At 44.7% G+C, this 60,046-nt stretch overlaps 1 protein-coding gene across 4 annotated transcripts; it reads right to left on the bottom strand.

The window, feature by feature from the left end:
* Positions 1-16,411: 16,411 nt before the first annotated feature.
* On the bottom strand, positions 16,412-55,766 carry ADPRHL1 (ADP-ribosylhydrolase like 1). 4 transcript variants are annotated; one of them, XM_075739447.1, is made up of 9 exons: positions 55,233-55,749; positions 51,299-51,463; positions 44,809-44,934; positions 41,943-42,083; positions 38,424-38,551; positions 34,763-34,895; positions 33,767-33,920; positions 27,591-27,792; positions 16,412-18,328 (listed from the first exon to the last, which is right to left on the bottom strand). In XM_075739447.1, the coding sequence occupies exons 1-9, from the start codon at positions 55,444-55,446 to the stop codon at positions 18,170-18,172; spliced, it is 1,422 nt and encodes a 473-aa protein (XP_075595562.1). In that variant the 5' UTR covers positions 55,447-55,749; the 3' UTR covers positions 16,412-18,169. The 4 variants fall into 4 exon arrangements, with proteins under 4 accessions (XP_075595562.1, XP_075595554.1, XP_010310464.1 ...); XM_075739439.1 differs by having other exon boundaries at positions 16,412-27,792; positions 55,233-55,766; XM_010312162.2 differs by lacking the exons at positions 16,412-18,328; positions 27,591-27,792 and having other exon boundaries at positions 33,034-33,920; positions 55,233-55,744.
* Between the last annotated feature and the right edge of the window lie 4,280 nt (positions 55,767-60,046).

The following is a 60,046-nucleotide window of genomic DNA, read 5'->3' as shown; positions in this document are numbered from 1 at the left end:
AAATAATTCATTAAAGTCAATGCTTTTTTACACTGAAATATTACCAACTTTAGCTTCTGCTGACTTAGTTTCCACCATAAACTAACAGTCATTTAAACATGATTTAATAAATGGCAGGGTGTCAAAAATATAGACTAATAATACCCAAAATAATACCCAAAAAAGCTTCCCCATTTCCAGAACCCACCTCTAACATTAGCACATGGCTCTTCGTCTTCAGAGATGTCGAACAAACCCCGACACCCACACGGGCTCTGCCCTACCTGACAGCCAGCAAAGTAACATACTGCGTAACAGAGGGGAGAGAGGGAAAATATATCCTTGGTTGTCCTTTTTGAATCAAGTTCTGACTTTGCACCCAGCAAAGTGCTTGGAAAATTACAGCTACTGCTGGAGAAACATTATCTCGTTCAGCCAGGGAGTAAGAGTTGCTGAAGACAACAGATGGGATTTCACAAGGGAGATCAACAGTTGTTCCCTCCCAGCACGCTCCTCAAGAAAGCTACCTCCTCTCTGCAGGATCAAAGGCAATCACACAGAAATGTGGAAGTAGTTCGGCTCCAACAGCAGGGAAAAAATACAGAGATTTGTACTTGGTTTAACTGCCATCACAGGGTTGTAAAAGTTCGTGACTGTTCAGCAAATTTTTTTTTTTTTTTGGTGGGAAAATTCTGTGCTACAGCAAGTGTAGGGCTTCTCTTGCAGGAGGGTGGTCCTGCTCAAATTACTGTGCGGCGTCACAAACACGCTTGGGTACTGGCAGGACTGGAACCTGATTACAAACCAGCCTGGGGAGAGCCAGCCGGTGCCTGTGCCAAGCCTGTGCTTTGACATCCCGCCAGCGTTGCCTTGGCAGAGCGTAGGCAGAGGCACACTCTGCAAACAGCTCTGCCCTAGTGACTTGGTCCAAGTCGCACAGAAAATCCTTGGCAGAGCTGTGAATAGAAGGAGGTGATGCTGTCCCACAGAAGAGAAGAAGGAAGCCTCAGTTAGGCAGAATACCCCCTTCTCCCCCAAAATCCTGAAGCCACAGCCTTGTTTGGTAAGAGGGTTATACTTCACCTGACAAGGCCAGGCTCTTTTGTGCATGTTTCTTTTAAAATGGATCTGTAAAAAGTTCCCTGCAAACAGCAGATTGTTTCTGTGATTAATTAAGCGTACATCTGCAGTGCATCAAGGGTAGCCTTGTGTATACTACAGTGCATTTTTACTGTCAGCAAGCCTTAAATGTTATATGCAGTTTCTGTTGCTCTAATACAAGTATAATAACTTTGTGGTTCACTCAGCTTTATGCCTGTTTCACACAAAGGCTCCTATTAAGAAACTTGACGTAACTCCTGTTAAGGAAGCTACTTAGAATGTTAATCAATTATGAGAAATAATTCCTAAATTTCAATGCTAATTTGTAACAATAATTGCATCCCCATCTTGCAACTGATAAGATGAACCAGCCTACCGTTTGGAAATAGATAATACCCTGTTTATCCTTCACAGGGTATCAATGCTGCTCTCTTCTGGGCACATTATATATCATGCTGATTTTAAAGGCATTCAAAGAAACTGATTCATAAACCCTCAAATGTGAAAAGTCCATGTGCTTGGTGTGGTGATCAGCAGAAAAGGATACTATTTCCTTTTGATCCTTTACTTCTGAAGGAGTTGGTGGCAATGGCAGCGTGCAGGAGGGCAGACTTATGTGACGTTCAGACTGATGAAGCTCACAGCCTTCCTACCTACCACCTGGCACAAAGGAAATGTACCTTATGTAACTTTTTTTGTTTCCCCTTTTGCATCTGAACTTTATCCTTGAAATTTTTACATTATGGTGAACGTGTTTGGTAGAAATTCCCATCACGCTGCTGCCAGAGTAAGTCCTTAAAATAGTGACTTCCCTTTAAGGGTAGGCATTTAGATGTGTTCCCTGCAAAGGCAGATGAAGACAGCAGTCAAGTGTTTCACAGGCTGAGATAGTCAAAGGTCTGCTTGTCTTATACCCTGTATTTTACTGAGGAAGGCTTCCCTACTTGTGTTTGCAGAGCAGTTGATGTTGAACAACAATACCAGCAAAATTTTCAGCCTTATCAGGAATTAAGCTGGGGTGCCTTTATGCTTCCTAGAGCTGTGAAATGTGCACTACGCCACCTGTGCTTGGTGTATCAACAGTGCTGAAACACTGTCCAGCTCCCCACATACCACCCCCATGCTTGTTGTTACTTGTAGGCCAGAACTGGGGAAGGAGCATCAGGAGAAAGCCTTTGATAATATTTGTGCCTGAAAGTATTTCCTCGGCTGCCTGCGGGGGCCATAAGGATTCTTTATCTGTCCAAGAATACAAGAAATATCTTTATTATTTTGTGTATCATAAATGTGTCTGCTTTCTTGCTTGAGGTTCTTTTCACTGGCTCCAGTGAGGTCAATGAAAAGAAATTGTTAGGGGGAAGCAAAGTGCAATAGAGCCACAAAAGGGATAAGGTCTGTGTGGATATAGCGTGCCTACTACTTTTAAGACAGCACGAGTGAGTCTGTTTATTGAGAATCACCTGTGAGAAACACCATTCCCAGCAAAGCTAGAAGCTCTGCTTTTCCAGATCCAGACAATAAGTTTTTAAAAAACCCTAACTGCTCACAAAACGGTTAATAGCCCCTGTTTAAAAAATGTGCGTGCAGCAGCATTGGAGAAGAAATAAAAAGATAACTCTTGCTAGTGACTGGGTGTTGTAGTATCCCAAGTAAGCGATGAAATCCTCACAGCGTACGTGGCTTCCCTAGCTTGTGTGGTTTGTCACACAGCCACTCATCTTTGTGTCTGTATTTAGTAAATCACTCCACGCGAGCATACCCTGCTTTGTTGGAGCTCTACTCCGCATCCATTTGGCTTGAGCTACTTTCCCATGACCAGAAAAAAATCTGCTACTCCATACTTGGGGAAAACTGTTTAGATTAAGCAGATTTGGCAGTATAGAAATATTTGGTAAGGAGTAAACACACACACACACACATATATATATCTGTAAATTACTGCAAATGTATGTTCTAACCTAGGCACAATGTGCTCCAGGACTAGACAACTCATCCAGATAACAAGGTGAAGGAGTGTCACCATCACATCCAGATGCTTTTGGTTCCTGTTACAACCAGCTACCTACCAAGTTTAGTCGACCTTCAGCCTACGTATGGATTGAGGCTCCTGATGGGCAATGAAATGCTGAACATGCTCCATATTTTTGTCCCAGAAAATTGTGTCATGCTTACATAATTGTAGTCTCCAGGCCTGATTAAACTTCTTCATGTGAATGGTTCCAACAGCAGTCACTGAACTTTAGAACAGACTACATAGCAAGGACAGAAACATATTTTAAAAAAATTCATTTCCTCTATTCCCCGAAGGCTTCACAGCTTCACGTCTGTGAAGGTTACTAGCTGGTAGGACAAGTTACAAACCCACGTGTAGTCTGGGAAGTGCCAGTACTTTGATTACTCTCTGTAGGACTGTGGCCCCAGGAATCAAAGCATACTGATATGAGGAACTATAAAAAGAAGCTCTAAAGCTTGCTGCATACCACTGCAGCTGCCTGGAGAATCAACATTACCCATGGAAATCTCTGCAGAAAGGTTTTTGCACTCAGCTACCATCCTCCAGCTGCGTCAGAAAAGAAAGCTCAAGGCTGTAAGTGACAATGCTTGAAACAACAGGGAAAGAGAAAGGATATGGTAGTGCCCTCGGTATGAAAAGCATGGCAAAATTATATGTCAGAAGTGATATGGAAAAAATATTCGAACATTATTAGCAGGAAAGGTTCCTAAGACAAGGATGTCCTTAGAAAAAGGTCAGTAGCTATCACAGACTAGTAACCTAAAGGTGTGAAATTAAGTAAACTGAAAGAGAGGTTCATAGTGGCTAATTACTCAATGAATCTAGCTGAGGTCAGGCTGCAACTTTGTAAAACATGTTTATTATTTCAACTGACAAAATGAAGTATTTTCTAAATGGCTTTGGTTTGGGGTTTGTTTTGTTTTGTTTTGTTTTTCCTTACCTACTTGAATGATCATGAGGGGTATGCTGAAAGCACTTTAAAGCCATGCTGATGATGTTTATTTTCCTGGCTGCATGAGTACAAGGCTAACTGAACTTTGAAATTTCACAGGAAGAGATGACAGACAAGATCGGAGAATATTAACTCCTCCTTCCTTCTCCCATCCCCTTTTTCTTTCTTGTCTCTATTTGTGAAGGTATCATGCCTAGCAAATCCATCAGCTCCAAGATCTACTGATTAGGGATGGGGTTTAACCTGGATGTTCTCTGGCTGTCTATTATGATTTTACATGTGATCCTAGTTGGGAAATGTAAAGGCAAACCTTCTCCTGGCTTTCAGTTGCCTCAGTTACTCCTGCAAGGACTCTCATTTCATCTCAAGCTGTGTCCTATTCCATAAGGAGGAGGCAGAGTTATCGTTACAGGTATTTAAATACAATAATTGCATGTAAATACAGTGTTAGCTTTGAATAACATTATCTGTTTCATTTAATTGTCTGTATGCACTTAAGAGTTTCTCTAAAAATCACGCATTAAGGAAAAAAATCCTTAAAGTAATGACACAGTTTGGTGTAAAAAGGAGATGGTATAGCTATCCATTCAGGAAGAGACATCCATTCCTTATGTGGAATAAGGCAGGAGTTTTCCAGGAGCACAGATAATCTTAAGTTTCTGTAATTAAATACTATTTCATAATACATAGGTACAAGGGCACCAAGTTTAGGTCAGATCAGCAAATTCTCTTTCTTTACGTTCCCAGCTTTGGAGTGTTGAACTCTGCAAAGTTAACATGCTCCCAAGGAGGTTGTTCTTCACAGCAGCTTTCTGCATGTTTATTTCTTACACATTTTTCAAAGAAGTCACAGGCTGAAAGAAAAATAAGAAGGTTTGTGAAAACCCAAACTTGGGTTTGACAGCAAGAGCAGCTGAAGCTTCTTTGAACTGCAGGGTTATAGCACCAACCATCTGTACAGGTACGTGTCAGTATTTACATGTAATCAAGGTGTTGGCTGAAGTATCGTGTTATTTTTAAATGCCTTTGAAAGGTAAGAAACTTTGATTGCAGCATCTAGGATCAAACTATGACTTCTCTCTGGCTTATTTTGTCAGGTTACTGATTATATCACATGAGTAATACTGGAGGAAAAATTCAGTTCTCATTTTGTGTTAATTGGCAGATAAATGTCCCCCAAACACTAATGTTATCACTAGCTGATACATTGTCAAAATTGAAATTATTTAATTTAAATTTCCTTTTTATATTTCAGGTATTTCAGACGTGGTTCTTTCCTGTCTTAAAATTATCAAATTGAGGAGATGTGTAGCACTGAAAACTATCAGCAACATGTTGGTATTTCCATGGTCTGCTGCATAAGTGGTTACAAAAATAATATGTCCTCAGTCAGCTGTTTCACTCTTTTTTCCATTCAAAGTGTAGCTCACATGTCAACAGTACACCAGATTTTTTTCTTGATCAAGAAATTTTATTTTAGGTATGTGTGAACTTACCAAAATTACACAACTTAATTTGCTGTTATTATTCAGTCAGCCATAGCAGTCATTGCATATGACCATGCTGCACATTTGTATTGCTTCTGCAACAGGTACCTTGTATTTCTGTATTTTCACATTTCTCAACAACATATTTTTCAAGAATCCTCCCCCCACCCCTCCCATCTTCCCAGGCTCAACTTCACTCCCGGCTTCAACCTCCTCCCCCCTCAGCAGCACAGGGGGATGGGGAATGGGGGTTACGGTCAGTTCCTCACACGTTGTTTCTGCCGCTTCTTCATCCTCAGGGGGAGGACTCCTCTCATCGTTCCCCTGCTCCAGCATGGGGTCCCTCTCATGGGAGACAGTCCTTCACGACCTTCTCCAACGTGAGTCTCTCCCACGGGGTGCAGACCTTCAGGAGCAAACTGCTCCAGTGTGGGTCCCCCATGGGGTCACAAGTCCTGTCAGCAAACCTGCTCCGGCGTGGGCTCCTCTCTCCATGGATCCACAGGTCCTGCCAGGAGCTTGCTCCAGCGTGGGCTTCCCACAGGCCACAGCCTCCTTCAGGTGCCTCCACCTGCTCCGGCGTGGGGTCCTCCACGGGCTGCAGGTGGAATCTCTACACCCCCTCATCCTCCCTCCATGGGCTGCAGGGGGACAGCCTGCCTCACCATGGTCTTCACCATGATCTGCAGGGGGATCTCTGCTCCGGCGCCTGGAGCACCTCCTGCCCCTTCTTCTGCACTGACCTGGGTGTCTGCAGAGTTTCTCACATCTTCTCACTCCTCTCTCCAGCTGCAAAAGCTCTCTCTAACTGTTTTTTTCCCTTGCTAAATGTTATCACAGAGGCGCTGATGGGCTTGGCCTTGGCCAGCGGCGGGTCCGTCTTGGAGCCGGCTGGCATTGGCTCTATCAGACATGGGGGAAGCTTCTAGCATCTTCTCACAGAAGCCGCCCCTGTAGACTCCCCCGCTACCAAAACCTTGCCATGCAAACCCAACACACAATGGTCTATTTTTTCCACTTGAGCACCCTTCAGTATCTTTTGTAAATACATCCTCCTGTGCACTGGTTTTTGTGACTTGCACTACCCAGACCCACAGAGCTTCAGGTGTTAGGTCTGGACTGCGTTTAATATTTCTTGCTAAACGCTTTTGAAAACCATTGGAATAGCATCAAATAATATTTGAGGAATTTGCAGGAGATGATTGCAAAGAGCAAAGCTGTGAATGCTGACATGTTGATCATAAGGACATGCGAGATGCGTATCATGCCACTTCTGTTTTAGCACTTACCTTTAATTAAACTAAAAACCTGTGCTGACCAAAGGCATCTGGGATCTCCTCCCTGAGCGTATGTACCTCAATAAAGCAATCAAATTGATGCTCTGTACTATTAAAGATGAGTAAAAATAGGTTAGAAGAAGGTAAGGCAAAATCAGTCTTTGATGAGTGTGAGAAGAGATAAGGCAGGACACCACAGAGAATCACTGCATCAGGGTTTTTGCAGCTCTAATTCGAACATGGCTATTTTTAGAGGACCTGTTCTACATACCAACAACACTAATGACTGCCAGCAGAGACAACCATGTTCCTAGAGCCAGTGACATGGTGTGCAGCTCTCAGGGTTTAGCTAAACCATGTTTTTGCCAAGTAGGCATTAAGTAATTAATTATTTTTTATTTCCATCAAATTGACTTATGCTTCTCTTTTACCTCTCCTTCCGTTTGGGTTACCATTTTTTTAAATAAAACTGTGTGGAACAAGGGACTTTTAAAAAGAATGGCCTGAGAGGAATCCACGGGCAAAATTAGCCTGAGATAAATGAGTGATGTGGAGCCAACCCAAAAGCAAGCATGTGTGGAGTGCATGGGGAAGGGTGGCTCAGGGGCCACGAGGCTGGGTCAGTTCAACTGCAAACGAGATCTGACTGCCCAGAATGGGTGAGAAATGACAACTATTAATGTTTAAATATGATAAAGGGGGGTAAGAAGGTGTATCACAAAGATACCAGTCAGAGCACTGCTTCCCCATGAGTATTCCCTACTGGAATATTCAAAGGCAGTCCTGGGTGGTGAGTTTGTGCTTTAAAGTGTGGAGTGAAAGCAGTTTAATTACCTGAATTCTGATCGGATACCTTTTACCTCCATAATTTTGCAGCCTTAGGTTCTTGCTATTTAATGTAGTGAATGGCTTGTCTACAAAACTCGGGGGGGGGGGGGGGGCTTGTGTTATGGAGGGTTACCGTGTTTTCCTATTGCTTTCTTTTTATTGCTATTCTGTGGTGCTTCTAACATTTTGGGAAGTAAGATAGCCCCTCCTGAGAAACTTGTCTCCCTGATTACTTAATCCTGAGAACAGCAGACAGCAAGACTCCTGTAATCCCTATCAGGGGACACGCAAACACCTTTGCCATATAACCCCACATTTGGCTGTCAGAGGGATGTCCTGAGCTGGCCCAGAATAAGGGAGCTGTCGCAGGGCAATATTCCTTCTGCCTTTGCCAAGGGTGGCTTTCTTATCACCATTTACTCTTAGCAAGCTGTTCGCTCACAGATCTACCCGCAGTGCCGAATGATAATATTCATAAGTGATAAAGCAGCCTCATTAAAAAAGCTTCTGACTAGCAGTGGTGGCTGGGGAATGCGAGTTGAATGGCAAGCGGTGGGGGGTCACTTTGATCTATGCCTGCAGCAGAAAAACAGCCAAAGACATCACTGTGCAGACGCAATCAGGGAATGTCAAAATGGCCTTGAAGTAAATCATCAAGGATTTGATTATTGATCTCAGCAAAACAACCTCCAGGCCTTTTCAAGTCTGGAAAACGGAAAGAAAGAACCAGATCCTACAAAATGCTCTGGCTAGGCAGAGCCACTTCACTGTTGGTTTGTGCTCAGCGCAGCTACTGAGCCCACTGCAGACACGACATCAAAACCCTTTGCCCTGAAGTGGCAGAACCGTGCAGGCATCTGGGTGGGGGCCCTCCAAAATGATTTTTGTGGGTTGGAGGGAGCTGGTGCCCTCGCTGGAGAGGGTTTGCCAGGCGTGCAGTCTTCCTCTTAGGCCTGTGCCACCATGTCACCTAAGTGACCCTGGGGGTTTTTTTGTCAGCAGTAATCTGGGGCAGCAGTCAAAAGATTTCCATCTTATAAGACATAAAAGGACACTGTGTGCAAAGTGGTAATGGGGCTTTAAAACCCCAGTGCTCCAGTACTCCTAAAACCCTATAGCAACTTCACTCTCAGCTGAGCCTGGAAGCCCTATGTACATTGGGAAAGACAGAGGTAATGGCACAAAGAGTCTTGCTGCAAGGCAAGAGGGTTTAGTCAGCCAAAAATGCTGGGTTTTTTCAGCCAAAAAACGCTGTGCATGCAAAGGGAATGCCCCCAGTCTAGTGAAATATGCTGGTAAGGTGTGGTCTCTGCTTCCCTTAGCTCTTCCCCTCCTCTGCCCATAGGGCCCACAAACCGCTGTGGGGTCAAAGACAAGCTATTAAGCCCTAAAAATGAAGTACAGACTGTGGGCAGCAGGAAGGATGAGGCACTAAAAGCTGCTTTTTGCCAGCAACATGGTCTTCTGAGCATAAATCGAGAAACTTTCCTCTTTATTACTACTCAGCCTTCGCTGTACCTTTCTCCTTTCCTGGTACTGTAGGAAACTTCCACCCTTTTCTGCACTCCACAGCTGCTTGCCAGCTCAGAGAGCATCCCTGCAGCAGCACTCACGCAGCTCCAGTCACGACAGCAGCCCTGCAGCGCTGGTGTTGGGTGTGCAGAGGATAATCCGTGGGCAAATACACTCACTCGCATATGTGTCTTGCAAAATCCACCCATTCCCTGTGGGAGAGTGGGGGATGGTGGTGGCAAAGGCAGAGCAAGGGGGGGCTGGTCTCGAATCACACACCTTTACATGAGGTCTCACAGCCTATCTGGTCTTGCGGCTTGTAGGGATGAACACGTTGGCAGAGCTCAGCCCTGGTGCAAATATAACAGACCTGGCTTGTTTGCAGTGCATTTATGGTCCGATAGCTGGGATAGCATCCTCTTGCAACGCTGGAAATGTCGGAGGGGGTGCTGCTACCTGCTTTGTGGCAATACTGGAAGGAGCAACAGCTGCCTGTCCCTTCTGCTGCTCGGGGCTCCAAGATGCAGAGGACCCTGCCTTTCTCTCCCCAGGGCTCCTCCTATAGCTAGGGTGATGGCAGAGGGAAAATCCTAAGCTATCCAGGGCAGAGTGGGTACTGACTGCACTGGAGAGCAGGAGGGGTGGAAAAAATACACACACACACACCCCCCCACACCATGTTTTAGTTATTTGGGCACCAAATTGTCACCAAATTTGAAATTTGCAGCCAGAATGCATTATGTGTGTGCGTTTGTGTAGCTGATCAAAATAGCACACTGAAAATGGGTTTTTTTGAATGGCTGAGTGCTTTCTTTAACAAAATCACAGTGAAGCTTCTGAATGAAAGATTAGTACATTACTGAAAACTCTGTTTGTTTTAGGGGTTTTCCCAGGAATTAATGAGCAGCTGCATGTTGGAAAGACATTCCTACTCATGCAGTTCTCAGGAGGGCTCAGAGATTTTTATTGAAAAGTAAATGGAAATTTTGACCCACAGAACAAGTTCTCTATGTTTCTTGGAAATACATGATTCACATTCCAGCCTCATTTTGTAGCCCTTGGACAGGACAGAAATGTAAGGGGAAAGGTAGGAAAGTGGAAAGGAAGAGAGGGAAGCCAGCAATAGGAAATGCGTGGGTCATAGGATGAGCTCAGCAGAGTTTCCATGTGGACGGTCAGGGAAAAACATGTATTCTTCTATCTATTAAAAGTACTCTTTTCAATGTCATATTTTTACTTTTGTGAAATATTCATATTTTTGCTTTTGTGAATTGGTGAAGGAGTCCAGATGAATTTAAGACACGGATATGCATTTTGAAAAACAGATATGGAAAACATATTTTCCTAAAAGTATGTGATGATCCAGTGGGGCCCAAACTCAACATTTTTTAACTGCTCGGAGAATTTGGCTCATGGTGGCACAGAGATCAGTAACTCTGCAAGTCACTGCTTGAGCCCTAGTCTTTGTCCTTGCTGTGGGACCTTTGGAGTCAGTCAATATGGGTATCTCTTAATTCATGTTAGTGTATTACTAAAGACCACAGGGGGGATGAGAAAATGACAGCATGATCATCATACACCTTTACTTCACCTCCCAGAAGAGCAATCGTAATGATTTTGTGCTGTGGACTGTGGCCGCTGCTGAAGCGGGTAGTGAAGTTCCCTGTTTCAGTTGCAAATAATAACGTTTAATGTTCAGCCAAAGTACTGATATCACCATCTTCAGGGCAATATCCTCATGCCTAGTAAACAGCTGGTCATGCACACAAAATTAAGCATCATGGAAGAGGTGTTAGGGAGGGTAAAGAGTTAACTCTTAGCTATCGTCTTCACACCGTATTTGGTTTTCAGCTTTCCTTAGGAGGCAGGGCTTTCCCCATCTCCAAATGGCAAACTCGCCATCTGCAGGCCAGCAAGGCCATTCACAAGGATCGGGGAACAAAACAGCCCCACAAGCTCAGGGACACCTTGTGTATGGTGGACTTAGGATTTCCTCTTCTTTTATGCATCAGTTAGCAAAAGACAACTGCCATTTTGGTATTATCCCAAAGTAGTTTAGAGTGTCTGTCTCTGGAGCTTAATCCTATCCCAGTGGATTGTTTAAAAAATGTAAAAATAAAATAGACTTCCAGTTCTTCTGCAGCAGGCTTCTTCTACCCTTGCTAGCGGTCTCCTCATGCATGGTCTCAGCTGCAAGGAGACAGCAGGCTGCAGGGCTCCTGCCCCCTTCGGCTTCCCAGCCCAGGCTGTAACACCCTCCCCCTGCTACCAGAAATCAGCACAGTTTCCCCAGGAAACGTGGCTTTGATTGGAAGGTACTGTTTCTTAAGCCTATTTTTTCCATGAGAAAATGTTTTATTTTTGAAAGATAGCAAAAGACTGTGTTTCAGGAAGTTTGAGCTTTCTTTGTCAGCCTGGAGGAACATTATTGGGGTGCATTTTTCTATTTGAAATAAATTTTAAGGAGAAAAGTTACCTTGTTTCATGGCTGTCTTACAGTGAACCAGAGAATCTGCAGCCCTGCCTTTGCCAGCCCTGTAAGCCACGTCCTAAATTCCATCATGCAGCACGCTAATGAGAAACAGCAGTGCCTTGTTACTGCTGTGCCTCCTGCCCATAATTCACCACGCCTTTGGCCCCACTGGTCCTAGCAACTGTAAGTGAGACCTAAACCGGTTTTCCATGGCCTCCTCTGGATCTTATCAGAGGTTTGATCATGGTCTTGTCCCACCTGGACCTTCTGCTGCAGAGGGACCGGCTCCGCTGCCATAGGGTTACAAGGAGGGCAGCCACCAGGCGAGGGGCTGCCCGGAGAACCTGTCAAAGCTTCGGGGTCCTGTCACTGCTGGTTCACTTAATATGCTCTTACAATCCTTCATTAGTCACGGGGCACTCAAAGAGCAATTTTAATGCTCTTCACGGAGGCGGTCGTGATCTCACGGCCTTCAGAAATGAAGCTGAACTGTTCTTCAGCCCCTAGGAAGTGGAAGCTTATCTCATCGTAGTTTAGCCCCTGAGATTTGCCAACAGTTGTTTTTTTTTTTTTCATTTAAACCTGGGTTTCTAAAGGAGAAAGCATAAAGAAAGACCTGATTTTGCATTTCTGTTTGCTTAGAGTTGGGTGCTAGTGGTGTACATTGGGGAACAGTGGCCACTTATTTTAAAAAGATATTTTAAAAAGTCATTGAACCAATTTTTCTGTACAAAACTAAGCCTCAGCGTTAGCTTGTTTGAAAGGGAGCACCCAGAGATTGCGCCTGTGCCGCATTTCTGTGGCTTCCAGGTGAATTCTGAAAATAAGAGACCGAAGTTAATAGAAAATAATAAATGTTATCTTCAGTCTGAGTTTTCACATTGCCTAGAAACTTCAGTGAGCTCTTGGTTGCAGTCAGATAGGTGGTACATCTGCATATGCACACTTGTTGCAGATTGCCATGGCCCAAAGAACTTATGTATACAAAACCAGGCACCACAGTGAGAGGAAAAATCATTCATTCCTATTACATAGATGGAGAAGCAAGGCTTAGAAAAAAGCTGATTTTTTTTAATGTCAGAAAGAGTTACTGTATTGGGGTGGGAAACAAAGACTTACTTGTATTTTCATTATATTTTCTTAGAAACAGCTTGTGCTTAAGTGCTTGCTTCCATGTGGTACTTGTACAAGTCTGTTTCTTCTAATTCTTAGTGACATTCAGCCTCATTCTCGCTCCTGCCAGGAATCGCACAACCACGCACTTTACACACACCCTTTGTGCCTTTTTCAAACATGGGTTTTACAAGCCAGTGAAGAGAAACACCAGAGCAACATCAGAAGTCCCCAGGCAACTGCTAGCATAAGTTTGAGTAATGACAGAGGAGCTGCAACTTGACTAAATATACAGCTGAAAAAGCATTGCCTGTGTACGGGATCACTCTGATAACCTGCTTGCATGGGTTGTCTCCCATCGCAGCTCTGCCCACTCTCCACCCCGCTTCTCCTGCTCAGTGGCCATCTCACATACACATGTCCTCTGGACAATTAACGCTGAAAGAGATGAAGGGGAGGTGAGGATCAGTGCTGGTGATTTTGGAAGAGGAGTCAGATGCACAGGACAATGGCGAATGTGGCCGGGCAGCCTCTCTGTCCTGGTTTCCCTATGCTGCTTGCATCCAGGTGGGGGGTCCAGGCTGGGTGCTTGCTGGACCCTGGCCACAGCTGGCACCTGAGCTCCCCCCTGCCTGCAGAGTATGTCCTCTGTTTTGCAGGGGGGATGCAGAGACGGATTAAGTGCTGACAATGAACAAGGAACAATGTCAATGAACAAGGAACTCCTGGGCAAAGTCAAACAAAAAAAGGAAGCCTACGGAGGGTGGAAGCAAGGGCAGGTAGCCTGGGAGGAATACAGAGAAACTGTCCGAGCAGCCAGGGATCAGGTTAGGAAAGCCAAAGCCCTGATAGAAGTTAGTCTGGCCAGGGATGTCAAGGACAACAAGAAAAGCTTCTATAGGTATGTCAGTGATAAAAGGAGGACGAGGGAAAATGTGGGTCTCCTCTGGAATGAAATGGGTGACCTGGTTACCCAGGATATGAAGAAGGCTGAGGTACTCAACGACTTCTTTGCCTCAGTCTTCACTGGCAAGTGCTTGAGCCACACTGCCCAGGTCACAGAAGGCAGGGACTGGGAGAATGCAGAACCGCCCACTGTAGGAGAAGATCAGGTTCAAGAATATCTAAGGAACCTGAAGGTGCACAAGTCCATGGGACCTGATGAGTTGCATCTGCGGGTCTTGAGGGAACTGGTGGATGAAGTGGCCAGGCCACTCGCCATCATATTTGAGAAGTCCTGGCAGTCCGGTGAAGTTCCCACCGACTGGAAAAGGGAAAACATAACCCCCATTTTTAAGAAGGGAAAAAGGAAGACCCAGGGAACTACAGGCCGATCAGTCTCACCTCCGTGCCTGGCAAGATTATGGAGCAGACCCTCCTGGAGACTATGCTCAGGCACATGGAAAATAAGGAGGTGACTGGTGACAGCCAACACAGCTTCACTAGGGGCAAATTGTGCCTGACAAACTTGATGGCCTTTTATGATGGGGTTACAGCATTGGTGGATAAGGGAAGAGTGACTGACGTCATCTACCTGGACTTGTGCAAGGCATTTGACGCTGTACTGCACGACATCCTTGTGTCTAAATTGGAGAGACATGGATTTGATGGATGGACCAATCGGTGGATAAGGAATTGGCTGGATGGTCGCACTCAAAGAGTTGTGGTCAATGGCTCAATGTCCAAGTGGAGAACAGTGACGAGTGGCGTCCCTCAGGTATCAGTACTGGGACAGGCACTGTTCAACATCTTTGTCGGTGACATGGACAGTGGGATCAAGTGCACCCTCAGCAAGTTTGCTGATGACACCCAGCTGTGCGGTGTGGTCGACACGCTGGAGGGAAGGGATGCCATCCAGAGGGACCTTGACAGGCTGGAGAGGTGGGCCTGTGTGAACCGCATGAAGTTCAACAAGGCCAAGTGGAAGGTCCTGCATGTGGGTTGGGGCAATCCCAAGCACGACTATAGGCTGGGCGAGGAATGGATTGAAAGCAGCCACAAGGAGAAGGACTTGGGGGTATTGATTGATGAGAAGCTCAACATGAGCCGGCAGTGTGCACTTGCAGCCCAGAAAGCCAACCGTGTCCTGGGCTGCATCAAAAGAGGTGTAACCAGCAAGTCGAGGGAGGTGATCCTGCCCCTCTACTCCGCTCCTGTGAGACCCCACCTGGAGTACTGTGTCCAGCTCTGGGGGCCCCAGTACAGGAGAGACATGGAGCTGTTGGAGCAAGTCCAGAGGAGGGCCACGAAGCTGATCAGAGGACTGGAGCACCTCTCCTATGACGACAGGCTGAGAGAGTTGGGGTTGTTCAGCCTGGAGAAGAGAAGGCTCTGGGGAGATCTAATTGCGGCTTACCAGTACCTGAAAGGGGCCTACAGGAAAGCTGGAGAGGGACTGTTTATCAGGGAGTGTAGTGACAGGACAAGGGGTAATGGGTTTAAGCTGAAGGAGGGTCGATTTAGATTAGATGTTAGAAAGAAATTCCTTACTGTTAGAGTGGTGAGGTACTGGCACAGGTTGCCCAGAGAGGTTGTGGATGCCCCATCCCTGGAAGCGTTTAAGATCACATTGGATGAGGCTTTGGGCAACCTGGTCTAGTGGAGGGTGTCCCTGCCCGCAGCAGGGGGGTTGGAACTAGATGATCTTTAAGTTCCCTTCCAACCCAAACCATTCTATGATTCTATGATTCTAATTGCACAGACAGTTTGTGATGGGGAGGAACAGAACTGAACTTGACTCCTCCAAAACATCTTCAGATGAGGCAGGGCGAACCCTTAGCAAGATCCCCCTCTTCCCTTCTCTGGCATTTGCAGGAACAGAGGAAAGGCTCAGCTCAGGCAAGGGCCAGAGATCTCCCCAGGGTTTGCTCCTCACAGGCTAGCCTCAGGTTTGCCCAACTGCTCCAGCCAAGCAGCAGGCAGAGCTGGAGAGCTTTCAAGTCACCCAGAACTGCTCTGTGTGTAACTGTATTTCCACGTTTAAAGGTTCAGTTTTACCCAAGTCTCATGTTCTGGAGGGGACAGCATCCAGCAAGCTCAATAGTAATGCTGTTTTACTTAAAGGTTATATATGAAGGAGCAGATGCCTGAGGCCTTTCTGGAGCTCTAAAGCACTAATGCAGCCACCAAGATATTGGCTTGTCCTACCAGCTTTGAATCACGGATAGCCAAACCTGATCCAGCCTCACTGTGGGACCAGGTTTGTTTCAGGGGTGCATTTAGTCACTCCCACCACCAAGCAAAAGCAAGATAGTAAGTCAAGTCAGGTCATGCAGCCCTGGCCAGCCACCCCCACTCTATGGGCAGCGTGGGAGGAGGAGGCTGGTCCCACTAACTTGCTCCTTAGCCCATCACTGCTCCTATTTCGGTGGCTGGAGTCACCTCCCTGGCACACAGCCCCCTCTTTGTGTGGATCCGAGGAGCCAGCAGGGACATGGCAGCCAGGAGCGAGCTGCAGAAAATACAGTTTGTCGTGATCTTTTCAAAGCCACGACTTTTGCATAATTAATGCCCTGCATTTTCTACCTATTCCCATCTGTCCCAGGAAATTCAGCATGTGTCAGCTCTCTTGGGCGTAAGGAAAACAGTTTGCATACTGATGAGATACTTACAGGCTCTATTTGTCTTTGTTTCTCGTGCTCCTTCCTTGATAATGACAGAATGATTACAAGATTGTTATTTTGTATGCTTTTATTATTTTCATCTTCTCGACACACAAGTAAGACTCAGTGGTACAAATAAGTTACCCATCTAAGAAGGAAAACAGTTTTATTAAGAAATCTGTGTGGTACGACAATGGTACAGACTTTCTTGTTACATGATGGGTATAATTTAAATGAGTTAATAAACAAGATGTCTTTTTGAGATTTCTGTTCTTCTGCAGTAAGTTTCCAGAAGCCTGGAGATAGTTAGAGCTGAGATACATTTGGTGGGACCTTGTTGGGACACTTGGATTACCGCTGCCTGCACTGTTCCCATTCTTCAGAAGAATGAAAGATGTCAGTAACTGGGGCTAGCAATCCAGAGCTGCCTTTGAGTAGCCCATCGTATTGGTATGAATCCCAAGGGACACAGGCATTTTACTCTGATGGTGTAACTCGACTGAACTCGGTTGTTTCTTGGGAAGGATGGACTGGCTCTGCAGTGTCCAAGAACTTGCTTTCTTTGCCTCCTTCCAGAAGCCTTGGGGAGCACAGCCATGGGAAGAACCTTCTTTTTAGGCTGCATCTCAACCATACAAAAACTCTCTCACCTCCCTGCAAGGGCAAGGGTGGCTGGCTCAGTGCTTGCCATGGTACAGGCCATGCAGAAAGTGGTTGCAATTTCTTGCGGTGAAAGCAACCTGCGCTGGCTGCGTTCACGCACAGGGCTGTGGCGAGCTGGCCGGTTCCTGCACAGCAATTCTTTTGTTCACAGCCTTTTTTTGTAGATGCTGGGGCAAGTAGGTACCTGTGAAACTCTCCTGTATTTCAGAAATATAGGTCAATTTTTTTAGGAGGGGCTTTTGTTGCCTAGCATGAGGCATCTTATGAAAGAAACTTGCAAGTGCTGAAAACTTCCCCAGAAAATCAGATCTTTTGATAAAGTGTCCCATGATGGATATTTGGAGTCACTAGCCATTTTTTAAAATATAGGCCCTAACAGCTATTTGATGGCCTTTTGAGGATAACCAGTTCAGTGCATTATAGTTTTCTATGGCTTTATTTTCTAAGGAAATTTTCCCTCTGGCAGTACGTTTCTGCTGTTGCATGACACGCGTCATTGAAAACCTGCTGTAGCATTTGCTTGCCAAGTGAAAATTCCACCATCTTACAAAGTTGTTGCACCTGCAGCTCAGTAGAGTACAAACAACTGAAGGCATGTTAAGGATAAACCAAGTACAGTAACACGAGGTGTGTAGCAATTCCCAAAACCATTTCATTCAGGTTGTAAGAGGTAAAATACTGACCTGCTGATTCTTTGACTATTCAGGGTACAAAAAGTCTTGGCAGGAAAGCAGACACCCAGCAAGACTTTTTTTTCCTATGTTGAAAGTTCTTGTCAAGGAGTGAAAAATGCTTCCTTCGATAAAAGAGAGATGCTCATGGAAATGGAAAAGAGAAATAAATGATGCATTTTTGGAAACCACAGAGTGAGTAGAGTAGTTAAAATTGTTTCTGCTGATAATACCCCTGTGCTTATTTCTCTGGTAACAGATACTTCCTTCAGTGTTCCAGAGCAACACCCCCATCCCAAAATCCATGAGGATCCTTACTTGCAAGGTTATTCTGGTCACACAGACAAACTTCTCTTGAATGGTGTCCAGTCTTTATCAGCACAGGAATAAGAGAAGAAATGGTTCTTCTCTGGTTTCTACCTGCCGGGTTAAACCACAACGCTTCCCTGAATTTCCCTACTCTTCTCACCACTATTCCCACTTCTACTCTGTGTTCATCACTGCTTGCTTGCAACCTGCTTTACAAATTTAGCCATTAGATGGAGTGTTTCTACTGTCAGCAGCCCAGAGATTTCATCTGTGGCATCTCTGGGCTGGGAGGGATGCTTTACCGAAGTGCTGAATAATCCCTGTGTGCTGGGATCTGCTGGCTGCAGCTGGAAATGCAAAAAAAAAAAAAGCTAAAATGAGGGGAAAAAAGTTGCATTTTAATATGAGGTCTTTTCTGTTGTCTTTAGGGCTTTCTTCTATTACAAACTCAACTGACATCCAAAAAAGTACAACAGGGAAAACCTGAGACAAATCGTACGACTTTAGGTCTTGGTCTCTTTTTTGTCATGCGCGATGTGTTAAAGGTTGTCCAAGAAACAACTCTAGAAGATGTTGATAAATTACTAAGTTATTTCACAGTTCAGAGCCAGAAGTGTGCATTCATTAATTTTTTGTTGCATTTGAACAATTTAGAATCAGCACTACTGGGACAACTGTTTCTTCCTGGTTTTGAAGTCTAGAGAAAAGCAGTGACACATTTCCTAATTTTGATGTGGACCAGTCATGTCTCGTGGTACAGCAATGGCCTGTGTTCTTCCACTGGCTAAACCTTCTCAGGGCTTGGGCTCTTTTTGCTGAGCGTAGCTATGCTTTATAGACCCTCTTTCAAAAAAAAAAAAAAAAAAAAAAAAATCAGCAAGTGGGACTCCTTGTTACGGTTTCATGGAGATAACACTCATCCATCATGGCTTAGTGGCCCTTTCTGAGCTGGGGTGGCAGAGGGAGCTCTCGGCCCTTCCTCTGGTCCCTTTGGGCTCTCTTGGTGCCTGAAGCCCCAGAAATAGGGGCATCACATTCACTTCATGAAACTCTCGGAGAAAGTCGCGAACTCTTTACAAAGCTGGGACTCTGAGGCCGGGTTTGTCCCACTCGGCTTCAGGTGCCTCGGTTGAGGGCTGAGTTGCTGTAGGAGATGGAAGGAGAGTGAGGCACCTCCAGAGGGAAGTTGACCTAGCGCTGAGTTTGGAGACCAAAGGCAGAGATTTGTCCTTCAGTCAGAAATGCGGGAGGATGAATGGGGCTGCTGGAGACAACAGCCACGTGTTCAGCTGTGGGAAGGGGACGGTACTACCACAGTGGTGTGCAGTTTGTTCGGGTCCATGCTTGGCTATTCAAATCACCCCAAACCAATCCATTCGTGAATCCCATCTTACTAAGCCCATCTGAGAGGTGTCCCGCCAATGTGAAGTGCTAGGGGAGATTTTACTATGGCCTAATTAGAGAGGACATAAAAAGTCTGAAAGACTTTATTGATGGTTGCTACTGGGAGCCTGCCTGGCTTCTCTGCTTGCCCCAGCCTTTACCCCACCACTAACCACTGAATCCTCCTCAGACCTGCTTCTTCAGATGGGACCTTTCAGATGCCCCAGGTCCAGCTTGGAGTTGGGACTCCCCTTGAACACCTCCTTTATTCAGGCTTTCAAAAACTCCTGGAAAGCTACACTTTGGAGAATCTAAAGCAACAGGCTAAGCCGGGGGAAATGACATTTTCTATCATTTTGCCCAGTACCCTTAAAAAAAAAAACTCTATGAGAGGCTAATTCCATAAGAATCTGGAATTTCAAACTATGTCACCACAGAGGAGTAACCTTGTAAAACCTTTTCTACCTGGGCTTCGTTTTTTCTTTATTTTCCCTGTGCCTGGTCTGGTTTTGATTGTCTGTCTGTATCTATAGCTAAGCCAGGGCTTTAAGGAAGCATTACTAAAACGGGCAAAAAAAAATTGCTGCTACATTTAGTGAGGGCTAAGGATCTAATGCCTTCAGGTACCTTGAGAGATGCTTGCCTTGAGACATGCGTTTTAGGAAAGCAGAGGGCTGTAGTATGGTGGAGGAACAGAACCATACAGAATTATACCTGTGGTACAAAACTATGAAAGCCAAGAGATGTGCCTACAGAAGCATCAAAAATATCTGCTAGCTGGTCAGACAAAATGCAGAAATAGCAGCCCAGGAGGGCTCCCTTTGCTGCCTCTCCTGTGATGAGGTGGGAGATGTGCTTAGAGGAGAACAGAGGCACGGGTCCTCTCCTCCAGGGGCAAAGGAGGCCGGGAAGGACTCCTGGAGACTGGGAATGAAACCTTATTTTCTGTTGTGTGTCTCCCTTGGGCGAGAGTCTCACCAGGTTCAAGCCTGATCATTTGCACACCTTCTGGCACAATTGACATAGATGAACACACCCCTCCTTGAACACTTATTCTTTCTGAAATACCCATTTCTGGTATTTCCTTGCTTATCACCAATGCTAAATTTCCTGCCAACATGGTCTGGAGCAGCTTGGTTTGGGCTGTTGACCACAAGACACACTTCTACTGCTCTTCTAGCCATTCCCACTGGAATTCGTATGGCCTTGTTCTCTCCTTTCTTGGAGGATTAATTATGTTAACTCAAGAAATGAAGTGATTTCCTTAAGTGAGGCATTCCCCTTAAGGATGCATTTAGTGCAAATCTCTGTCATGTTTTAAGTGCACTTCAGGGAGGAACAGTCAATTGACTTGGATGGGTGATTTATGTCTTACCAGCAGAGATTAAGGCATACAGCAACCTGAAAGTTAACCCCCACAAGATGACCCTGCCTGACTTGTCCTGAACACAGAGTGCTGCGTCTTAACCTCTTAGTGCTGCATCTCTGTTGAGAAAAACAGATATTGCACATGTCATTTGCAAGAGTTGAGGGCCTCCTGGTGCCCACTGACTAGATCTCCTGGGGAGTACCTGCTTAACATTTGGTTAACTTTCTGGCAGACAGAAGTCCTTTAATTTGTTGCAGGGTAGTGATCTTTCCAGGTATGAAAAAGGAGCAAACCCTGCCCCCCCCCCCCAAATTTCTTTTAAAAGATTAGAAAAAGAATAATTAAAATGGCTTCTCCTGTGCTGGCAGGTGAAGCTAGCTAATAGAGAATTTACTATTCAAGTCTGGTGCAAATGCTCTGTGTAGTAAGGAGTTTTCTCAAATGGGAAATGAAATCATGGACAATAAAAAATAAATTATGGTTTAGGTTAGTACAAAGTGGCCTTTATGGTTGCCAACTTATAAAAGCTCGGTGGATGAAACACACCTCTGTGCAGAAGGGCAGTCTTATACCACCAATAAATTCTGTTCAGCCTCTGTTTTGAGGACTGGTGTGATATACATATGTGATTTTCATTTTGTGAGCCTCCGGTTACCAGAAAGCCTAATTCTTGGCACGTTGTGAAGGAAAAGAAATCGAAGTCTAAGCTTCTTCACCAGCCAGGGGACACAATGTTCACGTCCCCTCTTCCTCCTGGCAGTGTCCCGGGCCAGGCCAGCCCTGTTGTCACGTATGTGACTCGTGTGCATTGTGCTGGCAAACGGGTTTGTTGTCAACTCGCTGCCAGTCTGCTCTTGTCCTTGTTCCCTTGCTGGCAGTCGGCTGGGGTGCTCTGCCAACCTGGGCTGGAGGAGCGGCCAGCCCTCGCCTGTACAGAGTGCCGTCGTGGAGAGCGTCTTAAAAATTGAAGGGAAGTCACTGCCACAAGGGAGCAGGATGTCGCTTTTGTAAACCCTCTCTCTTTCTGGATAGGTCTGCAGCTTTCTGAAGGTGGATCTTTAAGATATGCCTTTAGAGTTCCTCCACAGTAAGTTTTAACCTGAACGCACGTTTGCAACGCTAAGCCAAACTGGCGTATGGGAGAGTGGTGCTGTAACATTTCTGTGTCTGTCACAGCTTTGCTATGACACCCAAGGGAGCAGCCCTGCCCTTACTTCTCCAGAACAACATTCATCACATGCAGAATTTGTGCAGAAGCTGCTGTGACTGTAAACACAAAAAGTTATACACCATTAGTAGGATTCAGTGACACTGCTTACTGCCCCGTTTCACATCGCGTTGTAAAATAAACACTTCCGAAGACTTTTAATGTGAGCTACGGCACCTGGCTCATGTCTGTGCACCCCAGGATTCGAAGTGGGACAGATGTCCCAGGAATTGCGCTGGCAAGGTGTTGAGTCTCTGGCTTACATTGCCCTTGGGAGAGGTCCTCAGGACCTTTCAGTGTCGAGCTTTTCTGAGCTTTTTCTGAACATTCATCTGCAGTCATTAAGAACTCCTTGAAATGGTGTATCTTTACAACAATAATGCATTCAGTGTATGGCCAAAGTGCAAATAGCTTCAGAGGAGGTTTAATCACTAATTTTTCAATATTAATATTAATATTAATGAGGTGAACATTTGCATTCGCAGTAAATCCTCTTGTACCGTCAACATCCTTTGAGGATTTTTCTGCAGATAAATGAAGCATTCCCCTCCTTCCCCCACTACTTCTGCTAACCAGTGTCACTCAGTGCAGCAATAGATCAACAGTTCCCATTAATCTGTGAAAAGGCAGAGCTTAGAACAAGTGCTTTTTGGCATTAAAGCTGACACTGCCTACCACCATTCCTGGAAGAAGTTCTAGTGGAGTTTCATTAGAATAAGTAAATACAAATAGAGTTCACCCTGAACAGTCGTCTTTGTTACAAACAAAGCCCATTAGTTAGCAAGGAGAGTGTGGAGCAGGGCTGAATTCACGCTGATCTCAAAGTCCTTCTCGTATTTAATTTATAAACTGATGATTAATTCAGTGATTAGCTAATTCACTTGCAGTGATTAATTTAATTCGTGTCTTCAGGCTAATGTTTAAGAAAGGAAAAAAGCCCAGCTCAGATACATGCACATCAATGTCCTTGTGATTAAAAAATGATAATATAATGCCCTGGAGAGTAAAGGAAAAAAGAAAGATCGAGAGAATCGGTGGCATGATTAGTTGTAAGTTCTTGCCTGAGCTGTAGCCATATTTTTTAGCTGTGATGTTTAAATGTGTCAGTTACTCTAATGATCAATGGTTTGAAAGATGAATCTAAGGGTCTTTCACTGTAGCTTTCCACTGTGTATTTTGAGAATGACGCTGCTTTAGAACAGTCCTCCAGTTCTGCTTTTTGCTCACTTGTTTTACCAGCTGCCTGCCAGCTCCCCTCCCTTTCAGCAACATCTTTCTCATGCCTCACCAAATTCTTTGATGAGAGCACCTGGTACTTCTTAAATCCAGGCTGTTTTTTCCTATTTTCAGCAGGATTTTTTTCATATTTTGATGCATCATGAAATGGGGGCGATTTGGGGCACTTCTCTGTATTAGATAAACTGTCCTCTTTTGGAACAGTATTGCTTGTACATTTTATGCCATCACTTGGCAATGGAGCTTGATAGCTCTTGAAGTCGCCCACAGGGCCTTCCTGTTCTGAGCCATCATTGCTGTGCTTTGCTGAAGACCACAGCCGGTATTTCTCTCTTCTCTCAGGTCCACTCTTCTTTTCTGGACTACCAGTTTTATACATTGTTTTTTCATCAGGTGGTGGTGTCGATTGCTTCTTTTTGGCTGTAACTTTCTTTTCCTGAGGCTTCACCAGTGAATTTGAAGGTGGGGACTGGTACATCCCGGAACCTGGATCATTGCTTTTATCTTTTACAGCACTGGCATCAGGCTTTGTAAAACTTTCAGACACAGTTTGTTGGTTTTCTCCTTCTGGAGTATTTTTGTCAGACTTTGCTGATTTACTTGAAGGAGGTAACTGACCGTTCCCAGAATGGTCGTGTTTGTTGTCCTTTTTTACAGCCTTTGCTTCAGGTGACCTGATGTCCTTTGCTGCTGGTGTCTTTTGCTTTTTGTCTCCCAAAGAATTTTTTTCTTGGGACTTCATCACTTTCTTTGAAAAGAGTGACTTCTCAGAGTTTAGATCTCCATCTTTTTCTTTTACAGCATTAGTACCAGGCTTCTTAATACCTGCAGAAGCTGATTTTTGTTGCTTTTGTTCTGGAGTATTTTTTTCTTGAGGCTTAACCAATGTTTCTGATGATACTGATCGGTACTTCCTGAAACTGGGAAGTTTGTTCTTCTCTTTTGCAGCATTCATATCAGCCATGGTAAAATCATCACATCTTGTTTGCTGCTTTTCTCCTCCTAGAGTGTTTTCCTCTTGCTTTGCTGGTTTTTTTGAAGGAGGTAGCTGGTACTTCCCAGAACACTGCTGCTCGTTATTTTCTTTTACAGTCTTTGTTTCAGGTGACCTGGTGTCCTCCACCGCTGGTGTCTTTTGCTTCCTCTCTCCTGACAAGTTTCTTTCTTGAGGCTTCAGCACTTTGTTTGAAGAGGGTGTCTGGGGCTTCTCAGAGGTAGATTTAGTCTTTTTTTCGGCCAGTTTAGTTTCAGGCTCTACAAAATCACCTGGTGACATCTGTTTCTGTGTCTCTGGAGGGGATGATTTCTTGTCTTGCTTCACCAATGGATTTGATAATGGTATTTTATTTTTAGGATCACACAAAGTATTCCTCTCTCTTTCACAACTCTTTTTATGCTGCACTAGTTCATTTTTCAAATTATGAGGGGTTTTCTCCTCATCAGTGGTCTTATTGTCTTGCCTTGATGTATTTCTTGGTGGCATTGAATACTTCTTGAAGTTTGACTTGATATTTTTTTCCCCTGCACGGTTATTTGCATGTTTCATTGGCTCATTTGATGAGGACAAGTGGTGTTTCCCATTATCACAGCAGAGGTTTTCATCCACTGTCATATCATCATCATGTTTCACAAAATCTTTTGAAGGTGTTCGATACTTCAAACTCTGCCCAGTATTTTTTATTCCTTGAATGTTGTTATCACGGTCTGATGAAGGCAACTGGGATGTTTGAGGTCTATGAGCATTCTTCTCGTTTGAAGAGTTATTATCGTGATCCACTGGATCACTTGGTGTGAATACTTGTTCCTCCTCAAATTTATGCAAGACATTTCTCTCTTCTCTCTCCTCTGTCTCCATCTTATCGCTCTCACGCTTCATGTTGTCATCTGGTGACAAAAGCTTATCCTTTGTATCTTTGGAGACCTTATTTCTACCTTTTGCATACTTCTTTTGGTCTGAGACCAATTCAGTTGATGAAGGAAATGGGTTCTCTTCCAGCATATCACTTCTTTGCTTTGTGGTATAATCAGAAGTTGGCGTTTGGTCCTTCTCCAAGGGTAATAGGGGTTTTCTTGTTAGCATGGTTTTATTTTCATGTTTTCCTGGCTTCTTGGTTGAAAGTGAAAGACAGTTCTCAGATCTCTGACATGTATTTGTCTCTTCAGCTGTAGAGGTTTCATTTTCTGTTGCATGATTTGGGGGTAGCACTTGGTTCTTAAAATCACATGCAGTTTTCTTTGCTGCCATCGTATCGTTCCCACAGTTTGTTAACCCATCTGAAGAGAGTGGTGGATGCTTCTCATGGCCATGGCTGGCATGCTCATCTCCCACATCACCAGCTCCCTGTCTCACCAGATCAATAGGTGGAAGGGCTGGGGGATTTTTAAGAGTGTGATGGATTCTTTGCCCTGCAATCCCACTCATTGGTGTTGGTAAAGGGGTTGATGAGGGTGATTGGCATGCCTCAGAATCAGGCCAGGGCATCTCATCTGCAGTGGCCTCTTCATGCTCAATGAAAGATTTGAATTGATTGTGACAGGTCTCCAGGTCAGTCATGGTACTCCTGCCCAGGGCTCGATTGTTTGCATGATTCATCATTTCATTTGATGAAGATAATTTGTCCTTCCCAAAATCTTCTTCTGCAATGTAGAAGCTGTGCTTCACAAGGTCACCAGGCAAAGGGCTTTGTGCCTTTTCCAAATGAGAAGAGATGTGCTCTTCTTCTGCAGCACCAGGCTTCTGCTCCTGGCTCTCACATGAGGAGAGTGTAGGTTTGGTTGGATTTACATCTGGATTTAGTATGTCAGCACCGGATTTACCAAAATTATTTTGTGGGCTGGGCATTTGAGGAGACTGTGGCTGCTTGGTTTTGGATTCATTTTGCATTTGGCTGTTGGGTGTTTTATTCTCCTCTTCCTTTTTAGTTGGGGCATTACTATTGTTTTTGCTAGAAGTGGAGGATATTTTGACTTCACCGTGATATTTCGCTACTTCTTTGGCTTCCTCAGAACATCTGCCTCTTAAATCTGGTGCCTCTTTTTGGACTATGGGTGGCCTTTTGCCAGAAGCTGGTGTTAGGAGAGTTACCTGTCGATCCTTCATTGGAGGCTCAATTTTACAAGATGCTTGAACTCCCGGAGAGTGAAATGGCAGAAAGTTTTCCAGTGCTTTCAGCTCTGGAAAACATTTTTGGCCTGCAAAGAAAGGAACCTTTTCTGGCAGTATGAACTCTGTGTCAGCTTCCTCCGAGCTGTATACATACATAGTTATTTCAGGAATCTCACCTGGTTTAGTATCCTGAGGACTTTGTGCATGGGATCCTTCAGCTGTGCTAGAGTAAGGTGAATTAGAAGGTGGACTATCTTCCTCAACATGTTGCACAGCATTGGTAATCCCCAATAGTGAAGATGTATCAGGCCCAGCCGGCATGTTATTCCTATTGCAATCTAGACTACGTTCAGAAAAGGGAGGAATGCAGTCTGCTAGAGCTTTGTTTTTACAGGTAGTAGAAGAGCTATGTAGATTAGGGTTAAAGTCAGGTTCTTGCTTTGTGGAATCTATTTTAGCCTCAGCATGATCCTTTGCATCAGACATGGCCTTGGGTGCCACTGGTAACTCTTCTTTGTCCTCCCTGTCCTGTGCTGCATTTGCTGGTGTTTTGTTTTCACCAAGCTCTCTGTTGGACTCCTCCTTTTCCTTCGGTGGTGTGTCATGACCAAAAGGCTGCTTTGCAGCATTATTTTTCGACCAGCTCCAAGGATGGTTAATTTCAGTAGCGATGCTGAGTCTGGGCACCGGGACCGTTGAGCACACTAAATATTGGGACTCTGGACTGTTTATACCTGTGGCTGTCATTGCTGCCGTGCGCAGTACTCTGACCTCTGGCTTACGAATAGTTTTTCTGCTTGGGAAGTTTTTAGTCTTTTTCTCACCTTTGCGCAAGAGTGATGCTTTCACTTCTGTGGCTGAGCAGAGAGTGCTTTGTTCAAACTTCTCCTTCAGTTTGGAAAGGACTGAACTCTTGTTGACTATTTTTGGCAAACCACTGTTTGGCCCCTTCTTTTTCCAGCTGGGGGACTTCTCCTTGGCTTCTTTTTCTTCAGCAGCTAAAAATTTCTTCAGGATGTTCTTCACTGTGTTTTTCCCAGTCATGCTGCTCCACTTGGTCCTCTCACTGGGCGCTGTGTCTGCATCCTCCTCCGCTGCTTTTCCATCTCCTTTCCTGTCTCTGCTTCTGTCCAGCTTGTTACCAGCCCTGCTCACCCACAGCTTCTCTTTAATGACCAGTTTGCCGACTTCTCTTCTTTTCTTGGTGTACGGCTCGCGATTGTTGTTTAGAAACCTGGACCGCAAGAGCTGAAATCTGGTCGGATGATGGCCCCTGTTTGCATCTGGACATAGCTTGTTATAACTCACCTTGTTTTCTTTACCTTCTGCCCATTTTGTCCTCTTGTTGCTGAGCTGCGGATCGCCAGCTGTGAGCTCGGTGACATACAGCAGCAGGCTGCTGAGAACAGCAAAGGCCCCTTGCTCTGTTGCCATCCTATTGAGCTTCTTCTTCAGCACCAAAGGGTCTACCAGCATCTTATCATCTCCGCAAAAGCGTGTGCTTTCGGTGCTGCGCAAGAAAAAACACGAATGTTCTTTTCAAGTCATCAACATTGCCGCTAACTCCTTATTTTGCTTTAAGGGCATGCTGCCGTACATAAAATGGAAAAAAATACTTTAATTTAGAACTTCTCAAGAGAGTTGTCGTTAGTGGCCTGTTAAAAAGCATGCAAAGTGCTTTACAAGCTCCGTGAGGCATGGTGTAGTGGGAGCGCGCAGGGCTTCGCACGGTCCCACACGGCACCGTTGACTCTTCTGCGTTTTGTGGTCAGTGGAAGCACTTAGGGGAGCAAGCAATGCTAGACAGGGTGACTGCATCTCTTCTGTGCCATTCCTCACTCATTTAGTGTTACCGTGTCCTAATGCGAGGGCAACATCGAAGGTGTTTTCCTCTCCTGCTAGGTAAAGGGTAGGCAAAGATAAACACGATGAGAACGCAGTTAGCAGGAAAACGTGGTTCTGCCTCTGGATTATGAAAACAGACTCAAACCATTAAAACAAAATATCAAGGCTGAAGAGCACAAATGTGCCACTGATAGTTTTTGCTATTGGTACAGGTTAGAAGTCAGTAGGTACCTCTCCAGAATTAAAAAAACCCATAGGATTTTCATTATTTGCTTTTTGCTAGCATTCAAATCCCACATCAGGACTATGCTCTTACATCTGCTTTGTGAAGTGTAGCACCATCACAACAACCCTGGCAATATGTCCCATGACTACAACCCGCTTTAATCTGGAGCAAGAAGGCTGGCATGTTGGACCTACACTTGAGTTTGAAGAATCAGGCCCTTGGACAGCTGGGGATTTAGGCAATGCTTTAATTGGTGTGGATCAGTTACTAAATAAAATACTGAACTCAGCACGAAAGCTGGAGTGTGAAGTCAATAACAATAGATGGGGTTAGGAGGGAAAAAACCCAAGAGGTGTCGACTTTCTGACACCATGAAAAGCTGGAAAGTTACTTCACTGTGGAGTGAAATAGCTTCATGCACAGAATGCAGCCTGCATGCTGGGAGGGGATTATTTTTATGAGCAGAAGTGGAATAAAAAATTCTTTAAATTAAGCCCACGTGTGGAAAATTAAGAAAGGCTGCAAAGAGGCTCATCCTTCAGGGAGTCCTAGCCTTGAAAGGTTAGGGAAAGCCCAGCTGTGCCCCAGCAGCTGGTACCCCACAGACTCTGAAAGAAATTGGACCCGGCCCCCCCACTGTGAAATTACGGGGACTGTTTGCAAAGTGGGGGGCTGGTCCTCGTCCAGTTGGGTAGTGACATTTGGATTCCACTTGGCTGCATTTCAAGTGCACATATTGAAAATTACATCCCTCAGCAGTGGGATGAAGTTGCCATCTTGAATGGAAGAAGCTCTATTTATAATGACTTTGTAGATATTTTTAAACTCCAATAAAAGAAAAAAGCATGACAACTGGCCCATATCTAATGTGACAAACAATACTTTGTAGGTTTTGATTGGGGAAAAACCACATTTCAGCATAGGACAGGTGCATGCTCCCACGGGCACAATGTGGTAACATCTACCCTTTCTCTTACTGATTTCACCACAGCCAAGGAAGCAAGGCTCTCGCGTTACACTAAAAGATCCCTGTTTGTCACAACTATGGGAATTTTACAGAATTCAGGGTGTAACTGAGGCTAGAAATATCCTGGTTCACTCTCCCTCCTATAGCCAGTCTGCTGATATTTTGAAAGCTTCCCATGGCAGAAGACAGCTACTCTCCTCCCAGAGAAGTGGCTGGTGTATTCAGAAACACACGTGGGGCCATCAACCAGAGTGATTTAGGGTCACCTCAGACCTTTCAGAACAGCAGTGGAACCAGACGCCCTGCTTACCTCTCCCTTCTGGACTAGTTTGGATACAATAAATGGCCACAGTAAAATATGGACTAGTCCTGCTTTCGGTGAGGTCAGCATAACCAAACTACTATTGATTGTGAAGGGAAGATCAGACCCTCTCTGAAAGGAATATTCACAGTAATTAATCACTCATGAGCTACAAAATTCAAACAGCTTCATTAAAATGTATTACTGGTGAGCTCTGTTCAGTTTTCCTTTTATGCTGTTGGTAAAATATGTTAGAGCATTCTTATAGGATGCTGTCTGAAAGGTAGCATTCATGGGAATATTGCATTGTCTTAAGTCCCAGGACATGTTGCATGAGTTGAGTGTTGTTGATCTGCTGGAAGCAGCAGCAGCAGAACAAACATCTGTGGCACCTATTCAGGGCATCTGCAGTTCTTCCAGGATGACCTCACCTGCAAACCAGCCTTATGACCACGTAAATCTGAAATACATTCTGTGCAAGGGCTGTAGTACAATGACACTAAATTCTGAGACCACCACAGAAAATGGGGGTAGTGATGAGGCTGCATTGTCCCAGTCTTTGGAAAACAGCGTGCTTCCACCTTGGGGAAGGAGGGCAAAGTTGGAGGCTTTCTCAGGTTTGGGAGCACGACCACCATTTTCAACAGGCCAAGACATCATCCCTTGTTTTTCTTCACCACTTTTTCCCAAATTGCATCCTACTGTTCTTAAACTATGTGACCTATCAATGAAATATAGTCACCTCTATATCAATTACAGATTGTCAACTCTCATCCCACCTATGGCCGGGAGGAACAGGGCAGGTACCTCCAGTGCTCAGGGGGAACCCAAGCCAGCAGGAGTCACCTCCCAGCAGAGTGAGTTACCCCGGATGACAAGGCAGATGTTTGAGCTCCTCCCTGATGCTGTGAAATGGCCTAATACAGACCTCAGCCTCCTTGCCCCTCTCCTTCCCTGGAGACGCTGGTTTTTGCTGGTTTTAATGTGCATGGTGCTACCTCAACATGCTGCTGGTTTCTGGAAGCACTGCTGCATGGTTTTCACTGTCTGGAGGACAGACCGCTTGGACCTCCAGAGGAGACAAGGCCCCCTTCAAAAGCTTCCTGTCTTCTTGGCCCACGAATAATTAAGATGCATAAGACAGGCAGTTTAGTTATTTATTTATAGGTTCTTCGGTGCTACTTATCATGGCAGCATCAGAGTGGCAACAGCCTGATATGCTAACGGATGGAGGTGCAACCCTATCCCGCTGGTCATCCCATCCCAGGGAAACCTCTGCAGCGGACACTGCCGTGTCGCAGAGCAGAGCAGAGTCGACGTGCCGTGGCAGAGAAAGAGGAGCCGGTGCTCTCCCCCAACCCTGCTCGCGCCCTCCTGCACCGACCACTCCTGCCTTTCCACTCTGTTAGGGCTCCGGAGGCTGCTGGGTAGCTGGGGGTGGTGGCATCCTGTGGCGTTTGCTAAAAGCATATGGCTGAAGGAGTTTCTGGTTTACTGTCTCTGGTGTGGAGAAGAGAAGACCTTGTCTCTTGACCCCTGAATTACATGTTAAATATCTGACCACCATTTTGCACAACTTGGCAACCCCAAGGACTAGCCGCTGTGGGGGTAGCACTCAGGACAGGGCGTGGGCAGGAGGAGGCAGCACTATGGAGACTTGATCAAAAGACAGGAAAAAAATTGGAAAACACTGTGTGACTCGCAGAAGCTGTCAGAGATTGATGGATTGCTCTGACTCACTGTTGGTTGGCTCTGGGGAAATGGCCATGAGCTGGAGCACATGAGGTGCTGCAGCCTGTAGGCCCCCTCGTCCCAGAGCATCCCTGTTGCTGCCCAGCCCTGCATGGTGTTTGCTTCAGCGAGCTGCCCACAGATAAGGAAAGCAACCCGGAGCAGTTCTGCCTGCTAGTTCTGAGGCACAGGCCTTTTTAGTGTTTTCAGTGAAATGATGGCCAACGTGCCACTTGCCTCAAGAGATGCAGAAATGGTGCTTTGCTTGATAGGTTCAGTCTTTGGGAACCACCTTTTAAATGAGATTCTCTTATTTATCTCTGAAATAAAACTTGGTCCTCCCCAGCCTGGATAGAAGGTAAAGTGGGAACAGTTATAAATGGTCTTAATTTTTTTTGTGATTATTTTTTCTAAAGGAAGAAGAAAACCCAAAGTACTAGAGAAAATCCTACCTTATGCAGGATATGTTCTTCTCTCTTCTCTATTGCTGAATTTATTACAGGCATGCTAGAGGAATCCTAAACTAGAAGGAATGTTTTTAGAAAGTCTTGATACTCTCTTAAATTAAAAGCTACTGACACAAACACTCCTTTTGGTTTAAGGTATCTCCAAAGCAAACAAGAAAGCACCTTGCAAAGCTGCCAAAACATGCTAAAACAACAGTGTGTGAAGTAGCTCATAGTACGGAAAACCTTTTCATACGGATATTGTCATGCAGGCTGCTATTCATAACGACAGGGATCACCTGCTCCTCTTTCTGCCACATAACATCCCAGTGACGATTCCAGCAATTGCTTACATGGAAAAAGGGGTAGGAAAGTACTTATGTATTTTTAGCTATCTGTTTAAAACGCAGTTCAGCAGCTGGAGAAAGATAGGAGAAACCAACACCATGTAGGCAATCACTCACGGTGGAGATTAAAAAGTGCTACATCAGTTTCTGAACTTCTGAGGTAAAACATAAGGTTAAACACTGGGGACAAATTGTGCACTCACTACTTCTGTGTCATGTCATCGAGGATTCCAGATTTGTGCCCATGCTGCTGCAAGTGCATCAGAATCTCCTTCACCAAGGTCTACTGTTTACTTTGTCTGCTGTATGCAACTTTTAACTGAATCACAGTTTGTTGGTTTTTCTTGGAAAATAAAAATAATTTTAAAATAAAAAAATTAAAAGGAAAAAAAGGATAACAGGGAAAAGGAAAAAGAAGAGGGGAAAGGAAAGGGGGAAAAAGGAGAAAGGAAGAAAAAGAAAAAGAAAAAGAAAAAAGAAAAAAGAAAAAAGAGAAAAAAGAGAAAAAAGAGGAGAGGAGAGGAGAGGAGGGGAGAGGAGAGGAGAGGAGAGGAGAGGAGAGGAGAGGAGAGGAGAGGAGAGGAGAGGAGAGGAGAGGAGAGGAGAGGAGAGGAGAGGAGAGGAGAGGAGAGGAGAGGAGAGGAGAGGGAAAAAGGGGGAAAGGGGAAAAGGGGAAAAAGGCAAAAAGAGAAAAGGAAAGAGGAAAAAGGTAAAGCAGTTGTAACTGGTTTTTTTCTGGGGTTTTTGTGGCACTCAGACTTGTGAAATGTATCACAGCCTGACTGTTGACCTATTACAACTGCTTGAAGACCTCAGCCAAAAATTCTGATACTGATACAGCAACATATAATCTGCTCAATCTAAAAATAAAGAATGATGCTTAGAAAATAGTGTAAGATTAATTTATTTACAAATATTTCAGCCAGTTATATTTTAAAAAAACTTTTGTTCTGAAGACTGAAGAAGAATAAAAGTCTTATTCAGAAATTTTAGACACACTGACGCTTTGCTGTTCCTCGGTGGTATTTTTAGTGTTGGCTTTTCCTTTTCTGGAAGCTTCTAATGTAACAATACCTTGCACCACAGTGCTGATGTGAGGATCAGTGGTTCATTAAAAGCTAATCCGCAAGACATTAGGTATACAAGTGTCACAGACACATGAGATTTGAGAACAAGGAGGAACACAGTGGTGAAAGGATTGTCAAATATACAGACAATATCCCCATAAGTGGGTACTACCATTAGTTTTGCAGGAAAGCATTAGTTCTGAAAATTAATTTCGTATGTGTAATTACTGGTCACAGCTGTTTAGGAAGTGGTATTATAGCAAGTTAGACTGAAATCAGTCAAAAGACATTTTATTTATTTTTTTCCATTTGAGATTATCTCACTGGTTTAAGCAGCACTCTATACTCAGAAATCCCTACATCTGTAAAAAAACCACAAAGACCATAAATATCTAATCAGTCTTGAATAATTCACTTATCTTCGCTTGCACACGATCTACATACAGCCTTTCAGACTAACTCTCGGATAATTCGTTCGCTATGAACATCAGTCAGTTATCTACAGGGCTTGATATAGTCTTTATAGAAAGAGAAAATGGCAGAAATCGCTTTACTTTTCCTCCATGGATAGTCGGTAAAGATTCTCGCCCAAGTACTCGAGCCTCTCCCTTTGTTCCAGGTCCTGGTACAAGCCTTTGGGGACCTTACTCAAGCCATAAACCAAGCCGTAGAGGCAGCCGGCGATAGACCCAGTAGCCGCGCTTTCTCCTGCAGGTTTAAGCACAATTGCAAGGGTGTCTTAGAGTCACCTTTGCATACGCAACCAAAACCCGCGCTGCACGGTGGGGAGGAATATTACGCTGCCGATGGAGTGTGGTGAGGCCATGTTGGGTCAGTCGTCAAGGATTGCACCGCTCCATGTACTAGTCCCGGGGTGCCTGGGGAAGGGACCGACGCCAAGGCGTGCACGCGGTGATGCCACAGAGGCGTGCGCTCCTGGGCTAGGAGCTTATTTGGTTTGGGGAAGATACACTCCAACACAACGGCTCTTGCAAGCAGCTAGCTATGGCTAGGAAAAAAGGAGGGAAGGGTAATTGCAGGGGTCCCTGCTACACGGCAAATGTGCTGGACTGGAGATCATACCTTCCTTCCTCACAGTGCAGCATGGCACTGCACACCGCTTTAAAACATCTAGCCATGGCGAGTAGCACTGATTCTCTGTGTGATGCCCGTGGGTTTGTGCCTGCCGGGCTCTGCAGCGAGGGGCTGTGAGCTCTCTTGGCTTCACCATGTGCAGATAAAAGGTTACATTGCCAAAGGCACTAGCATTTTGGTGGGGGAAGATACCAGCCCTTTACTAAGTCATATTGGATTTATTTCTCATGCATTTCTCAAAACTGTGAGACTTAGATGGTGCAACATTTGAAAAGCACCATAAACAGCTTGCGTGGCAGCCGCCGCTGCAAGAAGGGGGTTTAATGTGTAAAACCAGGGGCGCAGAAATAACGGGCGGCATGGCAGATTGGCCAGCAGCGGCAGCTGCCAGCCAGGAGGGCTCTGTCCTCTCCTCGGCGAGGGAGCGGGAGTGGGAACCGCGGGGGGGCCCTCACCTCCGTGGAACATGGAGCGGTTGCAGAGCTCTGTCCAGTCCCCGCCGCAGCCCATCAGGGCGTCATAGGCGATCATGGGGGCGTCATGGCCTCGTCTCCCACCCCTGCCTTCCGAGCTCCACCTCCTGTACGTCTGTAGGAGAGATGGCGGCGTCAGGGTAGGGCACTGGAAATGGGGACACGGGGCCCGCGGCTGTGCCGGGGTGGCTTCTCCCCTGCTAGGAGGGAATAGCTTGTCTCGCAGGGAAAGGGAAGTAGGCAACTGCGTTGCCCGCACCACTGCCTGCAGCACGGGATGAGCCAGCACAGCGGCAGCTGCCGCAGCCTGGGTGATGTCCGAGGCGCAGGTATTAGCCTGCACCCCAGCCAAGAATGCCAAAAAGTAGATCAAGATAGATTTCCAGTTCACATCCCAGAAATTCCTCATTATTTAAAAAATTAGGGTTGCTGAGGACTTTCTTTGTCAGTCCTCTTCCTGCCTCTTGGAAATATTCTCAACTCCTCTTGCACATGTTTGCAAATGTTTCAATTAGTCAAGTTTTACATGGGGGGGGGGAAAGTTCTGATTCAGTAATTTCTTTAGGGGCTCAGTTTCAGACTATGTTAATTCAAGCCCCCTTCTCTGACTTTTTCTTGCCAAACCATTTCTCTCCTCTTCCACAAGCATTTATTGAAGAAGAGGGAAAATAATTTGCAAATGTAAGAAACATTTCTTCCACAGGAGAAGAAAGAAGAAAAAAACCCCAAACCCTACAGCTAGGTTTGCAAAAGAAATCCGCATTTTCTGTAGAGGAGGTACCTCCACAACTCACATTTCTTACCCCAAATCCCCCAATGAACGCAACACTGTTAAATTTATAGTAAGAAACCCCCCTTCCTCTAAAGGAAATGGGCAGCTTTATTTCCTGAAGTTTAAATTACATTATGGTAAGTTGAATTGTTACTGCTTGTCTGGCTCTTGGCTTCTGCAACACGTATGAAGGGTTTGCATTTCTGTCTATTCACTTTCACCTCAGCCATTGCATACTTGGTTATGATTTATCTGCATATACATCAAACAAGGCAGAGTTGGACTACAGCTTCACTCTGCTGCTTTCTTTTTTTTTTTTTTTTTTCCCAATCTAGAGAGCATATTTATGTCTTTATGCTGTCCTCGGACACATGCAAACTTTCCAGCCTTATTGCTGCTGTTTGGTTGCTGGTGGAGCGGTACTGACACGTGTAATACTACCGAAGGCAAGAGGACTAAGCGTGGAGGTGCTATTCTGGGCGTACTGGCAGGCGTCTCAAGTGTCACTCCATTTAGCCCTCAAGATCTCTGGTGCTCTGTGCATGTCTGATGTCATCTTACCTTCCTGAAACAACTTTACACTACGGATTGCTGTCCTGGGGACCAAGCCTGGGGGAACTTAACTGCACCAAAGAGGCATTTCTCTAACTTTTCAAAAGTGCAACCTGCTTTCAACTCCTGCACCTTCCTGCAGCCCTGCCACGTGGCACCAGCCCCGCTTCCCTAGGGCGGGCGGGCAAGGAGCCGCGGCACTGAGTGCATGGCTGGGGTGTCAACCCGTGCTCCCTCCTGCTGAAGACACTGAGCTGCTGCCAAGCCCTCGAGGTAATTCACACGTCCCCTCCTCGCTGTAAACCCCTGTGGTCAGTAATTACAGCTGCCTCTGGCTTCCTCACCCTCCAGGAGCTGACCCGCTGCTGGCTAGCACTCCCTTTTCATCCATCTTGTTACCCTTTCTGGGTCTTTTCTCAGCGCTGGTTTAAGCAACTCCATCTTAAGGGGACGAGATCCTCAGAGTCGAATTGGCCTGAATGACTTTGGTTTGGTTCCTCTCTCTTTTTGTTGCACACCGTGTCCAGCACGGGAAAGCGAGCAGGGCGAGTGATTTGTTTGCAGAAGCAAGGTGGATCCCAAGTGCGGTGCAGTTTCTGTCTATTCACTGTGTATCTAACATGTTCCAAACGTGTATCATTGAAAAATGATTTATCCTACATTGGCCCATCTTGCATTTATACATTCGAGAAGGGGTAATTTGTCATTTACCTCCACATTCCTAGTTATCTCCAAATTTAAGCTGTATTCCTGCGTATACAGAATGTGGTCTTTGCTGCTTAGCATTTCGAGGTGTCATTTCTTTTACAGAGGGAAATTGCCTTTGCAACGTACTCAGATCAATCCAAGCTGCATTAGAGGGCTTCACTTTCACGTCTCCTGCAGCTGGTATGTGCCTGCAGAAAGGTGCACCTAGTCGAGCAGGAATGCGCGTACGCCTGATGGCAAGAGTGGTGCCAGATATTGGTGCTTTATTAATTGCCTGTAGGAAGGCAATCAGCTATACCTCCAGACACAAGTGGCCAGTTAGTCTGGAGAGAGTGCAAAGGAAAGCACTCCTGGGAAAAAGGCAGGCAGGATGGTTACCTTCTCCTCATTTATTCTTTCCATAGCTATAAGGACACTCGGCTTATAAGCAAATTAAGTCTCTCAACTTCTGTCAGGCTGTGATCTCTGGCTGATGGTGGAGTTTGAGGATCAAGCAACATTTTCCTTTTTTATGCATCAAAATTAATAACCCAATAGGCCAAACTAGTTGGTCTCGGGCAATGAAGGTAAATTTTGTTTCTGCATTAGCAATTTGTGCATTTCTTTCTTGAAATGATCGTGGGGAATACTGTTGAGTTTGATCTCTTCTAAAGCTCTGCTAAGAGTCCAGTAGAACTGAAGGGAACAAAGAACTAGTAACAAGATCGTGGCACTGAATTAATAAAATAAAACTGGAAGGAGACCTATTCTTTATGTTTAGAGTGAGCAATTTCTTATTATCCACAGTCAATCTATCTTCCACTGGCACCTTTCACTGCGTAGATGAGCATCTAAAAATATATAAAGTGACTTCTCAGAATAGAACTGTGCTTTAATAGTCTGGAAAAAAAGGACTGATTTATGGGAAAAGGTGACAAGAACTACATACTTATTGCTTAGCTGCTAAGTGGAGAGCTTTGAGAGGTGCCAGCACATAGCAGAAAGCTGTAAACACCAGGGAAGAAGACACATTACTTCTCTTGAGTTAAGAAGATATAACCAGAAGTCATGAGGCAAAAGAAAGATCACGTACACTATAAAATAGTATCCCATGCGACGTGGTGAAACACCATCTCTTGAGACACTTAAAACTAGCCTGGGCACAGCCTGCGTTGGCGGAGAATTGCTTAGGACGGCTGTCTTCTGTTCGAAAGACCTTAACCAAGTCTGGCTCCTAGTACCCAGGGAGGGTTCTGTGGGACTCAGACCAGAGGTCCATTAGGCTTTAATGAGAGCCCCCGGTGAGACTTTTGTCTTTTCCAACCCTCAAATAGCTGTGGCTTATGTTTTGTACCTGCTCTGGGCATCGACGCATCTGACCATTCCGTCTGCCTCTCTGCACTGTTTCATCCCGTTGCAGCAACCCCAGGACCGGTGGCAACTGCTTTTTTATGCTAGTACATACCCAAGCCAGGAACGGGAGTTGTTTTTTCTTTCTTGAAATTTCAGAAAAAACTAAAGACTTCCTGAGTGATCTGGCACTGGAAACAGTAGAAAAATACTAGTGTGTCTCTTTGAAAATACGCCTCTCAGTTCAGAGCCTTTCCAAGCGGTTTCTGAAGTTGCAGTTACCTTTTCTCTCTCCTCTGCGTCATAGTTGTCCGGAAAGACAGGTTTATTCTGATTTTCCTCATTGATTTCTCTCTCCTCCAAATAAAACTGCCACTTGGCTTCAAAGTAAAACCAGTGCTCCTGATATTCTGAATGCAAAAGAAATTAATGATGTAGCACTTCATTTCAGCAATATTTTCAGTTCTACTTAAACGAATTTTAAAGAAAATGACAGTATTGACTGACCTGAAAAAATGGGTATTTTATAGTAACATACATTAAACAGGCATATGTACTAAGTATACATTTTAATATGAAGTGGGACATCTAACTGGAAAGAGAAGATGTGAAAGGAAGAAGAAAATATTTTCAGGATCTTGTGCTATTTTTATAGTATATTAAAATTACATTAAGATACATCAAGATGAGATTTTTAGAGGAATACTCCAAGGAAAAGGTAAGAGTCAACAACAACAACAACCAAAAATGAATCCTATGAAGATTGTTACATTCCTTCACTCTGATTAAAGAATATCTAAAAATGCTTGCATGTCCTAATTACAGATTGCCTCCTACCTCATTTACGAGTTTTTATTCACATAATTTCTCCAGTATTTCTGTTCTGTTCTCACAGTATTTCTGTGTGCTTTTTCAGGAAACGGCAGATAGGAAAGACCAAGATTTCCATTTGCTTGTAATACATATGAAATGTAAAAGGAGTAAGTAGCACACACACGCTATCTGTGCTCATACAAATATGCCTTCTTTAATAACCACAGGTCTTTCTCCTTTTTCTATCACTTTAGGAAGAACATCCCTAATCATGTTTAACTTTGCATGTGGAATAATCTTATTAAATTCAGTTTATTTTCAAGCCAATGCTCTGATTCAACCTTTTTTTTTTTTTTTTTACAAGGGGTAATGGGTTTAAGCTAAAGGAGGGTTGATTTAGATTAGAAGTTAGGAAGAAATTCTTCACTGTGAGGGTGGTGAGGCACTGGCACAGGTTGCCCAGAGAAGCTGTGGATGTCCCCTCCCTGGAAGTGTTCAAGGCCAGGCTGGATGGGGCTTTGGGCAACCTGGTCTAGTGGAGGGTGTCCCTGCCCATGGCAGGGGGGTTGGAACTAGATGATCTTTGAGGTCCCTTCCAATCCAAATCATTCTGTGATTCTATGATTCTGTGATTTTTATAAAGGGTTAGAAAGGCCCGTAAGTCACATGGAGCTGTTAAGCACACAGGCAGAATTGAGGCCTGCATGTAACCCTGCCTGGAAAGCCGATAGGTAAGGAATTAGAAATCGATGAAATGGGAAAGACTGCTAAGTATGCCAAGGCAAACTAGCAATTCAGTATGGGACTATTGGCATACAGTGTAAAATAAAATTAAGCATTGCTGGTTTTTCCCTGTCTCTGTCCTGCTTGGTCGCTCAGCTGTGTGCTGCAAGTGGCTGAGGAGCGCACACGCAGCCAAACCATTTCTCTGAAGGATGTAATCCGATTTTACTTTTTTGCCTGAAAGAATCACCATACAGGTGACCCTCTTTGGCAATTAAGATTTTTAAAGCAGTTCAACTCCATGTAAAAAATTCCAAGCTGTCTTGTAGGACCTGATACTTTCACAAGGTTGCCAGTTCCCCAGCCCCAGACAGGGATGAGCCTTCAACCATGTGCCCTTTACGCCTGGGAATGCCCAGCTGCCCTTTTCCTGAGTCCACGCCACAGTTTTGCCTGATTACAAGGAAGTCATTCACTAGAACCCTAAAAAAAAAAAGGGGGGGAATGTTTAGAAAAACAGAGTGAAAGGGCATTCATAGCCCTTAGGCCAAGGAAAGCATCTTGAGGAAAAGACATAGTCACACAAAGAAAATGTTGCTGGTTGAAGTAAACTACCAACACCCACTCCATCTGCTGGGTACAAGACTGCTTTTAGAAATGCAAGTTTCTTTCTTTGTGTTTGGTTTTTTTTTTTTTCCTGTTTCCCCCATGACCACAGAACATGCATGTTCTCTATGCAGAACCTCAACAATCAAGACAGTGTGATTATTGCAAGGCACAGGCTCAGAAACAAAGGGTTCGAGCAGTTGCGGGAGATTTTGGTTGCATGGATGACCTGTAGCATGGTCAGAAGCCTCACGCTGCCAGTCCTAAGCGAGGCTTTGCCCCATCCCTTGAGCCCAGCCTGAGACAACAGTTACACTGAGGTCCATGGGACTATTTGACAAGGAATTGCAACCAAATATCGGAGAGGGGTGCTGAGTCGAGCCCTGAGCGACTGACTACTGTGTTTGTTATCCACAGGGAATAACGCAGCTAAAAAAGAGTTTTCTAAAACTGGAGGACCCTGGCAGGATTTCTTTGCAGCGCATCTCACCAGCCAAGGAGCTTAACTTTAACACAGGAGACTTTTCCTGCTACCAAAATAGGATGAAGCTCAACAATACGGGCACTAGCCGGAGAGCGTGCTTCAGGAGTCCAACACGCATACCTCCACGCTGAGGGGTCCTGCTGGGGTGGAGTGACAGGGACCTGCTGCAAAGCCATTCAGAGAGGAGCTTGCTCACACTAATCCTGCACCTGCTCCTCATAGGTCTCGGCTAAAAAAATCCTGGTGTGCAATGAGGCGCAGATGAAAATGCGGGGTCTTTCAGAAAGGCTCCCTGGTGCTCCTTTCAGATTTTAAAGCGGCAGCTTTCCTTCCCAGATAAATCTTAATTACTGAGTGCTCTTGAGTAAAGATTTCAATCTTTCTCAACAGCCATCCTTTGAGATGAACAAAAAAATCTCTTTCCTCAATGTTTCAATGTAGTGACACTTGCCTGTCCACAGTAGGTCTCACCATTACAAATGCCTCAGTCCCTGGCAAAAGGGGACTAAAATACCTTTGACCTGAAGATGACATACATTTATAAAGTAGCAATACCAAGTTCAGCAGTTGTGTTATGCTCAGTTGTTTTAAAACAGGGATGCAACAGGTTGTATCTTAAATATTTGTTCAGAAAAGCAACAAGTCAAATCTGAATTTGTGGTTGAAAGCTAACTCTTGGTCAGGAGGCATCTGCAGGTGAACTTTTCCTGGCAAAATGAGGAATGTCAGTGGGTTCTTCTGGCAAAATGAGGAATGTCAGTGGGTTTTCTTATGGAAAATATTGGACTGTGCTAATTGATGGAAGGGAGGTGAATAATTCGTATCTCAGCAGTCAGTTTGCCTAATAACCTGCTAAATATAATTTCCTCCCTCCCCCCTGCCCAGCAATCTTTGAAGACTTCCTAAAAATAAAGCTGTGCAGTAGGGCATTCTCATTGTTATTTCTCTTCGTATTTTTGCCATCGATATACCAGGCACCTAACGGATGGTAGCAGAAGGCAGCACCACCTCTGAAGAGCTTACAGTCTGAGCAGAGAAAGCAGGAGGACAGCCTGTGGAGAGGGGAGAGGGGGGAAAGCAGCAAAACCAGAGAGACTGGGGAGTGACATTTCTTTAGTGTCTTTCTAACTGAACATAGTCTTAAGAAAACAACTCTTTTGATTCAGACATTTTACCTGCCATGTGGCGAATGGTCTTCTTGCAGTATTCTTCAGCCATCGGCACAACCTTCATCATCTCCCTTCCCCACTGCGCAAGGGGTTTCCCTTGTATTGCATACGCCACAAAGAGAGCTGTGCATAGGGACCCTAGAAAGCCTGGAATTCATAGATAACAATGATATTACCAACGTGCGGTCTGTGCTCTTACCATCCTTGTTATGTCCTTCATAAAATCATTAGCAGAATGCCTCATGGCTGTCAGGTAGATTAACAAATACACATCACCTATCTCCGCCTGTTTGCAGGCTGGCTCGTGGCATGTTGAGATTCTTGGCTAATGCACGGTGCCTGTTGGTTTACACCTTATTTTACATGGAAGGGAGCTTCTGTTCTCAGTGGTGTAATGTGACAGTAATTGAGGTAGGGGTCAAAAATAAACATCATCCACTAATGTGATACCGAAAATCTTCTAATTGAAGTCACATGAAATAAATGACTTGCGCAAAGTGATTCAATTACAAGCTATATCACCTTGCTTACAGAGTCATCTAGCTCAAGGGCTGTGGTTGTTACATCTAACACTGTTTTGGGCTCATTTTCCTCTAAGGAGTCAAGTCCATGTCTGACCAGGACAATTGCTTCTTTCCTTTAAGGAAATAAGTCCATGTTCCCTTAGAGGAAAGAAGCAATCGTCCAGATAAGATATGCTGTCTGCCTGCCCAGCTAGGTCTTCCTCTTTGGCTATGAATACACTTAAGATGAACTTTCGTTAATGGGCACTCAACACTTCCATGACGTCAGAAACAGAGGGGCTTGTTTCTCATATTTGCTTATGCTCTTGGCATTCTGTCAAAGGCAACAAAACCAACCCAGTGCAACAAGCAAAAGAAGGTTAAGAAAATGACTCGGTCATTTAAATAAGCCCCAGGTGAGCAAAGTATTGATGTGTAAGCTTCTCTTGGTGCATGTGTCCAAAAGTGTTCACTCGAGCATAAAGGTAAGCATGGACTTTTGCTGAAGGTAAAACCAAATTATTTTAGGAGGTTACAAGAGCAGATGAGACAATTACGCATTCTCTCTGCCATAAGACCTGCAATATTGGGTCAGGCCAAAGGCACATCTAACCCAACATCCAACAGAGACTTTCAGAAAGAATAAAAAACCAGGTAGAGCCAGCTCAAAGGATGGACAGCATCTAACCCAGCTGCCATAAAGATCCTTGAGTGTCACATTCAGCATGAGGGTGGCAACAGAGAGTTTAGAGGGTGAAGCAAAGGGCTAGCAGGGGGTGGTGAAGAGGGTGATAGAAGCTGGGATGCACCCAGAAGGTTTTTGGGGGGCTGTCAGTCTCTTTCTGCCTGTTCCCCACGTAGCTCCCTTCCCCTGCTGCTGTTGCCCTGTTCCCAGCAGCCCTCACATATCCTCCTGCCCCTCCCCGGGGAAGAAAGCAAGCCCCAGCCAAGGTTTCTGGCTCTGTAAATAATGCCAGTACAGACTAAGCCTAATTGGTTTGGCTTCTCCGCTCCCCAGAGCTTCTGGACTAGCTTAGGGGCAATTTTAATTACAGAGCTTGATTGCTTTTAACAGCGACAGCCCTTCTCATCCGCTTGCCTGATCCCTTTTGAACCCAGGCATATCTGTGGACTTTGCAGCTGCCTGTAGCAGCGAGGTCTGCAGCTTAACTATGCACGACACGGGGAAGTATTTCCTTTGTCTGTTTTTTTCAGTCCTGACTGACATATCAATTGGGTTTTCCCTGTCTTTGAGTTACAAGAATCACAACTGACGTTTCCCTGGCACCTTTCAGGACGGCAGTGAGGTCCATGGTGGCCCTTCCACCCCTCTCCTCCCTGCCTCCCCACCGTGCCACTTGTCTCTTTTCCCAGCTGAAAACTCCTTCTGGGTATAATTTCTCCTTGTATGGAAGGCATTTGATGGCTTACATGCTCCTTGCTGCCGTTTTCTGGCTCTAGTAAGTCGTTTCTGAGGTGGGAGATGCAGAACTGCAAGCAGTCTTACTGCTGCTAATGCACCATGGACTTAATATATTGGCTAAATGATATTTTCTGCCTGCCTTTGAATTCTTTTCCTCTAATTTTATGCCATCCTGATAATTTTTCTGACTGCTTCAAAGCACAGAGCATGTTGAATATGTCACCATTCATTATGGTTTTAATTATTGCTGTTTAAAGCAGACAGAATGAATACACACTTACGTAGCATAAACTTATCAGAATGACAGACCTGAATATTCAAAACATTAAATCTACTTATTTATGTTTTGTTTAAAGAATGTTTCAGATTGTGTCCTAAAATATGTGGAGTTAGATTCTTTTGGCTTTCTACCTTTACTGACAGTGATTGGATATGACAAAACCTGTCAAGAGAAAAATATTATCCCCTGAACCATAAACTTGCATGATAACAGCGAGTCATCTAGATGCACATGACTCCTAAATTTGATCAGGGCAAGTGACATGAATAGGCTTTGGACAAGCTGGGTTGTGGTTAGTTATTGGGATTTTAGGAGGGAAAACTCCTATGCCTTGTATAATATACAAGCAAATCACAGAACGGTTTGGGTTGGAAGGGACCTCAAAGACCACCTAGTTCCAACCCCCCTGCCGTGGGCAGGGACACCCTCCACTAGACCAGGTTGCCCAAAGCCCCATCCAGCCTGGCCTTAAATATGTAAATATGCAAACTTACACAAGTAATACATACATGCATATACTATCCAAGCAAAATTCAAACCAAGGCCTTGGAGTCTGCAAAGCAGAAGCAGTTTAACCAGGTGAATCCACAAGAGCTGTGTTAGTCCCTGCAGAAGTGAAAAGCAGCTGTAGGAACCTCGGCACACCAATATGTCAGCGGACATTACCTGTAGGATGGTTATGAGTCATTCGTCCGCATTCAATGCTCACTTCAATGAGAGACTCCAGCCTTTCCGGCTTCCAGTATCGCATCCCTAAACACATGGCTTTTGTGGATGCTCCAAATCCAGAACCTAAAGTAAAAAAAAAAAAAAGCCAAGCATTTAAAAGGAGACTAATGATACACAAATACGTTGATAAAATGTGAAACAAGCACATTGTATTAATTCGACTCATGTGTGGGAACTCCTCAGGGAACGGGAAATTAGCATGCAAAGCGAATTACAAGTTTTGAAAGTTTCTTGTGAGGAATTTTGCTTCTACACAGTCATTCTGGTTTTACAGATAGATACCAATATTCTCAAGTGCTACAAAGAGCATAGCAGGTTCCGAAAGCAGTGTGCTCTCTTGTTCACAGCACTTGTTTGATTCAAACTCTCATGCCATCTTTACTCATTTTTGGCTGTTTTGCTTCAGATGCCAGCACTAGAAACAGAAGTTGGAGAAAGATACACTTTTACTACATCCTTATTTTAGTAGTCTTCATGCTGAAAGCACGCAATTAACACACCTAAGTATAACAATTACAATTTTAATGCATGTTTCATCCTAGAGAGCCCCACGGGTAGTTCACAAAATAGTTTTTGCTCCATACAAAAACGTGTCCAAAAAGACACTAAAGGTTACAGAGTTAGTAGCCTCCTCCAAAGTTAGGCAACATCAGAACTGAGGTTTCCAGTGCAACCTGAAATTAGTGCTTGTGTACAGCCTGCACTCACTGAGCTTGGTCTTGGGAATTTCTGCCTCATGCAGCACAGAGTTTATTTATTGAATAGCTTATTTAGTATTTCTTCTTATCCTCAGCATTGTGTGCATGATCCCAGGTGTTCAGCTTTTAAACACTTCATTGAATGGAGAGTTAAATTTACTAATGAGTTTCTCTGCAGTACTTATCACAGTAATATCAGGATCCCACAGAAGTTTTAAAACGAGCTTATCTTCAAGGCACCAGTGAGGTGATTATCTCCTCTTTGCAGCTGCTGAGCCAATGCCCAAAAAAGCATTAACTCATTGCAGGCACCCACCCTGAGATGGATAGGGTTCGATTTTTCAAAGTACTTGGCATTTTTCAGCACTGTCTTTGCTCGGTCACACTTCCCAGTGACCTTGAGTATAGTTGAGAGCAATCAGGGTTTCTGTACTTGGTTCCTGGAAGATAAGGGGCATTTTTATGGCACCTAATTTTAGCATCTGTGGAACTTGCAATGAGAGCATGGTCTCCCCACCTTTCCCAGACAGGCAGCATGGAAAAAGGCTGTATCTCCGTTAGCCAGTGCAATGGCATAGTAGGAGCAATTCATGATGAAGAGTGAATTGAAGCAGCAGATGCCAAGGAGAGAGGGTCAGGGCTTTTAGTCACCTACCTTCAGAGGAGCCCTCGGCTGCTCCCCTGGGCTGTGCCCGCTGTGGGTGCAGGGTACCAGGGGCTCTCCTGGAGCACCGCTTGCCATTTAGTGTCATCCCAAGCGGCTCCAGCTCAGGTGTCCTAAGATCATGCGTAAGAACAAAGTGTGGTAGTGGGGCTGGCAGGAAAATTTGCTGCAAAAGTACTTGCCTGAGCCAAAATGTAACATTGACATAAGCCACTCATTGGCATCTCTAGGTGCAATACAGACCAATCTGAATTTCTCTCTCTCGAGAAGAGCTTTTCTTCTCCCTAGAGAGCAGCTATCCTGAGTGAACACCCTGTTTAGGTGATCTAATTAGCTTAGCTGAAGACATTTCTTCCCTTCCTCCTCAGAGTCCAATGTGCACATTTTGCATGCAATAACTCTTCCAGTGGGTTTAACCAACAAGGGCAGTCTGAAAAAGTCCAAACATGATAAATGTGACATGAAAGGCTTTGCAAAATACCATTTTATTCCCCACAAGCTCAGAGCTTGCTTCCTCCTTGCTAGCTTTCCTGATAACAGTGAGAGACACCTCTCCAGGATACCTTTGGCCACCACTCCTGATGAAAAGGCTGGACTCTCATCCTGCAAATGGTGTGTTTGCTCCTGTACCTTACATATGCTGCAGCTGTAGTGCCTGGTTGTTCAGGAACCAGGGGCAGATAAACCTGTTTGCCTGTCCCACAAATCACATAGAAACCACAAGGAAGAGTCAGGAAGGAAATCCGGCCTTCCAGAGGCATCCAGTTAGCTTAACTGGGAGAACATATCTTCTCCTGCTTGCAAGATCAAACTCTTCATTAAGCCATCTGCTGCTCTAGAGCAGATGGCAGTCGTCTTCACTATGCCATTCTGGTTCCTCCAAAGGACACAATCCATGCTGGTTATCCAAGAGGGAAGGGTGTAGCGCTACACAGAGCTGCTAATTAAATAACATCTCTTAGTATATCCAAAGTGGAGGATGCACTACAGTAATCTGACTGCTGGTCTGAAGGTGTTTGTCTTTGCAACTTTATTTTATTCCTCCAGTTTAGGAAGTTATATTTAAACCTTCTGCAGAATTAGACAAGCAAACTTGCTAACAAAAAAATTCCATCGCATGGAGTAACATTAAGCCCAGACAGGGCTTGAGGTGATTAGCTGCTGTTAGCTTCCAAGTCTCAGTGTCTACCAGTGGAATCAATGAAGTAAGGGACAGCAAGACTAGACCAAGCAAGGGGTGAGACACATGTATAAGAACATGAGAACTGTCCTCCATGATCAGACCAAAGGTTGACCTAACTTATCATGTCTGACAGTGGCCAGAGGATACTTTGAAATAGTAAAAGAACAATACAATGATGCTACCCCTTTGTACTAACTAAGCTGCTGATAATTTGTCTCCCTGATCCAGGAAGCAGCTGGCTATTCATCTTTCTGCTTAATAACTCTCAAAGGATTTCCCTTGGGTGAATTGGCCCAGCTCTTTTTTGAACTCACATGAACTGTAGCATCTGCAAATCGGATTGGAAAATAGTTGTGTAGATTAATTAGGTGATGGGCGGAGAAGTCCTTCCTTTTGCTTGCTTTGAACTCATGACCTGTCAGTTCCATTTGAAGTTCCTAGTTCCTGTGCTGGAGGAGGCAGTGAATTTTCTCTGTCCCTATTTGTGTTCTCCAAGTTATCTGTGACTTTACAGCTCTGTATGGTACTATCTCAGACATCACAGCCTACGGAAGCAGTATTTTACTGATCTAACCATCCTTCCTCATGTCCTTTCTAGTTCTCTTACATCCTTTTGCAGGAAGGGAGGGACCAGATTATATACAGGTTTTTATATATATATGTATATATACACACACACATATACAGATTATATCAAGAAACAGCAGCTATGGATTTATACAGTGGTGCAAAGATGTTTTGTGTTTTGTTGTCTGTTTCTTTCCCAGACATTTCTAATAGTCTATTTGCTTTCTGGCTCTTACTGAGCACTGAAGCGACGTTCTTGTAGGACTACTATGGCCCCACAATCCCTTCCCTGCATGGTAACTGAATCAGCAACTGCAACGATGTATACAAAATTGGGCTTTCTGCCCCGCCCTGTGTATGACTTTTCAGATACCTGCATTGCATTTGGTTCTGCTACTCTGCCACACAGTTACTCATCATTGCAAGCATCTTCCACAACTCTGCTTCATATTGTCTTTGACTTTGCTGACCCACTCTGCGTTTGCATTTCCAGATAGTTTGTTGACATGTTCAACAACACAGGTTCGACACAGGTATCTCCTTCTGTATGGCAAAAACAGCCTGCAATCTCCTGTTCTTCATTTACTGTCTTTTAAACAGTTGTCTATCCTCAGGAGAACCTTTCCGCCATCCTGCAGCAACTTAGTGCCTCATCACTTAGTGCCTTTGGTGAGGGACCTTGTTGAGAGTCTTTTGGAAATCCTAACAGACCACCTTCACAGTGTCTCCTTTTCCCTCCTGTTTCCTGGCTACTTCATGAGCTTTCTAATAGAATTCTGAGGTGTGACTTCTTGTTACAAAAGCTGTGTTGACACTTTCTTATTACATCACTTTCATTCATGCACTACGTTACTGTCTTTTAGTATGTAATACTTCAGTGTGCTTTTCTTCACTTTGCATCTGTGGAATAACAGAGATCAGCTTAACGGCTGCTAAGCCCTGAGGACGATGTGTCTTTTGTGACTACAGACCGTTCTGCATGAGAACTTAGAGCCTGGCACCTTTATCTCCTGTCCATCTGTGGCTTATCCTGCTCTTCATTTTTGCTTCCCAGCTTTCTATGTTTAACTCATGCTCCTCTACCAATGCCACCAGCAAAAAGGCACCGTTCTCAAGTGCTACTAGGAAGCCCAGCAGCTGGTCCAGTAGCTGCAAATAAAGACCTGCTTGGATGCCGCAGCCTCAGCCTGAAAAACACACGATGCAGGTAGGGCCAAGCTGCCATTTGACTGGCCTGTCGCAGTGGCTCCGAAGGCACACCTCTGGCTCAAGGGCTACCACCTTACTCAGATTTTGATTCCAGCTCTCAGCGATTCTCTTCTGAACAATTTGAGGGTTTGGCAATGGAACAAAACGTTTTTACCATGTCTCAGAGACAGCAGGCTCACCTGCATTAAAACTTTAAACAAATGCTGACAGACAAACAGAGGCAAAACACTCAATGGTGAAAATTTTCTCCTTGAGCTTTTCAATGTCATAAATTGGAAACAAGCTCTTACAATGGAAAGTGTAGGCAGCCTTGGGCAGGTCTTCTGGGGGTCACAGGAATCTCACCAGCCTGTGACATAATCCAGGTACCTCTGCAATGAGTGTGGCAATCAGCATGACTTGAAGTGGCAATGAGACACATAGGGTAGCTCGACTTAAGAACTCAGTGTGCTGACTACAACCACAAGAATTTGAGCAGAGGAGCATCATATAAGCAATGCAAAATTGCCTAAGCTAAGATTTCACTGCTCCATGAGGACTGGCACAGGAATTCTTGCTAGCAGTGAGATAAGATAGAATGACCACAGGAAACCAACATTTTGGTTCCAGCCCATCCAAGATATCATCCAACTGCAAGGCATTCAATGCCTGTGGAATCTTGTTGCCTTAAGAAGAAATTTGTGAAAATTCAATTAAAAAGTTAATTATGTCCATAGCAGTGTCAGGTCCTATGGTATGCTGAACATCTCCACCTCAGGTCACTGGTTCTTTTGCTCTTAGGGTGAAAAAAAGGCTTCTTGAGATGTTCAGGATGATATTTGTCAGATCAGATGGTGAAGGTGAGCTTTAGATGCCAGGTCTCAATGCAGGAATTCATTTTAGATCCTTCTAGTCCAGAGCATCCCAAAAGCAAATAGTTTGTCATGGAAAGCTGGGGAGGAGGAAGGCTAAAAGAAGAGATGTGGCTCCAGCACAGCAACAGGCCAGGGAACAGCCATGCTCCACTGCTGGAGGTGTTGAGAGCTGCTTAGGGTCAGCAGCAGCTCCCACAAGTATGTTGACCAAGTTTTACTCACTGTTAACCAGAAAACATATGACAACTGCCAAGGGGGCACTTTCTCAGATCCGCCTGGCTAACAGCAGGGTGGACAGAATACACAAGCAGGGGATCCTTTTCCCTCCCAGCAGCTGTTGTGAGGAGTGGGGGCCGAGTGAGGGCTGTTTTTTGTGTCAGAGAAAACTGACTGCAGAGACCCAGAAATAGCCATGGCATTGTGCCACCGGGTCTTTGCCACGATGTTGCATCAATGTGCAATGCTGTTGAGCGGTGCCGGTACGTACTGCAGTGGTAGAGCATCACACTGACACAACACAACGTCTGTGTGAGCTGCCATCTTCTTGTGGCTGTCTAGGTCTACATCCTCTGCTGACATGGTCTCTCTACAGGCTTTCAAGATTAATTGCACCGTATGGGTATGTGCGTATGTGCGTATGTGTGTGCACATAGCTGCATGCATGTTATTTAGCTTGAACTAGAAATTCAATTAATCATAAAATGAAATGATCGTAAAGAGAGAGAAAGAAAGAGAGGGTCGTGGGTAGGGAAACAGGGTTTAGGAATATTAGGGATTATCAGCAAAACAGTTATAGTTGTTAGCAGGGCATCCACCTGGAGAAAAGTCTCTGCTTTCCCTCCAGTGAACACATTGGTGCTTAGAGCAATTTACAAGCTCAGCTTTTTGTTTCAGATCTGCCATCACTGAAAAGATCCAAGCCTACAAACATTTAAATGAAAAATGGCAGAAAAATTTTCTTAAAATAACCATTAAACTCAAGGACAAAGATCTGGACCCTGAGGCACAGAGCCAAGAACAGAGTCTCTTTAAATAGATGTTAAAGAGGGAAGGGTTCATTTACGAGAGGACATAGTGCCCTACAGAAGGAATTCCTGGCAGATCTCTTGCTATCCTCAGGCAAACATAGAAACATTTCAGGGGTAGTAGCTTTTGATGTCAGGGGGAAAAGGAAACAATTTCCGTACAGCCACAAAGGCTGAAAGCATGCATTATTCAAGCCAGGTTCTACAAATGGAAAGCGGTACCGTACCCTTTTCATTGAACGGTGTGTGCCAAGCGAGAAGGTAGTTGTCTGGTTTTAATTCCCTGCAGCCTTCGATGGTGGCGGGGTCTGGCCGCCTCCCCGAGAGCTTGTCGATAGCATCCACGTAGCGTTTTACCAGCTCCCGGTACAGGTCTTCTAAACACCAGTAATCTGCTCAGAGGAGGGAAGAGAAGGTTGCTGTGTGAAGGCAGAAGAGCAAGAGAGCACCGAAAACAAAGATGCGAGCTCACTATGCATTTAAGAAACGTTCCTATTTCCACTTCCACTACACTGAGTCGTGTTTCTGGTGCCACTGTCAACATGTTTTCACGCACCATGAGAGAGGCCTGGAGAGAGAACAGCCTCATCTCTCTGTTCTCATCTTTTCCTGCCTTCCTTTCCACTTTTAAACCTTTGATCGGAAAGATGAAGGCATTCTGTTCGTCAACAGTAGCTGCTCAGGGGCTTTATTTAGGCTCTGTGGTGTGAAGTATTTGCAGAGGTGTCTAGCTGTGCGTGTGTTGCTGCCGGGGGACGGGGTGTGAGCGTGAAGCCAGCTGTGCCTGGCTCAGCCCGTGCCTTTGCCTTCATTTGCAGACACGAATCCAATTTAAAAATGAAAGCCTTTATTTTTTTTTAAATTACCACTGAGTTATTTTAAAGAAGTATGTATGATTAAACACAAAAGCAAATTAGTGACCTTAATTTTTAATCTGTATTTTATATTCATTTTGTCTAAAATCTGTAGATCTTTCATGCAGGGATCCCAATATCTTATGTTAGTAGAGTAACCAGAACAGATACATTTCTTTCTGGAGTAAGTTCACTAGCAATATCTACTTATTAATTAATTTTATTAAAGGCCTACAGTCTTGCCTAAGGAGGAACCTTTCCCCCGTTAAACATAAATTGTTTCTTCAATATAGCTGCTTCTCTCAGCTGCTGTTGTATGCTGTTGGGCTTGAAGAGCCCTGCCTTGGGTTCTTGCCGAGGAAAAGCTTCCACTGGCATCTATTGCAGTTTTGTAATCAATGGGAACCAGGGAGGCCATCAGGATTTGTTCACTTACATCTTTTCTATGTACTTAGAGAAACTCTACTTAATACTTGGTTTGACGCACAGATCAAATGACACAGCAGGGGAAGTTCTTCTAAAAATATCTTCATTTTGCCAAAGATCGGTGATTTCTTGAAATCCACAGCAGAGGTTTAATTTAAGAGAAAGTTTGGAGCTCCATAAGCCAGAGCCACTCAGAAGTACCAGTTAGGCAGCCAGGTGCATAAAGAAGATGCAGGGTAAAACCAAGATTCCCCTCCTTTTGCATAAAGGCCAGTTACACTGGCCATCCCACGTACAATCCCAGAGGAACAAGATACTTTCAAGCTGCAGACTCTTTCCAGATTTAGGAATCAGGTGTCAGTTTATCCAGATGGGAACCAGGAGCAGGATTTACCGCTCAGCAGCTTCTGCAGAGGCCTTGTCCCCAGAGCCAGAGTCCCTGTGGTCCAGCAGCTCTGGGATGCCCAAGCCCACCACGGTTCCCACTGCTGGAGCCAGGCTGCTGTCTCAGCTGTCAAGTCGATAGGATGGGTTTCTTCTTTAGGAATGAACCCTTATTTTTTTAAAAACCTTTGTTTAAGTCAGAGAGGAAAAGGCTTTCCTCATTGCAGGGGTAGTTCCCCTGCTTTTGATGATGCTGTTTTCGTTCATCCCTTATGGGACAGATTCCTACTGGAAGCAGACGTTCTGTTTATCCTTCACGGTGGGATCGACCTTTCCATCTGTGCACATGGTGGATTTGGGGAGCGCCAGCTCAGTCTGCAGGAGTGCCCGCAACCCCCCGCTGCTTCTGGCCGTGGCCCTCCTGGGATGTCCTCCATGCAGCTGGCAAAGCACTGGCCAGAATCACTTCCCCAGGCAAGAACTGCCTTCGTTCTTAACACAAACCTCCACCTCACGCTTGGCTGCTGCCGCAGCCTCAGGCTGGGAGCTCCCCCGAGGGCAGTGCCCCAGCCACGGGACTTCACGGTGAGCTCAAGCCCAGCCTGCAAGCATCCCGCATGTACCTGGATGCACCCAGGGGATGCTGCCTGCGGCCGGCAGCCAGCCAGCCAGGTGAGCGGAACGTGCAGGGAGCACGGCAGTGAGGGACAGGAATATTTTTATTCCTTATTCACGCTCTTTTTTTTTTTTTGGCTGGTAATGTTCCAGACACCCAATATATTTTTTAAAATCTCAGCCCCATGGCAGTGAGGGCTCCCTGCTGCATATGGAAAGCAGGTCCCCAGGGCTGGTGGCAGCCACCTTCAGCCTCCCAGACTTTTTCACCTTCTTTAGCTTCACTCAGTTGACTTGGGTGATTTGGCATGCTGGCTGGGCCATGAGCAGGCTCAGTGGCTTTTTTGCGTTCCCCTTGCCAGGAGGAGTCACTGCTGCAGGCAGGAGCAGTTCTGTTTCCCTTGTGGGAAGCAGAGAGAAGGACTCGCTTTCCCCTGTTCACCAACATTCCTATGAAATGAAGATTTCTTACTAAAATTCCCCAAACCAGCTTGTTGGTTTCTCACCAGCCCATAAAAACACCTTTTTAAAAAGCTGGTCTGATCAGGTCAAAGACATGAGTGTGTAGGACAAACACAGCTGACACTTTTTTCTTTAGAGCCACAGTACTCCTGCTATATTTAAGAAATAAGATTTATTATTTTATTGCTAGTCTAACTGGCTTGACTACCCAGAAGATACGGTTTTAAAGACTTCAATAAGCAAGGAACATATGATATGTATTTAATCATAGCCTATATTCAGAAATATGTTAGTCATCTTTTTTCTTGATAGGCTGACATCTTGCCCTTATCTTTAGTGTATTAGCTACCCCTTAAACCATTGGTTAGCTAATAGCCAAGCATGAAGTGTCCAACACACTCTTCAACTGATCTCTACGTACTAAATTTAGAGCAGATTGGAAGCAGGCAGATAAAGCGGTGAAACAGAAGCACAAGTGAAATTTCATTGACGTGAAGGATACTTGGCTACACTGCGAGCTTCTGCTACTGCTACTCATCAAGTGTTATGCGTGTTGAGAAAAATCAGGAATATTTTTACAGAGATTAAAAGATCTGGTTTGTTCTCAAGAGGCAAAATATCACTGAATGGTCACTGTCTTCTGGTGTACTTTTGACGATGATCTTGACAGTCTCAGAAAGCTCTAGTTCAATGGGTAGGGTGTCGATATAAGTATCATCGCAGATTACAGAAGACTATTCCTACCTTAAGAAAAACAAATGCTCTCTCTCAAACTATTTTGATTTTAGAAGACATATATTAATAGCTCCCACTATCCTGATAAACTTTATTATGAACATAGTATGTTAGAATATATTTCGGACTAAAGACATGGAGCTCTCCTTTTAAAGCAAATTTTTCCTTTTCTGGCCTTGCAAGGTGCAACACTTTGTGTGAGGGGCAGCAAAGAGGAGACAGTGCCAGTGATTTTAGCCTGAAAGAGGTATTAAGGTGACTCTACTCCAGCCTGGAGTAGTCGACACAAACATGCACTCAGAAGAGCTCTTATCTTTTACAGAAGAATTTCTAGTGGCTATATTACTCCCTGACGTATTCCAGTGTACAGATAATCTACTTTTAGCAATTATTTTTGTTATGCTGGACATGCATCCTTAAGCTTTAACCAACTGTATAAACCTAGGGAAAATATAGGGAGAGCCCCTCCACACTCAAGAAATCAAAACTCCCCAGCTGGTGTGATGGTCGCAAGATTATGCTCATGGAGGAGACAAGCTAATGCACATCATTGTCATTCACATAAGCAGCATTCTGACATGTTTTCTCACGTCTTCCCCAGCACTTTATGCTTTTTTTAAGAAATGCAGCATCTCAACAGCTTTGTTCCTTTCCAGATTGCGTTCGCTAGTCCCGTCGTACCTACCTGTGATGACAGCCTCTGCTGTAGCCATGTGCATGAGCGTGTTGTCACTTACTGGCCACTTGTCGGGGGAGAGCACCAGGTTCTCAAGCCCTCCGATTTCCTTCAGCTCCTGCTGGATTTTTGCACCTAAGGCATTGTTTTCTCGGGAGAAATTGCGATAACCGAGAGCATCCCCTACCCCAGCCAGCACAAGCGCAGCCTTAAATTTATCCATCCCCGAGACACTTTCCGCTTTCCTTTTGTCCGAGACAGCCACCGAATCTTGATCTTCCTTTGTTCCTTTGCCTTCGGCTCAGCTCTCCCGACACTTTATATCAGCCATTGTGTCACACCGAGAGCGCTCTCTATAAGGCAAGGACTTCCTTTTCTGGCTCCGCAGATGCCATCTCTTGTCCAGGACCTGATGAAGAGGAAATATTTCATAACCCAGGGATTTTGCAGGGGCTTTGTTCAATGAAATTGCAAGGGCAGACCTGCAAAGCAAAGTGCAAAAGGCTCGTTTCTGCAACCCAGCGTAAAGCAAGCCAGGAAATCCTTAGCCCTACCCAGCGTAAGTAACTCTACACCCAGAAAAACAGATGCCTCCCCAGGGGTGTTTATTTATTTAATAACTTGTAAATTAATGTATTTTCCTGCCCTTTTCTGATATGCTGGAGTTAGCCTCCCTTTCAGGGACCAGTCAGAAGGAAACCCTGCGATAAAAGGAGTTTCTAAACTCTGTAACCACTCGAATAAGGGTTAGGCAGTAAGAAATCTAGTCAAATGCAGACAACCTCTCCCATTTCTAATTACGCCCTATGGCGATATTTTGTCAACAGCTTTCTTGCTCTGTTCCGCCTATTCCACAAGAATGTTTTGCTAATTCACTGCACCCCTGGATAAACACTGAGCAAAATACCAACTTTAATCCCACGCCTCTTACTCCCTGGCAAAGACTGACTTTTTCCTAAAGCCGAGCTCAGGTGCAGCCCACATTTGGACTCTGGCAGGAAACTATTTTGAAAGATGCATTTAAATGACATCCTCTGAGACCAAGAAAGTTCACGCATGAAGAAATCTCATTTAATAAGAACTGAGCTTTATTAATACCATCCTTTCAAACTTGATACTTGTGAAATTATGAGCTTCATTCTGTTACTGCAGGTTTTTTCTGTGTTTCTGCCATGCAGTGCGTGAAGGGGCTCTCTAGTCTTGCAGCTTTTTAAATGTATTTTGCCCACAAACATGTCTCTCTGTAGGCTCAACATCTTCCTTAAAGGGGTCTGCTGAGACTGACTCACATCATGGTTCTGAGTCATCATCCACGCTGTCCTAACGACTCACAAATTACTACTACTTTACAGATAGAAATACAAATGTAAATATAAACTTAGGTGAATAAAAAGAAAGCTTTGATTGGCTCGACTGTAATTTTGATAAAGGATAGCTGGGGAAAGGTCTTTGTTTTTCTTTGATCTTTTTCAGAAAGCAATACTGATTGCTATTCAGATGGAAAAGGCCAGCAGAGTCCTCCCGTCACTCAGAGAGATAAGCAGCTGATCACAGACCGAGTTACTGATGTTTGTAGAAATATCACTGTACTTCACAGGAAACCGTAATGCAGTTGCAGAACACAGATAAGCATCGCCATCCCTGTTCTACACTGTGAGGAGTAAGGTGCCAACGTGGTGAAAGTAGCCTCCGTTAGTACACCCCTCTTTTAAAGGTTAGGACTTGGGTAACAGAAGTGCCGAGTATTAAGAAGAGGACACTGAGAGTGTGTCTTCATTGCTAGGAAGGAACAACTCTGAACTGAAAAAGCACCAAAAAAAAAAGGCAATTATGGCTTAGGATACCAGGGGCACTATATAGGGACCAGGTGTGCTGCAGTGGGGCCGTGACCAGCCTGCTCCAGAGACGGCTCGCCACGAGCAGAGAGGGTGCCAGCCCCTCTGCCCTGCATGGCTGTGGGAAGAGGCACCACCTCCCGCAACCGGGGCATTTAAGCAACGTAGAGGTAATCTTAGTGTCACCCCCGCGCTGTCGGAGTTACCTCAGGTTCTACATGGCTGAACGTGAACACTCAAAAGGGAAAACTAAGGCCAAGGCAGCTTAAAAAACCCCCACCAGGCACACTGATGTTGGTGTCTCCGTTACAGGTCCATGCACCCTTCTGCAGCATTCTCTATTCCCACAGAGCGTTACAATTTGGGAGCACATGGGAAGTTGTATTTGCAAATCAAGGGCAGGAGAAATCACCTGCTGAGGTACCGCGGAGAGCTAGTGATGATGATCAGATGAAAGGTTCCTTCCTGAGAATGGGCAAAGCTATTCTTAGTTTCCCATTTATCTCTTCCTTCTGAAGATGGCTGGCAGTTGCACTGCCCTTTTGCAGGGTGGACTTCACTCTGTTGCACGCACACTTGGCTCCTCGCAACGCAGCCCAAATTAGGAATAAAATCTTTGACTTCAGAAATAAGGCTATAATGAAATCCCAGAGACAATTTCAGAGAAGTTCTATTTTTCAACTCTGCAGAACCGAACATACAACAAAGGATTTAACTTGTATTTAATTTGTTAATTGCACGTGATCTCCTTTTTATGTGGTAATTTCAGCTACTATGAGCTTTCTGGGCAGAGCTAGGTTAGGCACACTGATACCTTCCTCGGCTCCCCCAAAAGAGACAATTATTTGTAATATATCAGACTTGCATATCTTAAACACAGCCAAAATACAGTAACTCCATTAAGATGAGTAAGTGTTCACTTATCATACATAGTCACAATAGGAAAAAAACCCCAAACCAAGTAGACCTGTCAAAAAATGTGTGGTAAATGTTAAATCAGATAAAAATGCAGCTCTGGCATCCTCTCCTTAGCGTACATGACTAGTTTCAGATGGGGAGAATCCAGACAAAAAGCAACGGGAAGGCAGGATGGAGAAAAGACTTTGTGTTGATCACAACACGCTGTTGTTTCAGCTCCACTGCATTTGAACCCTTAGGTGAGAACATGAGAGCATGCCTTCAGCAAAGGGGGCTCCACCTGCCTCCTCCACCCAAGGGGAGGCAAATCAATGATCTCCACCACCCCGGAGAGGCCTTCTGGGCTATATAGGTACTGCTGTCTTTTATCAAGAAATGAACCAGCAAATGGACTGAGACTGCTCTGTCACCCCAAGCCCTTCAGCGTTTTTAGTAAAAGAGGAAGACTACACCCCAAGCACTTCACCCGTGAGCGAGCGATGCTTCTGCCACTCCAACAGACTCAGTAGAGAAATGCTCTTGATTTCAAGTTCACCCATCCCAAGGATGCAGAGCCATATCCTGGAAAACAAGGGTCGAAATCAGGAAGGTGTCAGACTTCTGTCAGAGCAGCATCTTTGCAACTACTGAAGTGAAGGGTTTCACTTTGGCAACGGGCTCATTCCTTTAGGAACGATTATAGAACACATTCATTACGATCCAGGAAAAAATAGACTGGCTTTACTCAATTCTTTAATAGTGGGGATGAAACATTTTCATACAGCTTTACACTACTGCCTTAAAGGAAAAATATGCCTTTAACACTGCCGCAGCGTTCTGTACCCTCTTGGCAGAAAGCCTATGTCATGACGTGAAGCCTGTAGGGTTTGCCTAACAACAGAGCATTTCACTGCTTGTGAAAGAGGCACAAGAAAACACCCATGGGAATTTGTCAAGTATATGCACTAACAAGAGGGAATATCCCAATAATTATACTCAATCAGAATATGAATGCCCTTAAGCTTCCCCAGGCACTTCTCATTAAGAGGTGAACATTGTACCCACTTGTCTGAAATACGGAATTTTCTGCCTGTGGTTGTAGAGGTAGCTGCAGTTGCAGACCATTCTGTCAACAGCTGATAACCAAAAAAGCCCATTTTAGAGGTGTCTCACCCTCACCTAGTCCTACCCAGCACACTGTACATAACGCAAAGGTCAGAAAACATGTTTTATTGAATTTTTTTAAAAAAAGTTCTCAGGGTTGTAAAACATCACACTTTTTCCCTTTCAGAAGGGCTGTGCCTTTTGGTGTGCCAGATGCTGGGTGGCATCAGCTGAGGGAAGCTACTGGTGCTGGCACTGGAAAGGAAAAGCGCTTGCCAAGGTTCAAGTACCAGCATCAGCAGTTTCGCTCTTACAGGAGAAGGAAGACGGACTCGTGTGATACCAAAGCGGCCAGTGGTTGGTGAAACCCCTGGAGAGGGATGCCAGCTGGGAGAGTACAGAGGACAACTTATTTATTTGGATTTAAACTTCCAGAAGAGAACTAAGGACAGTTGAATACATACCTCTGAAGAGCTTAACAGAGACTTCTGAGCGTGCTGCTTCTCCTACAGAGCTCAGAGCCTAGGACTGAGCAAGACTTTCCCCGCAATTACACCTCTCGTTGCCAGTACAAACTAAGGACACAAATTGCAGAGACTTTGGTGGCTAGCAGGTATGTGTAGTGGATGCAGCACTGCAGCTAAACACAGCGAGCTTCTTAAAAGCTTCAAGGTGGCACAGATGAGTGAAACAGACATTTATTAGAAGTGCTCAAAAATTCATGAGTTACATCCTTGCCCTCTTCTGACTGATGCCATAATAATGCAAGAACCTAATAAATTGACCCGAAAACAACAAACCCCCCTGGCCTCTGCAAGGCTTCCAAAGCAGAAAGCAGACAAAGATCATACAGACATCTCACATAACCGACTTCAATCCTTTATGTTTACAGACCATTTATTCCTTTTTCTATTGCCACAAAATTTACACACGTACAGCTTACTTAGCAGCAAATCTCTCAGGTGCATTGAATGAGCAGATGCCTGC

This window comes from Balearica regulorum, chromosome 1 (genome assembly GCF_011004875.1).
Source record: "Balearica regulorum gibbericeps isolate bBalReg1 chromosome 1, bBalReg1.pri, whole genome shotgun sequence".
NCBI classification, from domain to species: Eukaryota; Metazoa; Chordata; class Aves; order Gruiformes; family Gruidae; genus Balearica; species Balearica regulorum.
This window is presented reverse-complemented; position numbering and strand designations above follow the sequence as displayed.

Bases quoted from the DNA above. Each gene is read 5' to 3' on its own strand.
- ADPRHL1 (XM_075739439.1), bottom strand. From the start codon at position 55,446: ATGGATAAATTTAAGGCTGCGCTTGTGCTGGCTGGGGTAGGGGATGCT. The intron at 42,084-44,808 runs GTAATGTCCGCT...TATGAATTCCAG, and splicing joins GACTCATAACCATCCTACAG to GCTTTCTAGGGTCCCTATGC. The intron at 27,793-33,766 runs GTAAAGCGATTT...TTTCTTGCGCAG, and splicing joins CGACTATCCATGGAGGAAAA to CACCGAAAGCACACGCTTTT.